The sequence below is a fragment of the Corythoichthys intestinalis genome, chromosome 6 (genome assembly GCF_030265065.1).
Source record: "Corythoichthys intestinalis isolate RoL2023-P3 chromosome 6, ASM3026506v1, whole genome shotgun sequence".
NCBI classification, from domain to species: domain Eukaryota; kingdom Metazoa; phylum Chordata; class Actinopteri; order Syngnathiformes; family Syngnathidae; genus Corythoichthys; species Corythoichthys intestinalis.
Window position 1 is genome coordinate 32,091,522 of NC_080400.1, and position 56,989 is coordinate 32,148,510.

The following is a 56,989-nucleotide window of genomic DNA, read 5'->3' on the forward strand; positions in this document are numbered from 1 at the left end:
GCATTCCTGCATAGTTAGATTATTAACAAGGTTACAAGGATATTGGGTGTGTGTTAATATAATTTATGTTCAAATATTGCAATTTCAATTTGCTAATAAAATCCAGACATTTATTCTAGAAGTTTTCACAATGTATCTCTAGTAGTTTTTGAAAACAAAGGTTTGAATCGAATGGTGTATCACCTGAACCAATACACGTGAAAGTTCGTATAATTTAATACAGATTTATTTTGCATTGATCATTTAGCCTATCAATTAATTAGGTTCAGCAAGAATGATGAACATAGATTAAGGATTCTCTCTCGCCTGCGAAGGAATGCCACAAAAATAATAAAAATGTATACATAAATTGATATATGCGGGGTGTCCAGGGAAGTTGTATGCATCCTTTTGCAGCTGAAAACTGGACATGTTTAAATCTGAACTGCTTTGTACACTCCCAGCTGCATGTAATAAATAATTTTTCTTCCTTCAAAGTTTAGTCGGTCAATGGGTTTAATCTACTAAGAAACCCATGGACAATTTGGTTGCCAGCTGCTGGGGAACGTATGCAACTTTTCTTGGACACCCTATATATTAATTACCAGACTCAGAACAATTAAGGAACTATGCTAAAATAATATACTTCACTGGTCCTTGGCATACATCTAAGGGTGTTTGATAAACCTCTTCTTCTGTCAGCTTCACAGGTGGAGTTTGTTGGCATTCTGCCCTGTGCCGTCCTGTCGCCGGTCCTGGCCCCAGGGTTTTCAGCTAGGGCTTGTCTGGTTGCGTCTGGCCGTGCGAGGGTCCTGTCGGGCGTGCGCTGGTCTCGTGGGCGGGTGGGGGTGCCACTCGGGTGCCGCTCCAGGACCGCTGCTCTTCCCCGTCCGGCCGGGGTGGGGTGGAGTGCGGTGGGGGCTGGGTGGTGTATGCGGCTGCCACAGTTCCCTCCCAGGTCGGCCCGGCCGGAGCCGCGTCTCCTTGTACCAGGTGCCGGGGAGGTGCCCCCTGGTGTCATACCACGCGCCCCTCCTGGCCAGGGGGTGGGTTGGAGGGGGGTGCGCTTCTGTCCCCTTAGTCTGTCTCCGGCCCCGTCCGCCTCTCTGGACCTCCTGCCGACGGGGTCGTTGACCGGGACTCTTGGAGCCTGCGGGGCTTTGGGTGGGGCTTGCTGTCCCTTGCCGGTGGGGCGGACGTCCCCTGGTCTCCGGCGCTTGGCGCCTGCTCAGGGTGCAGGGTGGGTGCTCGGGCGGTGGGGGGAGGGGTTGGCGGTTAAAGGTGCGCCGTGGGTGGTCTGGGGCGGGGGTTGATCGGGGCCCTGGCGCTTCTTCCGCCCTGCGGCCGGTGGGTCCGGTGGACGGGGCCACGCTCGCGGGAGCCTGCCTCTTAACTCACGCACTTCTCACTTCAGCACGGTAAATATCCTTCACACTGCCACTTACAGTACATACTCATACATTTCTCCAGGGAGAGTCGGGACGGGGCCATACAGACCCGGCCCGGCTCCCCCCTGTTTTTAATGCATCACACACCAAGGTTGTGGGATGGTTGGGACCTGTTGGGGGGGGTGCCTCACGGTTACCTCCTCACGACAGGCCCCGCCATCCCTGCACCTTTTTTAACGCACCACTCACATCATACTCCACAGGAGAGCTCCGGCAAAGGGCGGTGGGACGGGCGGCTGGGTAGAAATTCCATGCTGCGGTCCCACTGCCCCAAGCCAAGCTCTCCCATTTTAATGCATATATTGCACGACCCTCCCCTCACAATCCCATCACGGTGCTGGGTAATGGCTGCCACACGGGAACCTGGCAGCCACAGTAATAGGGTGGTAGGTGGGTCCCACACTTTTTCCCTATGGTGTGGCTCCTGGAGCGTGGCCTCCCCTCTGCCTGGGCTGCCGGCCGCGGATGTGGGGGGAGGTCAGGGCTCCGATCTTGCCTCGCCCCGTGCCGGCTCCTGGTCGTTCTCCTGCCTCCGCCTTCCCCTCTCTTCTCTGACTGGGTGTCCGCCCTGTGTTCCATCACTGGTCGCTGTCTGGGTGCCAGTGTATCGGCTGGGTGTTGCCTGCTCCGGCGGGGGACCCTGCCCTGCCCTGGGCTTGGTAAGCCGCTGGGGGTCCCGTGGTGTGCCGTGCCGGTTGGGGGGCTGCGGCTGTGGCTTGTGGGCTGGGTGGGCGGATGATGGTGGAGGTGGGCGTGGGGTTGGTGGTGTGTCCCCTCTTGCCATCCCTGAAGGCTGGTTGATGGGTGCACGGGTGGCCCAGGGGACCAAAAAGTATACATGCAGGTTATGCTGTTATATTGTCCCTACCAATGTTGAGACCAAACGTTCACCCTTAATACATATATCTATGTATGTATGTATGTATGTATGTACAGTGGGGAGAACAAGTATTTGATACACTGCCAATGGGTTTTCCCATTGTCAGTGTATCAAATACTTGTTCTTCCCACTGTATCTATGTATGTATGTAAGTTATGTATGTATGTTTGTATGTATGTATGTGTGTATGTACTGTATGTATGTATGTATGTATGTATGTATGTATGTATGTATGTATGTATGTATGTATGTATGTATGTATGTATGTAGGTATGTAGTTAGTTAGTTAGTTAGTTAGTTAGTTAGTTAGTTAGTTAGTTAGTTAGTTAGTTAGTTAGTTAGTTAGTTAGTTAGTTAGTTAGTTAGTTTTGGTTAGGTTTCATTTGGAGGAGGCTGTTTATATCTGATGTGGACTCATTGAAGAGGAAATAGAGAAAGTAAGACTAACGAAAATTGGTTGAAAAATGAGCACGTTTCACTGTACATGGGTTGCCTGTCATGAATATTGGCTACTACGCAGGTACGTGACTTTGCCTGGCTGCAGTAATAATAAAAGATCGCTAGATAGCGCAAATACACACTTAAGTTTACAACTCTACGTAAATAATAAAAAGAAGAAGAAAGAAGCCGCACGCCAGGTTTTCCACTGTTACAAAATTCTCCATGAAAGCTCTTATATGAATAAAGTAATAAAGTGGCAAGGAAGAGGAACATTTTGCAACAATGAAGTGAGTTTTCCGTGTTGTTGACCTTGACGTTTTCCAACGTGGATGACTTAAATGTGCCTGATAATGTTATGAACTCGCTAGCTTGGAGCTTGTGTGAATGTAACCAATTGAATGAACAAAAATGTCTTTTAAAATATGTTTCTCCCCCCTCAGGCTCAATATCGACGGTCTGTTAGTGTATTTTCCTTACGACTACATATATCCTGAACAATATTCGTACATGTTGGAGCTGAAGAGGACGCTGGATGCTAAGGTGTGAAATGCACATAAAACGAAACAGGCATTTAACAATAATAAGTTTGGTTTTATGTAGCGCCTTTTAGAGAGCCACAAAAAGTACTCGTTGGGGCTTTAGATTACAATGGAAACTAGAAATTGAGGACTAGATGGCCATTTTCCTCGCTCATTTACGAACAAAAATAATGTCGGTCCTCTTGACTTTCAGGGCCATGGCGTCCTGGAAATGCCTTCAGGAACCGGCAAGACCATATCACTGCTGTCCCTTATTGTTGCCTATCAGAGGGTAAGCGTCGACCCACCCTTATGTTTCGTTTTGATTCCTAACCTAAGAAAGTCTAATCTATTTTCTTGTCAGGCGTACCCTCTGGATGTTACCAAGCTTATCTACTGTTCCAGAACGGTCCCCGAGATTGAGAAGGTGACTTGAGTCAACTCTGTAAACACTTGACCTTTTTGAGTCTTAATTTCTGATGGTGCCTGTATTAGGTGGTAGAGGAGCTGAGGAAGCTGATGGAGTTTTATTCCAAAGAGACGGGCGAGAAAAATAACTATCTGGCTCTGGCACTCTCCTCCCGAAAGAACCTTTGCATCCACCCGGAGGTGAGCTTTCAATTACTTAGAAGACTTGCATAGTACCCTCAACTATTTGTCTCTGTTAGCCATTTATTAGATGAAGATATTGACAGCAATAGATGTGTAATTCATTCCAAGTGGAGGGCTGTCAGTGAAGGGTTCGGTGGGCTGGGGACATCGCCTCCGACCCGACGCCTTGCGTGGGCTGATACCTGCCCGAGCGGCTGCCGTGTCGGGGGTTAAGGGGGCCCCGTCACGCGACCGCGCAGGCAATCGGGTTGACAGCGATGTCGGTTTTTTTAGTGCCTATGATGGAGATATACATCCAATCACCATCACTGGCTGCCAAATTGTTAGCCTTAATAAAATATAAAGAGAGGTAGTAAAATTGTGAATTTCCAAAAAGATATATGTATATGTATATATTTTTAATCATTAATTTATCTATTTAATATTTTAAAAAAAGTTCTTGAAGTAATTCAAAGTGGTGCTGTAAATATTAAATGCCATTAAATAATTTTCTTAAACAATGAAAAAAAAAACCAAAGTAATTGACCAAACAGATGTATACTAATGACATGAAATAGTCATTTTATAATGGAAAAAAATCACTTTATAAATAAATGACACTTTTTAACACTAATTAAAAGAGTGTTGTATGACTTAAAAAGCCTTTAAATAATGAAAATAAAAATCCAAATGTAATTGTCTTTAAATGAATAAACAACATTATCATGAAATAAAACATTTTACATTTAAGAAAAAAAATATCACAAAAATAATAAATGTGTTTAAGTTTCTCAATTAGGTTTCTTTGTGTAATTTTCAATCCAACAATCAAAATGAATTTACATAAGTAACATTCAACTTTTAAAATCTCATTTACAATTTAAAGACAAATTTGTAACGATGTTTCTGAATCATGAAATGAATCATCTTGTTTGAACCTATTTAAAGTGATATTTTACAATGAAATAGATGAATCAACAGTTTTCTAAATATTTTCCCCCCACATTGCTATAAATTTGTCTTAATTTTATATTCTGGCTATTCCAGGTGAGCAGCCTGCGCTTTGGCAAGGAAGTGGACGGAAAGTGCCACAGTCTGACGGCGTCGTACATCCGCGCACAACATCACAGTAACCCCAACCAGCCCGTTTGCCGCTTCTACGAGGTATGAGATATGTCTGCTTCTCACTTTACCAGATTCAAAGAAATCCGTCCACTCTGCCTGGCAGGAATTTGATGCGGTGGGTCGGCAGGTACCTCTTCCCGCCGGTATTTACAACCTGGACGACCTGAAGGACTTTGGTCGCAGGAAAGGATGGTGTCCCTATTACCTTGCACGGTACTCGGTATGAGAACAGGAGCTGTCAAAAATGTCAATTCCTTGGTGGGTTTTCACATTATTGTCCTCGTTGGTTTTTAGCTCCTGCACGCCAACATCGTGGTGTACAGCTACCACTACCTGCTGGACCCCAAGATAGCAGACCTGGTGTCCAAGGAGCTGGCCAAACAGTCTGTGGTGGTCTTTGACGAGGCGCACAACATAGGTCAGTAGTGGAATAAATCCATCACGATAGGAGCTATTTTAGATTATGTTGCGGAAATGTACATATGTATATATTGTATTATTATCGCGGAATATCTTCACAGAAATGTCCCTCCATTACTGGAGACGCACTGTGAAGGCTCGGCAAACCTTGTTACATCACTAGTGTACACTCAGCATCATATATGATCAATGCTGAATAAATGACGATAGTGATGATATATTTTAATTATAACAACAGAAAATTTACATCACCCATCATTATCACTCGGTTTGATCAGTGAAATGACATTTCCTGCCCTCCGCAGACAACGTGTGTATCGATTCCATGAGTGTCAACATCACCAGACGGACGCTGGACCGTTGCCAGGGGAACGTAGATACGCTGCAGAATACCATTCAGAAGTAAGAACGTAGAACCTAGGAGTGGGAACCTCTTGGTACCTCACGATATGATACGATACGCGATACAAAGCTCACGATAACGATGATCTGACGATGTGGCGATACGACGATTATCGATACATTGGTCAGGAAATCATTCTAGAATATTCTGCAAACAACTAATAAACAGAAAAACAAGCTTCTGCTATGAATTGGAATGAGTTTATCACTAGTAGACGTCTAATCCATTTGAACTAGGAGGGTGGCAGCCAATGCCAAGCAATGAGGTAATTTTGGGCTATTTAAAGTCATTTACCTGTTTATTTTCAGTTACTTCCTGTTGATTTTGGGGTATTTTACGGGTCACTTCTTGTTTATTTTGAGTTACAGAACAGGAAGTGACCTGGGAATCAACCAAATGAATAGGCAGTAACTCAAACTCAACAGGAAATGACCTGTAAATGCCCTAAAAATCGGACAGAATGACTTTGAATGCTCTAGTTTCGAATGATTGAACATTCCCAGTCTAAATGGATTCGGTGTCGTGCACCGTAAATGCAGCCGTAGAGTTAACTGAGACTGTATTATGGTGGAAGATTTTGGTAGCAACTTGTTGGTTCCTTTTTATTCTATTTTTTTTAATATATTGACACCTTTTGAAAACAATATCTCGATTCTTGGCAGGAGCATATCGATAACCTTTTGTGAAACAAAGTATCACGATACATCACCATTTCGATATTTTGTCACACCTCTAGTAGAACATGGTGCTTAAATCTTTGACAGCGATAGACGTCCAACCCATTTTGACCGGGAGGTCGCTTCCAGCTCCTCCCCGTCAAAATGGATTGGACGTCCATCTCCGTCGTCGCCCTGGAAATGTAACCATCATTCCTGCCTTTGAAAGGATCAAGGAGACCGATGCCTCCAAATTGAAGGAGGAATATCGCCGCCTAGTGGAAGGTCTGAAGGAAGCAAATGTGGCGAGGGAGACCGATGTGTACCTGGCCAATCCCGTGCTGCCGGATGAAATCCTAAAAGGTGAGGAGAATGCCGTTTACATTTATTCTGTCACTGCTGTCACTTTAAATATTGGATTTGACTACCTGATGTCCGAAGAGGCCGTTCCCGGCAACATCCGCACGGCCGAGCATTTTGTGGGTTTTCTGAAACGTTTCATGGAATACTTGAAGTCACGCCTGAGGGTGCAGCACGTGGTGCAAGAGAGCGCCCCGCAGTTCCTCAAGGACATCTTTGAAAAAGTCTGCATCGACCGCAAGCCTCTCAGGTGAATGCCGATGGCCATCCTTCACCTGTCGCATCGCGGCGGCTCACCGGGGACTTGATGTCATCTCGCAGGTTTTGCGCCGAGCGGCTGCAGTCGCTGTTGCGGACGCTGGAGATCGCGGACATCGCCGACTTCTCGGCCGTCACGCTTATCTCCAACTTCGCCACGCTGGTCAGCACATACAGCCAAGGTGTGTCATTCCCTTTTTATTCCGAAGGTTGAAACTTTAAGCAAAATGGATGAACTTTAGAATTTAAGCGTATAATTTAGGAATTGAAGCAAGGAAAATGTTAACTAGATTTTTTCTAAAGAAATTAATGGGGATTGGAAACAGATTTGGAAGTACAGCAGAGTGAATTTGTCACTCGTAGACATCCAATCCATTTGAAGCGGGAAGGGGGCAGAGAGTGAATGTTTGTCATTGGCAGCCAAAGAGTTATAAAATAAAGCATTGGAGGAGGACATAAGCACATAAAATTGTTTTGATGAAAAAAAAATGCAAAAAAAAACAAAAACAAAAAAAACATATATATATATATATATATATATATATATATATATATATATATACACAGAAAATTCTGTTTAAAGGAACAACTAAAAATGAGAATTCTAAAATTATAATTCAGAAAAAGAAGAAAAAAAAGAAAATGACTACCGTATTTTTCGGACTATAAGTCGCATACTTTGGCAGAGGGTGCGTCTTCTACTCTGGAGTGATTAGGTGTGTGAGTGATCTTATGTGTGATTATGTACGGTCGGGTCGGGCCAACTTCTCTCTCGCTAACTTTTTATAAAATTAAATAGATATTCATATATTCATACTAAAACGATGTATGGATGTTAAATGAATAATTTGGATAAAACAGAGAAGGCGCTGTGCATCCCTGCACACGTGAACGCAGTGGCCCCACCCTCTTTTCAATCTTCCCCTCTGCGAGCATCCTGGTATTTCCTTTTCGATATGGAGCAGCTATAGGAGTGAAAAACAAACTAAAGACAACGGAATTGAAATGCAAAAAACTGCGGTAGGAGTGGGATATGGAAAGGATTCAAATTGAATGTGGAAGATACGGAAACATGTGTCTGCTTCGCTGAATGTAAACAAATGCGGCGCTTTGGTCTCATACAAGAAAAGCGTTATTTCGTTGTGTAAATGCATTTATAATGATCATAAAAATATGTAGACTATTTAAACATTGAGAAAACTTGCTTTTTTTTTCTGCCAACTTGAGATTAAAATAAATGTCAAATCCACTACCCGCCTCTTAGAACAGACATGCAAATATAAAAGATATAAATGTTTATTGAATATTCATCTTACAGGCTTTAATTTGTTATCATTATGCTTATATGCACTAGCATCGTCACAAACGTGATCACACAAAACACAACCACGCATCGCATTCCTGCATTTCCTCCTTCTCCTGAGTCCTCACAAATAAAAAATAAAATTTCTGTTTTTTTTTCGAGCTCGGGCAAGTTAATTGATCGGGCTGGGTTAGCCGCGTCGGGCTTTAATATCCGTGGGCCGGTCGGGCTGGGTTGGATTTTTTAGGCCCGATCTAACTTCTAGCGTCATGTAATGTTAGCATACCGCCAAAAATGCGACTCATTCGCCGATGCAACTTGTATATGTTTTTCTCCTTTTCATTGCGCATTTTTTGGCTGGTGTGATCTATAGTCCGAAAAATACGGTAATCTATGACCACTTTTTATATTTTCAAAAAATATATTATTCTTTAAATTGAGGATTTTGATCTTTTTTTTTTCTCCTTATTTTATTCCTTTTTAATCTTTTTAAAAATTGATTTGATCTTATTTATTTAAAAGAAATCAGTCAGGAAGCTGCAGCTCGTACAGAATGCTGCAGTGAGTCCTCACAAATACAAGGAAACTGGACCACATTACACCGGTTTTGAAATCGTTACACTGGCTTCCAGTGAGTCAAAGGATAGACTATAAAATACTACTGCTCGTCTACAAAACACTTAGTGGCCTTGGGCCAAAATAAATGCTTGATTTGTTAGATTCCTATGAAACATCTAGACCCCTAAGGCCGTCTGGAACCGGTCTCTTTTATGTTCCAAGAACAAGAACCAAGCAGGGTGAGGCAGCATTTAGTTGGTATGCTCCTCGGATGGCGAGATAGTGTAAAGCGCCTTGAGCGCGTTGAAAGGTGGAAAAGCGCTATATAAGTATAACACCAACACCAACCTCTGGAACAAGTTACCTGAAGGTCTGAAGTATGCTCAAACTGTTAGCTCCTTTAAATCAGGGCTAAAAGCGCCTTTGTTTAGCACAGCATATCCATAACAGTCTATATATTTCAAGCTATTTGCTTTCTATTCCTCTTGTGCTTTATCTCCATTGCTGATTGCAATTATTATTATTTTTTAAATTCTACTCGCGATTAAATGTTTATGTATAATTTTATTTCCTGTTTCGATCGTCTTTACAGCCTATTGATGTGATTTTTATGATCTTTGTGATGTAAAGCACTTTGAATTGCCTTGTGTTGAATTGTGCTATATAAATAAATTTGCCTTGCCGTGCCTTATTTTTAATTTTGTATTTATATTTTAATTATGTATTTTTGGAAAAAAGATTTTAAAAAGAAGTTTTCTTAAACAAACATCCTTTTTTTTTTCAAAATTAATGAAATATTAATTTTTTAAAAATGGCCTGTATGAATGGCTACAACTCCAAAAAAACCCTGGTTCTCAAAGGTTAAGGACAAAAATATTACCAACAGTTCGTTTTGATTCATACAGTAAGTGGCATTTTGATTAAAAAATCCTTCACTTCTGATGTTTCTATTCATAGGTTTCACCATCATCATCGAGCCTTTTGAAGACAGAACTCCAACTATAGCCAACCCAGTGTTGCACTTCAGGTACGCAGTTTTGCTGTTTCGCATGATCAACATTGAGGCGCTTTGGAACTTGTTTTTTCTCCCAATTTATAATTATTTCAATAATGAAATTTTTACTTGTAGAAAAATGTTAAACGATCTCTGTCGTATCTCCTCCCCAATCAGCTGCATGGACCCTTCCATTGCCATCAAACCCGTCTTTCAGAGATTCCAGTCGGTAATCATCACTTCAGGGGTAAGCCTCACATCTTTCACCCTCTAGAACATTTCATCAGCGTCTCATGCGTTTGTCCCTGTCAGACACTGTCCCCGCTGGACATCTACCCTCGCATCCTAGACTTCCGGCCCGTCACCATGGCCTCTTTTACCATGACACTGGCGCGAACCTGCCTCTGCCCACTGGTATGTCTCTTTCACAGCCACAAATGAGTATTTTTTTAACATGTTTCGGCTGCATTATGACAGTGATGCACCTGGAGTCTTGTATTGGCATTCAGTCTTTCTTTTGTTCCAGATTGTCGGTCGTGGAAACGATCAGGTGGCTCTCAGCTCCAAGTTTGAGACCAGAGAGGATTTTGGTAAGAAAATCAACAAGATGACTTCAAAATAGGGACGCCACTTGATTTTAAGGATCTGCCTATTCCTGATAGTCCTGAAAGGAAATGTATTAAGAAGGAGAGAGAATAAAAAACACATCGAAATGTCAATTTGAACAAAGCTATCCCAACTTTATAGCCATATAAAAGAGTTATTAGTCCAGCCAGAGGCGTCGCATTCCATTAGGCAAACCAGGCAATTGCCTAGGGCCCCCAGCCAGCAGGGGCCCCCAGAGGGCCAACAGATTTAGCACACGCAGCTTTACTGCACTGTCGCAGGGACAAGTGCGACAGTGCCAGTGAAAGCCTTGTGTCGGAGTTCCCTGAAGGGCCCCCTTCACTTGCTCTACACCCCCCCCTCTCACTTGACTCAGAGTGAGAGTGAGCGGCGATTTGGCTTTTTTTTAATTGGGGTATATTGAAAAATGAAGAGAAGTTATCCTTCTGGAAATGACAAAAGAAAAAAAAAAGCAGAAGAGAAGAACAGGAAGCAAGACAGCGGTGAGTGTACTGTTACTGTAGTTTTATGTCCTAATGTAGTAGAAGCCAGGCACTTTGAGTGTCCTAAAAAGCGCTCGATGAGACCAAGGCGTTATTATACTTTTATTAAATATGCTATTGCTCCAAGTCCAACTGCCCCCCTTACTTGCACACGCTCGAAGGGCCCTATGTTGCTTATTGCCTGGGGCCGCCGGGGACCCTTGCTGCGTCTCTGAGTCCAGCAGTGGTTTCAAAAAAGTGAAAAAAAATCATAATCATAAGCACCAAATAGGTTGCAAACCAATTACGTTAAAATGCTTTGTTTTACGTATATACAGGTAGTCCCTGCGTTACGACGTACGCGACTCGTCCGCCATTTTGTCTCCAGTCATTTTTTAATCGCACAAGGAGTACCCTTATTGTACCCCACAGTATCTTTTATTTGTTTACTTGTTTATGTGTTCTGTCCTCACTAAACGTCAAGTTGTTTAGATTGTGCTTTTTGAAGCTTTTTACTTATTCCACTTTTGACAATTTGTAAAGCTGTAACATATGAACACTTATGTTCAAATCAACAAGCATTTTAACAAACACTTGACACAAAACAATTGGTGTTTAAACGGGCATCTAGTCTAATCAATATGTAATTTTAGTAGCTTAAAGTTGTCTAATTTGCCTAACAAAAGTCTGCTAGCTTAAATGTTAAAAATTCTAACGTATTTACAATTCTCATAGCAAATCGCTCACACGTAACTCCACAAACTCTAGCTGTAAACTACAGCCTTATGTGGGCCAAAGCGGAGCGCAGCTATCCTTTATCCATGTCAGACGAGAGTCTGCATCTCAGTCATAAGGCGACAGTCTAGCTTGACCCAACACTGCCACTAGAAGGTAGTGTATCTTCCATCATTAACCCTTTAAGGTCTGGGCCTATTTTATCTGATTTTGCATGTCTTTGAAGTTGCCTTAATATTTCAAAGAAAGAATTGTTTACGATGGCCTGGTTTGGTCCCTTTTTTTGTGACACCTTGAACTTCATGTCCAAACTGTTGTTTCCGTCACTGACCAATTATAAATCATCATTTTGGGCCCAAAAAGACCAAAAATTCCACAATCGTTTTGTCAAAATTTTTAATTTTGATGTCCAATTGACAACCAAACATGCGTAACGAACCGTTTTGAAACTTTGTAATATTTATTCAACATGTTAGGATGAACATTCAACCAAAAAAATTTAGAATAAATAGTCTTATATTTGACAATTCAACATAAACAACAGGTATAGCATAGGCGTTTTTTGCCTTTATACATGCTGTAGTCAAAACAGGTTATATACAGCAGACCGAACAGTGAAAAAATATATACCATCTAACACAAAAAGTGTTTAGAGGCCATCTCTTTATGAGTTTAGGTATTGCGGCCCATCACCTGATGAAAACTATGTACACACAATCAAGCTTCTTGAACACACATTTATATACACAAATTGAGAAGACTGATTGTGGGAAAAAATGTATATATATATAACATTGGGGGGGGGGAGTATTTTCAAAAATATTTACAATAAACAAGTTAAATTTTTTTCAGGCATGCCACTCCGAAAAGCATTTTCGTCCTGGAATTCGAAACAGGGCGACATCACACAGCCCACACTTCCATGGGGTGTTGGTCCTCTTTCCACCATTCCATTTTCATTTCACTTTACTTTCATTGTCACTATAAATGTACATGAAAAAAAGTCAGTATTTATGAAAATAATAAAGTATAAAATAAAATATATTCAGCAATAAATAATAATGGAAATCTATATGTATGACAATAGAAAGAAGACCATAGCTGAATATGTGCTACATCCCTAATCTTCATATAGAAAGAAGATCACCACAATTATAAATTCCTGCCTTGGATACACACAGTTCACGTACGACTTTGATCTGATATGCACATTTTATTATTATATACACAAACACACACTTATATTGCATCAAAATTAACTTTGTCTTGCAATATCAAAAGAAACTTTCAAAAGAAACTTTTTCCAGCCTAAAAAAAAAAAAAGTGAGTTTGCTTACCTCTGCTCGTCGATGGCGTCACCGACGTGTTAAAATACATCACTATCTTCACTCGAGGACTCTTCCGAAGAAGACGATGATGACGAATTTGGACCATCCTCTTCCTCAAGTTGATCAAATAGCACAATTGCTTGCGCTAAATTTAGTTTTCCGTTCATTCTCAAAGTCACACAAAGTCGCTGCTCGATCCAAACGGCCGTCAGCTCGCCACCTCGCTGCTTCAGAACACTCCTCCCTCTCGTTCGGTGGAACCTCGCATGGCAGTCATATTTATTTAAAAAACGCATTTTGTGCTTCCACTGTGACTTCGAAAGGGTTCGTTTGATTTGTGGTTTTTTCATGGAGCTTCCGTTTTGAAAAAGGACAAGAAATGATGGAAATATAGATGCAAACAAATGATCCATGCAGCGTTTTAATGTTTTTTTGAGAGGACAATAAAACTATAAAACTTAAATGACAATATCTCACGTTTTAATTGGTCAATTGACTTCAAATAATAACGAGAGTAAACCGCAACTTCTGCACTTTAAAACGAGATCAACCAACGGCATGTGGGTGACGTATTTGAAACGTGAGGGCGCTTCAAAGACGACGTGCGCTGAGGACGCGCCGGCGCGTCCTTCGACTCTCAAGGGTTAAACAAAACACATTACTTTTGGACTTTTTCCTGAGGTACTTAAAGGGTTAATTCCGACTTACATGGAAATTTGGTTTATGTTTCCAGTGTAGGAACGGAACTCATTCGTAACCTGAGGACTACCTGTATACTGTACTTATTGTATATTAAAAAAATTGGTCATCCAATGTGATTTTGGTTGGGATTTTCTTGACTTTTTTGCTGTCAATGGCTGCAAACTTTAATATTTAAATAGATACAGTGGGCCAAACAAGTATTTAGTCAACCACCAATTGTGCAAGTTCTCCTACTTGAAAGATTAGAGAGGCCTGTAATTGTCAACATGGGTAAGCCTCAACCATGAGGGACAGAATGTGGGAAAAAAAAGAAAATCACATTGGTTGAATTTTCAAGAATTTATTTCCAAATTAGAGTGGAAAATAAGTATTTGGTCACCTACAAACAAGCAAGATTTCTGGCTGTCAAAGAGGTCCAACGTCTTCTAACGAGGTCTAACGAGGCTCCACTCGTTACCTGTATTAATGGCACCTGTTTTAATTCATTATCGGATAAAAAAAGACACCTGTCTACAACCTCAGTCAGTCACACTCCAAGCTCCACTATGGCCAAGGCCAAAGAGCTGTCGAAGGACACCAGAGACAAAATTGTAGACCTGCACCAGGCTGGGAAGACTGAATCTGCAATAGGTAAAACGCTTGGTGTAAAGAAATGAACTGTGGGAGCAATTATTAGAAAATGGAAGACATACAAGACCACTGATAATCTCCCTCGATCTGGGGCTCCATGCAAGATCTCCCCCCCGGTGTCAAATTGATAACAAGAACGGTGAGCAAAAATCCCAGAACCACACGGGGGGACCAAGTGAATGACCTACAGAGAGCTGGGACCACAGTAACAAAGGCTACTATCAGTAACACAATGCGCCGCCAGGGACTCAAATCCTGCACTGCCAGACGTGTCCCCCTGCTGAATCCAGTACACGTCCAGGCCCGTCTGCGGTTCGCTAGAGAGCATTTGGATGATCCAGAAGAGGACTGGGAGAATGTGTTATGGTCAGATGAAACCAAAATAGAACTTTTTGGTAGAAACACAGGTTTTCGTGTTTGGAGTAGAAAGAATACTGAATTGCATCCGAAGAACACCATACCCAATGTGAAGCATGGGGGTGGAAACATGCTTTGGGGCTGTTTTTCTGCAAAGGGACTAGGACGAATAGTCTGTGTAAAGGAAAGAATGAATGGGCCATGTATCGAGAGATTTTGAGTGAAAATCTCCTTCCATCAGCAAGGGCATTGAAGATGAGACGTGGCTGGGTCTTTCAGCCTGAGAATGAGCCCAAACACACAGCCAGGGCAACAAAGGAGTGGCTTCGTAAGAAGCATTTCAAGGTCCTGGAGTGGCCTAGCCAGTCTCCAGATCTCAACCCCATAGAAAATCTGTGGAGAGAGTTGAAAGTCCGTGTTGCCCAACGACAGCCCCAAAACATCACTGCTCTAGAGGAGATCTGCATGGAGGAATGGGCCAAAATACCAGTAACAGTGTGTGAAAAGCTTATGAAGAGTTACAGAAAACGTTTGGCCTCCGTTACTGCCAACAAAGGGTATATAACAAAGTATTGCGATAAACTTTTGGAATTGACCAAATACTTATTTTCCACCATGATTTGCAAATAAATTCTTTAAAAATCAAACTGATTTTCTGTTTTTTTTCCCACATTCTATCTCTCATGGTTGAGGTTTACCCATGTTGACAATTACAGGCCTCTCTAATATTTTCAAGTGGGAGAACTTGACCAATTAGTGGTTGACGAAATACTTATTTGCCCCACTGTACATTTTCGAAACCAGATCTTTTTAACATGATTCTGTTACCCTAAAAAATCTTGATCGGGCCCAATTTCCAAGCACGTGCTAGTTAAGAATGACCTTAATTCACAGCCCTTTGATGTCAGTTTTGTTTTTTTCTCCCTAGCTGTGATTCGTAACTACGGCAACCTGCTGCTGGAGATGTCCGCCGTGGTTCCTGACGGCATCGTGGCGTTTTTCACCAGCTACGTTTACATGGAGAACATTGTGGCGTCCTGGTATGAGCAGGTCAGCCTTAGCTCGCTTGCCGGCTCTTTGTTAGCATTTCGCCATCCTAGCAATTAACGAAGCCGCATTTGTATTGTTCGGGTGCTTTTAGGGAATCCTGGAGAACATTCAAAAGAATAAGCTGATTTTCATCGAGACGCAGGATGCCGCAGAGACCAGCATGGCACTGGAGAAGTACCAAGAGGTGAAGGCCGTACCCTGTTCTGGTGATAAGGCGGTTCACGGCTCAATCCTAATTCCACGATCGTCTCTTGGCAGGCGTGCGAGAACGGCAGAGGAGCCATCCTGCTTTCGGTGGCGCGAGGGAAAGTGTCGGAGGGGATCGATTTTGGTAAATGATAAAAATGTAATGTCAGAGTTGCCTTGGAATATTACAATATCCTGATGAATTTACAAGTAACCTTGTTGGGGGCAAAACAATTTTTTTTATTAAAATTTTTTTTTGAAGGACTTAAGAAAGTTAGTGTAACCATATTTCAACAAAAGTTTGGCTTTTTTTTTTAGATGTACAGTGAGGAGCAGAAGTATTTGCACCCCTAGTGATTTTGCAAATTCCCCCACTTAGAAAATACAGTGGGGCAAATAAGTATTTAGTAAACCACTAATTGGTCAAGTTCTCCCACTTGAAAATATCAGAGAGGCCTGTAATTGTTAACATGGGTAAACTTCAACCATGAGAGACAGAATGTGGGAAAAAACAGAAAATCACATTGTTTGATTTTTAAAGAATTTATTTCCAAATTAGAGTGAGGGAGGGTTACGTACAATGAGATATTTTGGGGGATATTTTTGTAACTATTATGAAAACGAACAAACGAAAGCCATGAAATGTGTTGCTTTGTGTTCAGTGCATCACTTTGGTCGAGCAGTCATCATGTTTGGCGTTCCGTACGTTTACACACAGAGCCGCATCCTCAAGGTAACGGCTATCCAGCAACCTTCGACTGACTATATTGCTACTGTCTGAATATTGAGCCGGCCCGTGTCACTATCCTTTCACAGGCTCGTCTGGAGTACTTGCGGGATCAATTCCAGATCCGAGAAAACGACTTCCTCACCTTCGACGCCATGCGACACGCCGCGCAGTGCGTCGGCCGGGCCATTCGAGGAAAGACTGACTATGGACTTATGATTTTTGCAGACAAGGTAACTTAAAATTTTAGTAACATCCTACGTACTTAGGAATGTAATCTTCTTTTTGGTCTCTCTGTGGCAGCGTTACGCCCGAGCAGACAAGCGCGGCAAGCTTCCCCGCTGGATCCAGGAGCACATCAACGACGGCAGCCTCAACCTGACCGTGGACGAGACCGTGCAGCTGTCCAAGCATTTCCTCAGACAGATGGCTCAGCCTTTCAGACAGGTCCGACTCAAAAACAGTATAGTGGTACCTCAAAATGAATGTTACAGATTAGCTAATTTCACCTTCGACCGCTGGGCCCAATGCTAGCCATTCACTAAACAAAGTACAGTAATTAGCAACCTATTGACACCTATGGATATGGAAGAGTATTGCATGATTACCGACCATTGAAGAGCACAGCGGCATCATAAGACTGTCATAAGACCAAATGAATCACCATGAAGCTTTGTAGTCAATTAGTTCAAAGCTTCAAATCACCATGAAGCTTTGAACTAATTGACAGCAAAGCTTCATTTCTTCAAGAAGCTTCATTTGACCATCACTTCTCCCCTGGGGAGACAGTCAACCCGTTACCACCGGCTCTCAACACTTTTTGTCCAACATGCCTCCTAGCATGCATTGCAGCACTACAGATGTAAATGGCAATCTAAATTCATTTTTTATGCTAATTATTTTTTCAGTTACTGTTCCAGTTGTTTCATAAATTGATAGTTTTGGTGTCTGGTAACACTTTATTTGACAGTGGCGCTATAAGACTGTCGTAAGACCATCATAATTATGGCATGACAGATGTCATTTTAGGTCATTCGGCAAATTATCTCACTTTTGAATGGATGTAAAAGATCTAGGGCTGCAGCTATCGATTACTTTAGTAGTCGATTAATCGATGAACCAGTTTGTTCGAATAATCGGATAAGGAACCTGAAACATCAAAATACCTGAGTTGAGCCTCAGACGGTCTTAAAAATAAATAAATAAGGATCTATGTACAACAAAAGTACAATTGGCTAACTTACGTGGCAAAAGTCCGCTAGCTTAAATGCTATAAAACACTAATGTTTGTTTTTTTAACAATACTCTTAACAAATGGTTCAGACCCACAAAAAACTGCTAAATATACCTATAAACTAAATTACGAATGCATTAAAAAACCCCAAACAAAAACTTAGCTTTTGATGGTCTTAACAGGGAGCAGCAGGATTCAGCCATGTGAAATGAGGCAAACTAGAGGGCAGTGTATCCACCCAAATCAATAAATCTAAATGCAAACCCTTTCGAAATAAACCATTACAATGCTAATTAATTAAACGAATACTCGAAGCAGCATAATTTAATTTGAATATTTTTTTCTAATCGAATACTCGAGTTAATCGATTAATCCTTGCAGCACTAAAAAGATCCAGGCAGGTAGGGGTGTGAAAAAATATCGAACTGGTGATATATCATGATACTTTGTATTCCAAAAGGTTATCGATATGCTCCTGTCAAGAATTGAGATATCATTTTATAAAGGTGTCAAAAAAAAGAACCATCAAGGTGCTACCAAAATCTTCCACTATAATAGTGTCTCAGTTAACTCTAAGGCTGCCAGTGACTGTGCTCGACGCCCAATCCATTTAGACTGGGAACGTTCGTTCATTCAAAACCAAAGCGTTCGCAGTCATTCGGTCCAATTTTCGGGGCATTTACAGGTCACTTGCTGTTCATTTTAGGGAACACTTCCTGTTCTGTAACTCAAACAGAAATTGACCCATAAAATACCCCAAAATCAACAGGAAGTTACTGAAAATCAACAGGTTAATTACGTGAAATGCCCCAAAACTACCTCATTGCCTGGCAATGGCTGCCACTGACGTCCATAGACGTTCAATCCATTTGAAGTGGGAGGGATGGCAGCGAATGAACGAATGTTCATTCGCTGCCATCCCTCCCACTTCAAATGGATTGAACGTCTACTAGTGTTAAAGTCATTTCAATTCACAGCAGAAGCTTGTTTTTCTGTTTATTTGTTCTTAATAGAATATGAAGCCGCTGTCAAATAAAGTGTTACCTATTAACCCTAATAAATCAACAAATAAGCCGCACTGGACTATAAGCCGCAGGATTCAAAATGAGGGGGGAAAAGTAGCGGCTTATAGACCGAAAATTACGGTACATAGTATCTTTTGTAAAATGTTTGCTAAAAACCCTTTTGTAATCTGAATATATACAAATGCGTTCATATGTCGAGATACAGTGAAGATTCGCCCAGTTTATGTTAACTGTTTCGTGTGCTCTGTCACCCCTGCTGCACAGGAAGACCAGCTGGGTCTGTCTCTGCTGACGCTGGAGCAGCTGCAGTCAGAGGAGATGTTGAAGAAGATCGCCGAGATGGCTCATCAGAGCTAAAAGTTCCTTTAAGTCATGATTTTTTTTTTTTTGTCAAGCAGTGACAACACAGAAGTGGATAGTCACTTGTCAATGCGTCTGTTGTGCAGACATTTAGACTTCATACTGTACATTTTGTATCATATTAGTGTTTTTCAATGACAACAGGTCAACATAACTGTGAAAGGCCTTTGCAGTCATCAAAAACACTCTGCCATCAGGAAAATAAGCAAGACCCTGAGTTATATCCCATTTTCAAAATACCGTATTGGCCCGAATATAAGACGGCTCTGATTATAAGACGACCCCTTCGTTTTCAAGACTCAAGTTTGAAAAAAAACTTTTTGAACACCAAATTTTTATACAGAAAATGATTACAGTACATCCGGAACAAATGATTATAACAATATATTTGAGAGGAAAAGCATGTTATTTTGCCTCATTCAAATCCTAATATCTGAACATTTAAATATGTAAACTCAAGTGCAATCACATTCGTAAATGAATGGCTTCTGGTTTTTGAAATGTAAATAAACCAATCTATTGTGATAAAACAAAATTGCAATAACTGCATTAACCATCAAAGTGAAGTTAACTGTAACTGTAGTCTTGAAATAAATCTGAATAAGGAAAAACATTGCAATAAAATAAAGCAAACTGGTTAAACTTGAGAGTAGCTGAGATCTGTCATGACAGAACATCGCTTCAATGATATCTGGCGCCATCTAGCGTCGTGAATGGGTATAATGTCTACACCGCGAATATAAGACGACCCCCTCTTTTTCAGCCTTATTTCAATGCAAAAAAACAGTTTCATATTCGGGCCAATATGGTATTTGCCCTGAACAATGCTATCATGTTATTGTCCCACATGTTTTTTTTGTTTTTTTTTTACATAGTTTGCTGGTCCACAGTAAGTTAATTACTAGTTTTATAATCATATGGAACATTTTGGACACATCTGTGAAATGAACTGTCCGATGTATTAACTTCCACTCTTCCCACCATATTTTTGCATTTCTGACAATTAAGCGACTGCCTCATACAATAAATGGTCATTGAAAAATATTTTATTGCCCGGGGCTGGTAATTCACTCCAATGAATGTACAATCTCATTTTAAAATGTTGTTTGATAAAAAAGTGAACCTCCAAATATTATTTGATGTGTTTGATAGTGTATGATCGTAAATAGTGTTTGATGATTTGAATCTGGAATAGGAATTGGCCTTCTAAAACATTTGCATTTAAAGAAGCTTATATGAATTGCACTTTTTGATGTCAGCTAGTTAAAATTAAGGACTAAGCTGAACGACTGCTGTTTGGGTTAGAAACGGATCAAATGATAGATTTCAAAATTTTTCTGGCTCACGCTGACCGCAAATGAACGTGTTCATTCGCTGCCAGGCCTCCAAGTTCACTTGGATTAGACAGCTACCAGTGACAATCCTTCTGTGAATTTAGGTCAGTTCAAAAGCCACGTGAATGGACGTCTCATCGTCAGTGGCGCTGGAAGCGTTAATAGCTTGCTACAAATGCCTGTTACAAAACATTTTTGCTATTGCATGAAATCCAAACTTCTCCACAATGAAACGACCTTTATTTAAGTTTCCGCATCAAGAAATTCCAATAAAATAAAGCAAAATATGCAACACATTTTCCAACTCGGCAAAATCTACAAACTTTGTAAGAGCAAAACAGCAATTTTAAAAAAGCCAAAATGAGTGAAAACTGTCTTCTATCAGAGTAGAAAGTTTACGTGTCAAAATAGTTTATAAACCTACATCATTTAAAGGGGAAGTTCAGAATTTTTGATATAAGCCTTAATCTTTGAGTTAGGTGGGGCTAAATTATTAGCCCCAGCTAATTATTATCAGTTTGTTACTTTCAGGGCTCCGGAGTGGCTAAGCTAGCGCGAGTCAATAGTCCCATTTTAGCATACGAATAAAAAAACATGCACGCATGAGAATCACCAATGACCCATGCAATCAATAAGGTTGGTTTGTTTTCAGTGGCCTATACTACGAAGCCGGTTTTTCTGGTTTAGCAGGGTAACTTCGAGAGTAACTTCATCACGTGCGACCGAAGTTCGCAGCTAAGCGAGACTACGAAAGGTGGATATGTTGGAACCGATTTAGATTTTCAGCTGAGGGATTTCTTTACCTGTGCCAACTGATCGAGGCAGACGTCACTAACGTAACCCGCCGAAGTCAGGCCCTCACAACCGCGCAGATTGTGTGCCTGTCCGTGTGCTCTTTCGCCAGGGACAATATATGCATTCCATCGGTGATGATGAATATCTGCGTAAGAACACTGTATGCCATGCAATTCGGAGTGGGGTATGGAAACGCTTCGAACTGATTGTTGAAATCGCTGAATGTAAACGAATGCGGAGCTTTGCTCTCATACAAGAAATATATTTAACGAACTTTTCCAGCGTAATTTCGTTGTGTAAATGCTTTTATAATAATCATAGAAATATGTAGACGATTTAAACATTGAGAAAACGCGTTTTTTTCTGCCAACTCAAAGAGATTAAATTAAATGTCAAATCCACTGATAGGGCAGACGCACAAATATAAAAGATATAAATGTTTATTAAAAGCGGCATGGAAAATGAATGAATGAATGAATGAATATGCATCTTACTGTCTTAACTGTGAAAATTCGTTACAAAAGACGGGCTTTAATTTACGCAACAACGCATTTCATCTCCGCATTTCCTTTTCCTGAGTCCTCACAAATATAACATTTTGGGGGGTGGGGGTCGGGTTAAGTTAATTGATCGGGCTCGAGTCGGGCTGGATTTTTTAGGCCCAAACTAAATATAAAAAAAAAAGGACATACGTATTCATACAGTCATAATCATCCTGCTTTATGTGGTGATGCGCAATAAATTATTTCTTACTGTCAACGTACCAAATCTTATTTTATTGTCCTGACAGCAGGCTTTATTTCTTTTCATGGACATAAGTAAACTGGCATATTGACGCATTCACAAATCACACGATCTGTAAATTTGCTGTCAACAGACCCGTTGCGCTCTACTCTCCGAAGCGGTGTTGGATTTTGCGGTGAGGGTGGATTTTAATTCCTCATAACTCCGCATGATCATTGCGCATTCCTCCTCCGTGAAGTAAGGTGCCCGTGCCATCGTCACAAGTAGTGTTTGACTCTGGTCTCCGCCCCCTTTTATGTGAACGCGCAGTAACTCTGACAGGGTTGACACAGGTTCGACTAATCAACCTCATAATCAGCGTCGTAGCACCGATTGACCACAAATTAGACAACCAGGTTTTGTCAACTCCGGTTACCCGCTGGTAAACTGGATTACTTCTGGGGAGGTTGAACTCCGTTCGTAGTATAGGCCACAGGATGAAGTTGTTAAAACTTGTCAATAATGGTATGAACAGCAACATTTGTAAGCCAGCAGCACTGCAGGGAACAGGCTGCAGGGGAGAGTGATATTTTTTCCACCGGTGTGTTTGTCGTAATCACAGTTTATTGTTCTTCATAGGGAATTTGTGGAAACTTTCATTTGCCTATTTCTTCTGTTTGCACAACCTCTAAATGCACATTTCACCATGTTGCCATTCTTGAGTCAAGACTCTGTAGATTGATGCTGCGTTCCAGGAAGGTGGGAAGTCAGAGTTTTGCAAACTCCGACCAGGAAAAATGGGAAGCCACTCGACCTGGGAGGCCCTAATCGCAAAGTTTAGGGGGGGTTGTTCACGACTTGCTTAAATCTGACGTCACTCAACAAAATGGCGCTGCCGTCGAAAAGCAGACAGTGGTTTGCTGGAGGTCAAAATGTCTTTTGATGGCCAACATAAAATACAACTTGTCGTGATCAGCCATCTTGCTGTTTACATTCACTTGGAAAGCTTTGAGGTCGGAACCATCCGAGTGGGATAAGTCCAATTTCCTACCTTCCTCGAATGAAGCACAAGCAAGAGTGGCCAAAGCACTCCTCTCTATTGTGGTCGCATTATGCATCTAAAAAAATAGTTCTGCAGAATAAAATGAATTACGGCAGTTTGGTGTGACGTTGTTTTGGCCGTATGGATATTTGGAACAATGATCTGTATTTTGAATGACTATGTTAGATCCGTTAATATAGTTTTTTATTGACATGCTAAGATGGGACCATTGACCTGTGCTCACTTAGCCACTCCGAAGCCTTGAAACTAACAAATAACTGACAAAGTGCACAGAATTTGTTGAAATCAACTCCACCGATGAATTAAAACCCTGCTAATGTGAAGATTACGCCTAATGTAAAAAATTCTTCCTCTTTAAAGTCAATCTAAAATAGTGTTCCGCTTCCAAGTGTGTTTATTTTGGGCTACTTTTTTATTTTGCTGCAATTTTAAAATTCTTTTAAAAGATAAATAAAAGTTAGTGAGAGGAACGCAACTGTTCCATGTAAACAACCCATTTAAGAGGGGAAAATACAAGTTCATTAAAAGGCAAAAACACATTAAAAGCCATCACCGGAATGTTTGAAGTCTGAAATGTATGTTCGCAATGAGGCAGAGGTTAAAATAAATAAAGGATATCACGTTTAATGGAACGTGTATTTGTTTCCGAAGATGTGCAATAAGCACAACAGGCCACTAGTTGGAGATGTAGAAACACTATGGTTTTGCTTTTTTTCTGCCTTTTGAATAGCGTTAGCTCAAGCTTCTGTCAGCATTAGAACATTAGTGTGGTCCGCCATTGTTGTAGTTCATTTGTATTTTGCACATCAACGTCTTGACCTTTTGAGGCTCGAACGTGACGTCGGAATGTAAACAAATAAACCAATTTTTCTTTTCCAATCATCCAAACGGTGACTCGCAGGGCTTAAAAGTGTGAGTGTTTCGTAGCTAACTGGTCCCGAGCGATCCTCGCCTGTTCAGGTTGTGAGTGCTGGAGCTGAGTCCTCGATGGTCCAGTAGGTAGCGCGACTGTACCGCAAAAACAGTAACGGACGTCAAAGCTCGTGCGTCATTGACTTCCTTTTTGGTACGGCGTTCGCTCACCTGGTCGCCGTCCCGACTTTGTCCCCCGACGTTAAGCATGTTCAGTGAATTGGCTCTTTTCATCCTGCAAACAGGAAGTCACACAGACAATTCTTCATTATTCGGACACATGCATATGATTAGCATTTAAAGAAAAACAACAACAAAAACATAATTGGACAAAAGTCTGACAGGAGGAGAATGGGCCTTAAGGCAACTAACATCCCCGCCTTAAAAAGTTAAAGATCCACTGCATTCAATATGTTTTAAAACAACCCCAATGAGAGTGCAGTGACAACATATGCACGTAAATAATTACATGGGTTAGTAATTCTGAAATTGGATGTTTTTCCTGCAGTACAGATGGTATCTCTTGGCCAGTTTTCGTGTCCCCAGTTCCTTAATACTGTCCAATCGAAGAATAAACTAAAAGGAATATCCACCAAACCGCTCATGAGCTTACAGACCATGTGAAGGTCGAATCGTAATCTTCATAACTAAGGTATCTTAAGTTTACAAACGCCGGCCTGGCATGAATTGAAAAGGCAATTCTTTTAGCCTCGCTAATCGACATGTCAATAGTCGCTAGACACTTTCAAGCTGTTTTATGTCCTTTATAAGGTATGGATTATTTACTTCCGTCGAAGAGTCTAGGACTGGCCTTATACAAGATTTATAAATGGAAAGTAGTATTTCAGTCTTTCTGAATTTAAAAGTGCGAAATAATAGTCACCAAGGCTGAAAGATATTGGGAAAAACTTACATTGCGACTTTTTGGGGGTTTGCGATATACAGTGATCCCTCGCTACTTGGCGCTTCAAACTTTGCGCCCTCAGTCCTTTTCAATTAAAAAACAAAAATACAGATGAGCTGTTTCGAGCCGATCGCGTAGTCTCCCTTGGTCAGGCAGCAAGTGCATTAGGGTTGTTTATTAAAGTTAACGATGATTGACGGACGTTTAATGTTTGATCTTGCCAGAGAAGCTAACTTCAAAGTGCTGCATGCGTCAATCATTGTTTAACTCGTTAAGTGTAAGTGAGCAGCTTGAGCTGATTTGATTGGACTCACTCAATGAAGCATTTAATAAAGGCAAACATTTTTCTACTTTATTCTTGTTTAAAAAAATAATTTGGTGGGACAGTAACATGTTTAAAACTTATTATAATTATTACATTTGGAATGGTTAAAAACCATATGTATATATACTAGGGCTGTCAAAATTATCGCGTTAACGGGGGTTTATTAATTTTTTAAATTAATCACGTTAAAATATTTGACGCAATTAATGCATGCACTGAATGACCAGCTCGCACATTGCTTTAAACAGATTACAATGAGGCCATTTATGGACATTAATAGTGAAGAGAATGCCACCGGCCGCTTGGGGGCAGCGCCGTTCCATACTAATGTTATTTCTTCAAAACGTGGGAGAATTGGTAGTTGTGAGATGTTTATGCTGTATGCACAGTGCAATGCAAATTGCTATTTGTGCTCCACACATATTTCGGTAAGTTTTCTTTCTTTTAGTGGCAATTATGTGTCTCTTGTTGTATTTTGGGTAAGATATGTACAGATATATGTACAGGCGTTCTTTGGACTGCGCCGTTTATTGCCATAAGCTTCTCCTTCACAACAAACATAAGTATCGTTTAGTGAAAGCACAACAAAAATAATATTCTTATCGCTCTCAAAAAAAATAATGTTCACAAAAAGAAAAGCACTTCAGTCTATAGTAATGAGGCCCTATTCTCACAATTAAACAACAATGCAAAATGAACTGGCATTCCATATCAAAATAGCTATGCAAAATACATGTAAAACTTACTCAGACTTTGGTCACTCTATTCTTATTATTATTTTTATTCTTATTATTATTATATTAACTCTACTTTTGATTGAAAATTTTACAAATTTTATTAAAACGAAAACATGAAGAGGTGTTTTAATATAAAATTACTATAACTTGTAACTATAACATTTGTCTTTTAAAAACTACAAGTCTTTCTATCCGTGGATCACTTTAACAGAAAGAATGTTAATAATGCCATTTGTGGATTTATTGTTACAATAAACAAATACAGTACTTATGTACAGTATGTTGTATGTATATATCCGCCTTGTGTCTTATCTTTCCATTCTAACAATAATTTACAGAAAAGTATGGCATATTTTATAGATTGTTTGAATTGCTATTAATAGCGATTAATTACGATTAATTAATTTTTAAGCTGTAATTAACTCGATTAAAAATTTTTAATCGTTTGACACCCCTAATATATACACATAAAAGTTTTTAATTTTGTTATTATACTTTGGGAAAAAAAGTGAAAAAACATGTCTTATCTTTCCCATGCTATATCTGAATAAATACAACTACATACAACAATACAAAATACAAAAAAAAAAAATTTTTTTGGGGGTGTGTGTTCATGTTCAATGTATTTATTTTTTTGTATTTGATCGCCAAACTACTAGGATCTTCATTATCTACAATCGCGAATAACCAATCTAAAACAGCGTTGAGTTGTCTCGCTGCTTTTTGATACATTTGAATCCGCAGTGTTCTTTGTGTACAGACAAGCGTTACTTTACCCAGCATTCATTGGGGTGTCGCCCTCCACGCCGGCCCCTTTGAGCTTGCGCACCAGCTTTTCGCTACTCCGCCGTATGGACTCGCGCAGTTTGGTGAAGGAGCCACTTCGCCTCAGCGGGCCATCATGTATCCCGGGTGGCTCGGCGCTGCCCGACCAGCTGGGACGGGCGTCGCCTGCGAGACACGATAAGGAGGGGGGGGGGGGGGGGGGGGGGGCATTGGTTGTCATCATACGCTGCGCTTGAGGGAAGGCAGGTTCGGAAGATTCGTTGTTACATGTATTCCACTTTGCTATTTATTAATTTAAAAAAAAAAAGGCCTAGCTGGTAAAATGTTGCCTATAAAAGTTATTAAGCAATAAAACAAACCCCATAAATGAATGAAATGAACACGAATCCTGCAAAGTATTTCAGAATAGATCAACATTATCTTTCGAACAGATCAAGTGACTAGCACCATAGAGATGGTCCTTTGCTTTGCTTAGCCAAAACTATACCTGGGGAGGCAATATAGATATTGAGAAGTTCTTTAAACCTAAACTTTCAAAAGCTTCTACAGCAATTGAGTTTGAACTGAAGATTGAACACGAACAGTGTCAAGCTGTATCTTTCAAGTTAATTTTATTGCTGACATGCCGTTTCGGGGTCATCAACATGTTTTGCCCTTCCTCCCACAAAAGTCAAACTACGCCTATGGCTGTCATGGTAACGATTTTCAAATACAGAAATCAAATAGTTTGGGAAAAAAAAATACAAATCAGACATTTATTTATAAGAAACTTTCAGATGAGAAAATACAAAAATATTAGATGGAAATTTCGCAATTTTATTTATAATTATATCTATAAATATATGTTAAAAAAAACTAAATAATTGTAGTGCCATATTGGTTCTCTTTTTGTGCATCACTAAGGATAGGTTGATACCGCAGGTCTTAATGCAGAAATTCATTCGTGTTTTTCTGACTCAAGTGAGGCATTAACTTGACTATCTGAACAGGATAAGTCGCATAGAAGTGGACCATTTCAAATCTGATCTACGTCACTTTCATATGTGGTTTGAAGTGCATACAACAGGATAAAAAAGTCTTAAATAGCATTAGTATGTGAATTAGAATCATATTTTGAGCCGATTCGACTATATACAACAATTTGGCAAAGCGCAGATAACGACAAATTAGTCTTTTAATCTGCCGTTTAGCCACGCCTACCATTATAGGGCTCTCGCGTCCCCAACAGGAGGAGGATGACGTCAGCAGGGTAATGGTTTCACCCTAATTAGTATTCAGCTCATCGGGGGGGGGGGGGGGGGGGGGGGATTATTCAGAACGAGGAAAATGCAACGAAGAGAGCTGCAAAATGTCATTGTTTCAGTGTCTCCAATATTTTTACAGGGTATTCTTTTTATTGAAGTATTTTTCCCCAACGGCATACCACAAGCAACACTTCACTTCATATGAAGTGTGCACTGTGGGCACTAAGCCGACTATAGTGCTCTCCCGGCGGGGGTGTGTGCGACAAGCCGCCAGTCGTCTGCATAGTTGCATTCTCAGATGACAAGGACATTTCAGCCATAAAATGCAAGCCACCTCCGTATTAAAACGTGTGCCATGATCCCAGTATTTGACACGTTACAAAACATGTTTAATGATGTTTAATCTAGGGCTGTCAAAATTATCGCGTTAACGGGCGTTAATGAATTTTTAAAATTAACCACGTTAAAATTAAATTTAAAAAATTAATTGACGCAATTAAAGCAGATGCCCAGCTCAGAGAGATTTAAATGACAGAACGCTCACTTGTTGTGTTTGATGGAGTTTTGCCACCCTCTGCTGGCGCTTAGGTGCGACTGATTTTATAGGCTTCAGCACCCATGAGCATTGCGTAAGTAATTATTGACATCAACAATGGCGGGCTGCTAGTTTATTTTTTGATTGAAAGTTTTTTACAAATTTTATTAAAACGAAAACATGAAGAGAGGTTTTAATACAAAATTTCTATAACTTGTACTAACATTTTTCTTTTAAGAACTACAAGTCTTTCTATCCATGGATCACTTTAACAGAATGTTAATAATGTTAATGTCATCTTGTTGATTTACTGTTATAATAAACAAATACAGTCCTATGTACCATATGTTGAATGTATATATCCATCTTGTGTCTTATCTTTCCATTCCAATAATAATTTACAGAAAAATATGGCATATTTTATAGATGGTTTGAATTGCGATTAATTGCGATTAATTACGATTAATTAATTTTTAAGCTGTAATTAACTCGATTAAAAATTTTAATCGTTTGACAGCCGTAGTTTAATCACTTCCTCGTAATTCCACTGGTCCAACAGTAGTTTTGTTTTTGGCCAATATCAGCCGGTGAATGGGAACCTTTTGAAACCCCACAAAGGCTCACACGCGTCTCCTTGGCGCAGCAACAATTTTCTGCAGCCGTTTGGCTGGCGTGATGCGAAAAATAAACGAATTAACCTGCAAAATCAGCTGAATCCGCAGTCCATCTGCATGCTATAAAGCAATGCTGTATTGTGAGATGCTGACCTGGGTGACGTCACATTCGCATTCGTCCTAAACCCGAAACTGGAGCAGGAAGTAACTAATTTCATGGCGTGGCATTAAAAAATTGAATATATAAAACGATCGCTTCCACACACATCCAAGTGGTCCATTTCATTCAGGAGCATAAAACACCACGTGAAATATGAAATAAACATGTTTTTTGGTGTCATACGCTCTTTAAATCAGATCTGGGCTGCATTTTTCCAGATTGTGGCGGCAGTCTGAACTGTCAAGTCTCCCAAATCGTAATTCATGCAGCAATTACGTCAGCAAAGAGTGAGCGTGGCCGGCAGGACGGTAGCGATGTAGCTGTGCATTAGCGTTAGCACCTAGCTTGAACTCTGCTTTCACGCAGGAGGGGGCTTGACCACATTCATAAAAAATAAAATGAAGAAAAGGATGAGCTTGATAATGCTTGGTTTTCTTTCTGTGCGCACAGTGCATGCATGCGTTCCATCAATTCATATAAACTTTTGAATATAAGACAAAACAGGGATTATTAATGTCTGTTACTTGTGTCCTCTTTTTGGAAATCAAAGTATGATCATCTTGGAATGATGTACAGCCAGCATCTGGAGTCAATTGTTCTGATGCTTCTGTGCATGCAGATCAGTTTGCACAGCGCGTGTCGGACTACGAATTAGTTCGCATGCGTAATACTTGAATGGGCTCAATGGACAAAGGCAGTCTGAACAAGCACGCCAAATAATAAGATATGACGAAGAATCGGAATTGTGCATTAAGACCTTCAGTACGAACCCAGCCTATTTAAACCACTCGAATATTGGTTGGGAATTTAAAGTATTTAAAACAGAATACACACATTTGTTTCATCTTACCTTCCACGGAGCCAAACTCCTTCTCGTGCGCTCTGGTGAGGATCTCCTTGTATAGCGCTTCTGCTTGGCGGTACTTGCCCTGCTTGAGGTAACAGGAAGCCTGAGAGAAAGAAAAAAATGAAGAAAACGGGGGTCTGCGGCAAAATAATGATGGTAGCTTTCAGCTCACCAGGTTGTTTTTGGTCTTAGCCACGTTGGCGTCGTCGGGTCCCAGTTTGCTCTGGTAGATGTGCAGGGCTCGCTCGTAGTAGCGCTCCACTTCCTGGTACTTGCCCTGGTTCTGGCACAGCAGCGCCAAGTTATTGAGCTGCTTGGCCACGTCTGGGTGCTCCGTTCCCAGCACCTGACAAAAAACAAAAAGGCCTAGGTTCAGCCTAGTGACATCATCTTATACGTTGATGCTGCTTTATCTCAAGACGATTTGTTTCCTCTCCCAATGTTCTCCTACAGCTTACAATCAATGGGAAATCAACAAAACAGTGGAAGCCTACGCATTCACAACTGGAATATAAAATTGGGGATTATATGAACTCTTTTGTGCACAAATTATCACTTTTTTTTAAACCCTTAAAGGGGACTCTAATAACAGCGTCAGAGTATAACGGTGTTTCTAACAGTGTTTTTTTTTTTTTTTTCCAGTAGTGAGCAGTGTTGTTAATCTTACTTAAAAAAAAAAAATTAATTACAGTTAAAAATTACTTTTCCCAAAAAGTAATTGTGTTAGAAACTCAGTTAGCTGAATGTAAGAGTAATTAGTTACTTGTTTTTTACCCCCCCCCCTCCAAAAAAAAAAAAAAAACAGGTCACACAATGTGAAGTTTAAAGCAGGGGTCCCCAACGACCGGGCCGCGGACCTGTACCGGTCCGTTGCACATTTGGTACCTGGCCGCGCAGAAATAATAAATAATTTATTAACGACTGCGTTCTGGCCAATTGACTTTGGTCTGTGCCGCTTAACACACCAGTAACCCTGTCTACTCTAGATATACAACTACAGGATAGGAGGTTGTCATAGAAATGCATTGATTGGACTGTTAGCAGTACATCTTCTTTTGTATATCTATGTGCGCTTGGCCTCCATAATAACGTATGATGTAGGTCATCGCCCATCACATTTGTTCCCAGAAATAATTAGCCCCCACACTAGAATGACTGAAAAACAGACATCTTTGGACAGATTTTTTATGGGGAAAAGGGAACCTCACGAGCCAGAAGATTAGCCTACAACCTTGAAGAAAACAAAATCTATGCTACTTCTCACTAAAGACCCACGAACTGCGAAGGAGTGGATTGGTGAGCCGTATGTGAATAAACCGAGTGTTTCGAGCATGTCCGCACAACAGGAATATCTGCTTGTAGAGATCGCAAATCACGGCAACCTTAAATGTACATTTGAGACAACAACTCTACCGAGATTCTGGATTAAAGTCATTTCGGAATATCCTGCCATCGCTAGGAGAACACTGAAACAAACGAAACAAGCTCAGGCTTCCCACTGATTCAGCGGGTGAGTTGTATTTTCCCTGCACTTAACATGACAGGGCTAAAAACATATGTTATTTTATACTGTATTTGCTGTATTTTTCTGCCGCACATTGCCGGTGTTCTGACAAATTGGGCATGCGCGTAATGTTAAAAATGACCACAAATGCAGCGATTCCAAAGTACACACTAAAAACTTTCTTTAAAGAAAGGAATATTAACTTACGTTTGCCATGTGAGCTGCACACAACAACTGCACACAGCTCTCTCAATTAACGACTTCGCCGTGTCATTAAGCATTAATTTACGCCATTTTCGTGTTGCACACGTATGTTTATGATGTAAATAGTTTTTTTTAGCACCGTTGGATAAAATTGAGAGTCCAACTGAATATAAAAGAGGGCTTTTTTTCACCGCCACAAAAGCTTTGGGAGCAAAATTTTATGAGGGTGCAAAATCTTACAGAACACCGGTCTGTGAAAAAAACACCCAAATCACACCGGTCCATGGTGCAAAAAAGGTTGGGGACCCCTGGTTTACAGGGTTTTTGGGACAATTGGCCCTAGCCCAATTCTTTACCCTAAACTTAACTAGACACTTGCGGATACTGCGATAACTAGATAGTAACCTTTGCTATGTGTGGAAGTCATTTAATGTTGTGAATCAACCGTTAAAGTTGTTAAAATTGCTTCCGTTGTTGCATTAGTTCTCTTCTGTCTACTTTCGACATGTAAGAGTTTTAAAACAGTTTCATCATTTAAAGATCGATTTAAGTCGAGTTAAGATTTTGCCGATTTAGGAGCATTTTAGATAAAAACACTTCGGTTTGCTAGGAAGTTTCTCTACAACAGAGCCTTTCTGAGAGGTCTACTGCTTTAAGATGGCGGCTGTTTACTAACGCATCTAGTTCTTTATAAATGTTGCTCATGCCGCCGTGTCGGTCATTTGCATCTCGTTCCATATTATGTGATATCTACCGTAGCATCATGTGGGCGTAGTTTGTAGGCTATCGGCTACAGTCAGGTATTATTGGAGCCACCTAGCATCGCGTTTGCAACGCTGCCACAACTCCCTTGCCTCCTCCCCGCTCCTGTTCTGCTGTCTCGTCTCCATGAGTCCGTCTCTCTCAGACTTTTCTTGCGTCATTCAACGAAAATAGTAACACATGCCTTTCCTGCCTCAGTAACGGTAATGGCGTTGTCAAGATGAGAAAATTAATTAGATTACTCACTACTGAAAAAAATAACGCCGTTATATTCTAACGCCGTTATTGACAACACTGGTAGTGCGTAATCTAATTACTTTTCCCATCTTTGCAACACCGTTAACATTACTGAGGATGTGAAGGGGCCTGTTACTACAATTTTGTTGAATGAAGCGCGAGTTGTTAACAGTTGATTTGTCACACATTAGCTGCCTACTGCCTGGAGAGAGCCGAGCGGGAGGGGGGGTGGGGGTAGAGGGGGTGGTGACACCATTGCAAACGCGATGATGACTGGCTAGGCGGGCGGATCATGCCCTGCTTTACTGCACACTCTGGCAAACACAAATAAACAAGGCAGCGATAATGGCGATGGGCCAGGGAATTTCAAAGGTAGCGTTCTCAAACTTGTATTATGTCTAATTTTATTACTTTACGGAATATTCAAGGAAAGTGTACTGCTTATTGTGCAGTAGGCCTAACATACAGTTTCAGAGATTTGCACTAATTAATAGTCAGTTTACATTTGTGTTTTCTTGACAAATAATACCAAATGTTCTAAAATACTGTATATAGTGTTTTTTTCTTCAATCAGTTACTATAAACATATTAGATGTGATAAATGTTATAGAATGTATATTGCAATTACGTGTAGAACATGAAAAGTAACCACAGTTACTTTGCTGAGTAACTAATTACTCTTACAATGAGGTAACTGAGTTATTCATTTAATTATTTTTCGGAAGAATTTGTAACTGTAACTAATTACTGTACTTACTAACTACTAAACACTGCTCATTTACCTCATTGGCTACCATTGATGGCGCAAAATGTCAAATCCACTCCGTCAAAATAGACTGGACACCTCGCGCCGTCAATGGCACTGAAAGATGGGCATTCAGGGTAAGTCCCCCCAGTTTAAATGGACGTCTACTGCCATCAATGGTATGCAATGGGTAAAATACTATGGAAAACCAATCTATTTTAGGGTTTTATTTAGGGCTGTCCCAAACGACTAATTTTCTCCCGATTAGTCAGCCGACTATTTTTACGATTAGTCGACTAATCTAATAATTTTAAAAATATATATATTTTTTTGTTTTTGTTTACTAATTTAGCAATGAAATTTTTGTTGACGCTTATCAATTCACAAAAAACATATTGGAACACGTAAATTATTTATTAAAGTACAAATAAACACATAAATAATAATAAATCACAAATAAACAATGAGTTCAAATGCTGATAGAATTAACTAGTGTAGCATCCCGATTGAAAAGGTGGTCTCTTAAACTGATGGTTTACAACTTTTATTCCATCCTTGATGTAATCACACTGTAAGAGCTATGGTGCACACAAATAAAACAACACAATTAGAAATTAACAAAAACTTTTCACCTTTTTCCTTTTAAACCTTATTTATATATCAATGAATTGCCTTTACCTTAATTTATTACCTTATCATTGACAATCTCTCCCTTGAGTGCAATCACTGTACAGTGGCACCTCTACATACGATCGCTTCGACACACGAACTTTTCGACATCCGACGTAAAATTTGACTCGCCATTTGTTTCTACATCCGACGACATGCTCGAAATACGACGACAATGGCAGCACCGCAGACGAATGCACGGCGGATTTTCTTGTGTGACAAATCAACACAGGTTTCAGAAAAGGTTGGTACAGGTGGTGAAACAAGGAAAAAGTTGATGCTTACCTTCGAAATGAAGATGCAAATGACAGAAAAATATGAGCGTGGGGTGGGCATCCGTGAAATGGCTCAACAATACATCTCCACGGTCCTCCTCCGACCATCGTTCGCCAGTCTTTATAAATTAAGCTGACAATTCTTATTGTCTCCAAAGAAATCGCCAGCTTCGCCACGTTTTCATCATTTCTTTTACAACTTATTCAACACAAAACGCCTGCTGTCTGCCGCAATTGATGGTGTTCTAAAGAGAACATTCAAAGTGAAAGTGAAACTCAAGCTCACCGGTCTGTCTCTGGCACGTGAGCCCCGCGGTGCGTTCAGGTACACAAAAAAACGTCCGCCTTATTAGAACCCGATTCGTTACACTATTACAGGAATTATTATTATTCTTTTTATTACATTATTCCAATTTTGATTTATAATTTATTTGTTTTGCTACGTGTAATTGCCATTTGTAATAGCACCAGCAGTATTTTTTAAGGATTTAGTGCAGGTTTTTGGGCTGTGGAACGAATTAATGGAATTATAATGTATTCCTATGGGAAAATCCTGCTCGACATACGACCATTTCGACTTACAAACAAGGTCCTGGAACGGATTAACTTCGTATGTAGAGGTACCACTGTATATATTTATGACCTTTTAACCTTACATAATTTTCTATACCATAAAATAAACCATAACATGAAATAAACCTTTCAGTTAGCATTAAAGACAATACTAATAGCACTTATAGGCCCATTGTCAATGAAACATTATTATTCAGTAAGGCGACAGCACCCTCTGGCGTACAAAAAATGAAAAAAACAAAAAAAAAATTACAAACGGTTACGGCGCTTGAGGTGTTTATTCACGGCCGACGTGCAGCCAAGCTTGGCATTGAAGAGACAGGACAGAAGAGTGTACCCTCCGTTGTTTCTTTGTAATAAGTCAGTGTTTTGGACACTGGCGCGCTTTTTTTGGCTTTGTGCAGCTTTCCCCGCTTGCATACAGAGCATCCGACATTCTGAACTTTCCACGCATGTATTTTTTTTTAACCCTTCATTAACCGTCGACGGGATGTTGTGCTCGTCGACGGATTTACGTCATCGATGACGTCGACTACGTCGACTAGTCGGGACAGCTCTAGTTTTTATTTAGGGCCGTAATCAGAGTATATTTCTGTTTTTATTTATTTTAATGTACCCTGTCCAGCTCTCCTGGAGTAACTACCGGTCTCCTGGAATATTTTCCAGGCCACCAGGTTGCTCCTCAGACTGTTTTGGAGCTCAATGATGCCCCGGTCCAGATCTAAGAGGAGATCCCCCACCACAGCATCTGTCGTCTTACCAGGAGAATGCCCAGACATTGTCAGGCATGTGTAGAAGTACGTGGAGGCCACACAAACTACTGAGAATCATTTTAAGTTGCAACAATGACATTTTGGCAAAATGGACCAGTCTGCTGCATCATTTTTTTCACTTTCATATTTGGGGTGTCTTTGATTTCCTCCCTCTATAGGGTGATCCTTTTCATTTCTATCAAATTATTGTCTTACTAATACATCACCTACTTATTATCAGGAAGGATAAGATAATTTCCCCACCCGTAAGGATCTGATGTGTTTTTGAAGTGTTTTTCTAATGTTTTTTGAGCAGTGTCAATAATAACTGGGAATATTTTTCCTTTAATGACCAAAAGGTCATTGTCTTTTAAATGTTTGAAGCTCTTATGCGTCAACTTTTGAATAGCTTCCCATGGTCTATAAAAGTTTTTTTAAATCAATTTTTGAATTCTTTTGTTTAAAAAAAAAAAAAAAAAAAAAGACAAAGAGTCAATATCGGGAGCCTCCAGCTCAACGTTTCTCTCACCTTCTCTCGGATCTGCAGCGCTCGCTTGCACAGCGGCTCAGCCTCCGTGTATTTGCCTCGCTTCCCGTAAAGAACTGCCAGGTTGTTGAGCGTGGCGGCCACCTATAAACACAAATATTGAGTAAGTGCGCGTCTTACATTGAAACGGGACGTGTGTGTTTACGTCTGACGTACAGCCGGGTGGTCCGCTCCCAGTGTTTTCTCCCTGATGGCCAGCGCGTCATTAAGCAGGTTGGCAGCTTCTTTGTATTTATTTTGGTCTCTAAACATACACAAGTAGTTCATACACAAAAACACATTTGTTTAATTTAATCATGACGAGTACCGTATATACTCGCATATAGTTTGCTACGGCAGATATGTTCTAGTTTTCGTTTTTTAACTGTCTTAACTTTCTTAACTGTCTTACGGTAACTCTTCCTCATCATTATGGATGGAAGCCCTCAAATACCTTCTCATCGTCACTTTCAAACATTTTTTCTTTTTTTCACGCACTAATAGAGCACCCTCTTGAGGTCGCTTGGTGACATTGTTTTCTGTGAAAGCCAAGATGGCTGCAACACGAACAAAGTTGCAGTTTCGGCCATGATATTGCTAAATTGCTTTTTATTTCTTTCTCCGGAAGGCTTTGTTTCTAAGTACTATTTGACAAAAGTACAGTGCATATTTTTGATGCTGTACGAGATTTTGTATTTTTTATAACAGAAATTTGTAGATTACTTTGAGCGTAACTTTTCTGAAAAGTTACGCGTACGTAGCTAGGGATGTCCCGATCCGATCACGTGATCGGAAATTGGGCCGATCGCGCCATTTTTCAGAGGATCGGAATCGGGTGAAAAGGATTTGGTTTTTAATTAAACAAATTTATTTATGTTTCTCTGCTTCATGCTCGTACAGCATCTCACTCTCCCTCCAACTGCTTTTCTTGGTAAGCAGGCAGATAGAGTTTGCTTGTTAAGGGTAACAATGATTGACAGGTGTTGAAGCATTGACTGGCATGAAAATGGGTTGAGAGAAGGGTGAGGAGGGAATATGTTCCGGTACACTGTTTAAATTGTAGAGTGTACGACTAATTTTGTCCCGATTAGTCAGCCGACTATTTTTATGATTAGTCAACTAATCTAATAATCCCCCAAGTATCTTGCATTAATATTATAGTATACTACTATATATAATACTGAAGTAGTATAATAATTATTCATTGCTAACCAGATTTTTTAAAAAGGGTGTCATTTTGAAGCTATTTTTGGTGTAGAATCTGAATTCTGAAGTATGTGGGATTAACGCCAGAAATCGTTATTTATATGATGAACATGACGTGCTTTTATTTTGAAATGTTCACCGGAATACGCTCGCTAAACCGCTAACCCTAAGCCAGGGGTGTCCAAACTTTTTGCAAAGGGGGCCAGATTTGGTGTGGTAAAAATGTGGGGGGCCGACCTTGGCTGACGTTCTTTACGTAGAACAATATATTTAAGCAAATTTTAGCAAGCCATTCCTTGTGTCACACTTGCTTTATTATGTTTTTTAATGAATGAATTTCAACAATCTCGCAACTAGCCTTTGTGGCGTTCTCTTTCGACTCTCGGTCTCTTGTGAAATACTGCTGCTGTAAAATTAAACTACCTTCAAGTTGCTTCAATTTCTCGCTACGTATCTTCCTTGTAATCTTGTCGTACATGTCAGTGTGTCTTGTTTGGTAATATCGCCTCAAATTGAACTCTTTAAAAACAGTGACGGTCTCTTTTGCAAATGAGGCAGACACAGTTCTTGAGTATTTTAGTGAAGAAATAGTCCAATTTCCACCTATCCTTGAAGCGTCGGCCGTTGCAGTCAACTTTTTGTTGTTGTTGATTGTCGCCATTTTAGGAGTAAAGAGTCACATGGGGTAATGTTGCTTAGAGTGCTGCTGCCTTTTAGTGGGTAAATGAGGAGCAGCATTTAGTGTGTAAGCTACTTCATATGCTGGTAGCAGTGCTTCTGAACAATTTATTAAGTCTGTTTGCGGGCCAGACGTTATTGATTTTATGACAGCAAAAAAAGGTCTTTTTGTCATTCCATGCGGTGTCAGTAATCATTTTATTTTTCTTCTTTTTTGTTTGCAAATGCTATTAACCAGCGATTTTTCATTTTTGAAGTGTCACTTTTTAACCGCAAGTTTGCATTTTGGAGAAGACTGCCAATGTTTTATAGCAGGCTAAAGTAGGTTGCCTTTTGTCCCCGTTAACCTCAATGTAGCAATGCGAACGTTTACGGTGTTTAATATAGAGGCGTTTCCTTATTTTGTATGTCTGAACTTTAATTCTACGGGTTGTTGATGACCAATAAACATCTGTGAAAGGAACGGTTGTCTCATATGCCATCAGCACGCATGCACAAATGTATGCATGCATATGCGCATGCGGCGATAAAACGCAGCCACGAAAATTGCCGCCCTCATTTTTATTTACAGTGCGACAAATGGACTCATTGCATATCGCGACATGCTTAGCAACTTCAATAATACACGTCATTAGTTAGTTAGATGGACTTACGATTTGCCAGCTTGTAATTGTCTCCTGTCGTCTTCCAAAATTAACAACTGGGTGACGGCGCTTTAGGTGTTCATTCACGGCCGACGTGCAGCCAAGCTTGGCATTGAAGGGACAGGACACAATAATGTACCCTCCTTTGTTTCGTTTAAATGAGTCGATGTTTTGGCCACTCTGGTGCGCTTTTTTGGCTTTGTGGCAATTTCCCTGCTTGCATACCAAACGTCTGACATTTAAAAAAAATCCCCCCCCCCCCAACAATAATTATCCTCGGATCTACACAATTCACGTAGGTCACCCTTCTTGACTTCAAAACGGCAAATTTTTCTACGTTATTCTTGTTTTAAAATAATTCACATTATGAAGGCGGCTTGGTGGGACAGTAACATATTTAAAACCTTTTTTTTTCTCTTTTTTTTTGAAAAACACTTTTTTTTTGTATCGGTTCGGGACTCGGTACTGGCAGATTCTCAAAATCAGGTGACTCGGACTTGGGTGCAAAAATATGTGATCGGGACATCCGTATACGTAGCTTATGTTAAGTTGTATGCTTTTTCAGTTTTACAACTGTCTAAATTGGGCAACGGTCAGCAAATCTAGCGCAGAGGTCCCGCCCACATTTTTGTGGCAAAACATTTGGTAAAACAACAGTGACCTATACGCGAATATACCGTAATTTCCCGAATATAAGGAGCACCCTTGTATAACGCGCACCCCAAATTTACTTGTAAAATCTATGGAAAATTATTGTACCCGTGTATAACGCGCACCCTAATTTTAGCACCAATAAATAGAAGAATACAAGAAAACAGAGCTCGTGTACAGATACAGAAATGTCATTTTACTGACTGGTGAAACACAGCACAAGCATATCACGTTGGTAGTTTATAACATTACCGTAAACTGACAATATGTACGGTAATAATATGATCTGACAACTTCTTCAACTTATCAGAATCCAGGAGAAAACAAAACATGTGATTTTTCTTTTAAAGGCTGCTGTATAACTTGCTCATTTCATCATGATAAATGAATGTTTCTTCCATGGATTGATACGGTAAAATAAAAGTGGTGATTTAGGTCGGAAATCAGAAGAGCGCATCCCTGTTGACTAGAATGTAACAATAGGAAGCATTGTTATTTGGATTTGAGTTTCCTGAAGGACAGATATAGTTGACGGACACAGAAAATCTGTGTTGTGTTATGTTTGTTACGGTCCGAGTTGCGGCGCTGTAATAAACGTTGACTCAAATGAGTTCAAGAAACTAAATTCTGTGCTTTATGAAGAGTGAAAAAAGCGAAATTTAACACAGACGAAATCATTCGAACAATCAGAGTGAAGGATTACCGTGTAGCGAGTTATAACAGAATTCACCGACGGAACTTATGTTGGCATGTTGTATAGTTCCCGAGGGGAGGTATTTTTTTGAGGGAACAGCCGGAAAGATAGTTATATTCCGCGGGTTGCATGTGAGACAGACATTGCTACCGTATTTTGTTGCAGCCTAAATGTCAATAAAGCAACGCGGATTAGAAACAAAATGGTGACGTCACATACCGTAATGGTCGGCAACGGATCGCCACATGTTTCTTCAACACAACATGGCCGTGTCGATAAAAAAAAAAAAAATCGGTCTTCCTATATATAATATATTTATATTTTTGTCTCCATCCCTGTACCCGTTTATAATGCGCACCATGATTTTACAAGTTGATTTTGGGGAAAAAAAGTGCGCGTTATATTCTGGAAATTACAGTATATGGTAGGGGGAATCAGATTGGATGTGATGTGTTGCTATAGTAACTGAACTCACCTGTAGACCAGTGCCAAAATGTTTAACATGGTGGCCACATCAGGGTGGGTGTGGCCCGACGACTTTTCCAAGTCTTCCAAGGCCTGTGGAGGGTTGACAAGTTTCAGTCATATCATCTCAAATACATATTTTTTCATTTGTTTAAGGACCATGTCACTTCCTCTAGTGTTCACCTGTTTACAGAGAGGCACGGCCACCTCGTATCGTCCTTGGGAAGCGTACTGGATAACAAGGTTGTGGAGGGTCCGGAGGCGAGCGGGAATCTCGTACCCTCCCTGCTGGGCTGCCGCCACCGCGCTGCTGTGGTGGTGCTGCGACGTCGACACTGACGCACAAATTCAAGCCGTTAACATTTTGTTATTTGTGCACTTGTGTGCACTTGCGGACGTTACTTTGTGACGATTCCTCGTCCTCAGCAGGGAAAAGGTCATCCAGAGATTCTTTGTTGGATGATATGTTCTTGTCATCCTAGAAATAGTATGAGACAAAAATACAGTGGTGTTACAAAAAATAGTTGGAAAATGTTGGAAACGGGATTTAAAAACATGCACAAAAAGCAAAAGATACCAAAAACAGAAGGTGAAAAAATTAAGAATAAAGAGAAATGATGAACGGACAAACAGATATTTTACAGGAAGGAATAATAGGTAAAAAATATTAAACATGATTAGTACAAAAAAATAGTAGAAATATATATTCTAGTGTTTTTTTAAATTTTGGCAGAAATTGTAAGAAAAGAAAATAAAACAGTTAAACAATTGAAACTGCTAAAATAAGACAAAGAAATTGTGATACTTTTTTTTAAAATAGAAAAATATCTGTTTGGAAAAAAATGCAAAAAAATGCCAGAATTAAAAAAAAAAAAAAATTAAAATGAAAAATTGTTTTAATTGGATGGGGGAACACTTATTTAAGAATACCACGCTATTTGATGAAAAATGCAAATATAAGCGGAAAATTACAAAGCTCTTAAAATAAAAAAAATGTAATGGAGGAATAATGAATATAATATGAAATTACGCAAATATTCAACAAAAAAGGGAAAATACAAAAGTAGAAAAATATATCTACAAAAAAACTGTCTTCTGTTTCCTCTTTGTCCATCCGTTTGTTGATGCAGCGCACAATATCACTGATGGTGGACGTCGCTGAAAACATGAATGACCATTTTCAAGGATCCGAACAACAATGTGAAATGTAATCAAAGGGTAAATGTTTCCTCGCTCCACTAGAGGTGTGGCGCACATTATGTCGTGCTTCTCACCGGCGGTGGAGGTGGCTCCTCCTGGTCGTACTTGCGGATGGAGGCCATGAATTGGAGATGTCTGTTTTGCTCCTCCAGCGTGACCATGTCCTGCTCACGCTCCTGCAGTCTCTGCTGGGCGCCCGCGAGCTCGTCACGCAGCCACTGGTTCTCCTGACACAGGCGGCGCACCTGAAACCAGTGCAAAACAAGTGGGTTGAAGCTCCTCCTCTTCATCGCAATTTCCAAACTCACCTGAGCCCGCAGCTTCTGTTTCTCGGCCTCGAGAGAACCCAAATGAGCCGACAGCGCCATCATCACCTGCCGTACAAAGTAAAAGACCCGGTCTGTCTGACTGATGTCGTGGTTTTCATTCGTTTTTGCCTTTTGGCTACGGACGCTACCTGTGCTTCGCTGAGGCCCAGCTCGATCCTTTCCAGCGACTGACGTATAATGCCGCTCTTCTCCAGCTCCACGCTTCCGCCTCCGGTCTCGACGGGCATTTCAGCACCCCGGCCGTGCGCTTGCAGGCTCTCCAGCAGGCTGTGATTCTCTCCTCGGAGCGCCTCCAGGCCAGCGATCACCTGCTGCGTGCTGCAAAGGATCTCTTCCGCCGACAACATGACTGCACAGTCAAGTCAGACGCGCACTACACAAAGAAAACAAGCAGACATATTTAAATGAAAAAATGTGTTTGATTAAAATGTTTTAAGACCCTTAAAAATAAATATTTCCTTTGTTGAGATGTTGTAAACAATGGTTAAAAAAAGGCTGCATAAACATGATAGTGTGTTCTAACTAGGGCTGTCAAAATTATCGCGTTAACGGGCGGTAATTAATTTGTTAAAATTAATCACGTTAAAATATTTGACGCAATTAACGCACATGCCCCGCTCAGACAGATTTAAATGACAGTACAGTGAACTGCCCACTTCTTAATTGTGTTTTATGGAGTTTTGCTGCCCTCTGCTGGCGCTTGGGTGCGACTGGTTTTATAGGCTTCAGCACCCATGAGCATTGTGTAAGTAATTATTGACATCAACAGGGGGGCTACTAGTTTATTTTTTGATTGAAAATTTTACAAATTTTATTAAAACGAAAACATTAAGAGGGGTTTTAATATAACATTTCTATAACTTGTACTAACATTTATCTTTGAAGAACTACAAGTCTGTCTATCCATGGATCGCTTTCACAGAATGTTAATAATGGTAATGCCATCTTGTTGATTTATTGTTATAATAAACAAATACAGTCCTTATGTACCGCATGTTGAATGTATATATCCATCTTGTGTCTTATCTTTCCATTCCAACAATAATTTACAGAAAAATATGGCATATTTTATAGATGGTTAGAATTGCGATTAATTGCGATTAATCAATTTTTAAGCCGTAATTAACACGGTTAAACAATTTAAACGTTTACAGCCCTAATTCTAACAAAAACATTTTAAATTTACAAATAAAGTCTTTACATAAATCTTGTGTTTTAGCCTAAAACAAATCCAGCTGTTTGTGGCCTGTTTAGATTTATAAAGATAAAAAAACATAAAGTGAGATTATGTGTCAAGATTTAGGGTACTGGCTACATGATGCAATTTTTATTAAAAGTTACGAATTTAAAAAATGTTAGAGTATATAAGGTACGTACTTACTTTTTACTGATTGTTGAATTGTTAGATATGAAAGCAGTTGCTACATGAAAACATCTTTTTCATTTTTTAAATTAAAAAAAAAAAAACACGTTTTACTCAAAAAAATATCGATTTTTATTAAATATATAAATTGAGCATTTAAAATATTTCAATATTTCACATGACTTTCGTAAATGAGAAAATAAAAATAATAATGAAAATTTTAATTTATAAATTTTATTCAGAGGTGGGTAGTAACGCAGTACATGTACTCCGTTACATTTACTTGAGTAACTTTTTGAGAAAAATGTTTTTCTAAGAGTAGTTTGACTAAGCCATACTTTTTATTTGAGTAGATATGTGAAGAAAAAACTCGACTCTTAGTCTGTTACTTTGAGTCGTCACATTTTTCCTCTTTAGTCTACATATTAGATTTTTTCTGGGAGCGATGCCAAGAGTAGCTGTACCAATTTCACCAATGAGATGCCGCAACAATAATCACATGACTCCATTATACCAATCAGACGCAAGCTTATGGTTCTATGATCACGCCAGACTGTTCAATCACGTGACGTCTTTAAAGCACCATAAAAAATGAAGTATTTGACAAACAGCGCTGCGCTCAACATCACTCGAAAGCGCAGATTTTAACCTCTCTCCCAGTCTTTATTTGGCACCGATTGACCATGGAAAACTGGAGATATGATCCTTTTAATTTCATAATACAGTGGTACCTCAACATACGATCGCTTCGACACACTTTCTTTTTGACATCCGACGTCAAATTTGACTCGCCATTTGTTTCTACATCCAACAACATGCTCGAAATACGACAATCTATGACAGCACCGCAGTTTCTTTGTTTTCCCGCAAGACGGACGCATGGCAGATTTTCTTGTGGGAGAAATCAACATGGGTTCTAACAATGTTACTCCTGGTGGTGAAAAAAAAAGGAAAAAAGGTGACCGTTACCATTACCATTGACATGAAGATAGATATGATAAAAAAATATGAGCATGGGGTGCACCCCCGTGAACTGGCTCGACAATACGGCCGTAGATGGTCTATGACGATCCGCCTCCGTTCACCAGTCTTTATAAGTTAAGGTGGCAATTATTATTCTGGTAACATCGCCAAAGAAATCGCCAGCTTTGTCAGGTTTCTCATCATTTATTGCATCAACTTGTGCCTAGTGTCCCCCGCAGCAAGTAAAGTGAAACTAAAAAGCTCACTCTATCAAGTCAGTCACGCGATGCGTTCAGGTACACCACGCAAACACATTTGCCACATTAAAACCCGGTTTGTAACATTATTACAGGTGTTATTATTACTATAATTATATTATTATTACAATTTTTATCCATAATGTATTTGTTTTGCTCTTTGTAATTGACATTTGCAATAGTAACATTTATATTTATTATGAAATTAGTGTAGGTTTTCGGGCAGTGGAACGAACTAATGTAATTGTTAAGATAATTATCGGGGTTTGATTCATTAAATGTTTCCTTGGTTGGTTGATTGAATATTTGCTTATGCTCATATATACCATAAATAATACATACTGCCATATTCTTCTTACTTCTAGTTATGCTTATGCTCATATATACCATAAATAATACATATTGCCATATTTTTCTTACATATATAACCAGTAAATGATCATTGCTTGCTATACCAGATTGTAGTATAATGCTTAAGTGTTACAAAGTGTAGAAAGAGGGTCGGAGTGGCTTCATGGTCGCGCCGTTGCGTAACTGGACCTTCCAGACAACCCCAGCACCTGGGGTTTGGACTTTCGCCTAGCCCTTCGAGGACGATTTTCCATCCGAGGACATCTTCCAGGGCCACAGCGGTGCACAACTGGAAGTGTTTGGACTATTCTGCTGATTGTTTAACGTTGCATAACTAAGAGTGTCTGCATTATTTTGACTGCTTATATATTATTTTGACTGTTTATATGATTGTTTTGATTGTTTACATAAGCTCTTGCTCCACACACGTGTATCACTTAAATTCCACCTACATGCACACACATAGCCAATAAAAAACCACATGGGTGTCGCCAGCTTGCTTTCCCCTCCCTCAGGGCGACGCCCATTTTGTTCAGGGAAAACCCCTAAATAAAATACCAAGGAGGGTTTTTTTCCTTTAGATCAATCTTGGTGGCTACTGAGTCACATGTTTGACCTCCTTGGCCAAGAAAACTGAGTGTCTTCTCTCCTTATTTTTGGGCAATTTTACAATGTCTACCTAAGGATCTAATTTTGAACTTGACAGTAATTATAATGTATTTTTATGGGAAAATCCTGCTCGACATACGACAATTTCGACTCACAAACAAGGTCCTCGAAGCGTATGTAGAGGTACCAGTGTAATAATTATGAAAGAACTATTCACACTAGGAAATATTTTCTCCACTGAAGGGCACTCATGCTCTTTGGAATGAATAATGCTTCATTTCTGTCATTTTTCTCTTTCTCTGGAATTCAATGATTTTTTTTTCTATTTCTTTGGCTTAATGTGGTTATGTAATGGGTTATTGTACAGTATCACTGTAACAACAGTTCCTATAGATAACTTTGTGCTGAGAAAAAAAAAAATTTTTTAAGCAGTTACTCACAATGTTACTCTTTGCTTGAGTATTCATTTCTCCAAATACTTTTTTTACTTGTACTTAAGTATATCTTTCGGATGACTACTTTTACTTGAGTAATATTATTTTGAAGTAACGCTACTCTTACTTGAATAGAATTTTTGGCTACGCTACCCACCTCTGGATTGATTACACTACTACTACTTAGAGGCGGGCGGTACACCGAAAATTTACCGTTACCAAAATTCTTCACGATGACCGACGTAATTTTGACCATGTCGGTAAATTCGGTAATTAAATAAAAGAAGAAAATAGAGACTTTTCATCGGGCTTTGACTCTGTGTTGTTCGGCTATGTTAACTCCCCTTAAAGAAAGCAGTCAGTGTGCTTACGTATGAAGTCACACGGTTATCAGGAACTCAAACAAACAGAAGCCCGCCAGGCTAACGCTACAAGGAAACGTGATGGAGTCCGGTGTAGGTTCACTATCCTCTTCCCCTCACTATCCACTCGCTCTCGCTATATGTTTGGCCGAAGAGTCGAAATGCTCTCCCGTGAAATGCCTGTTTAAAAATGTTCCCGTTGTTACTTCTTGCGTTCGCTTAAAAGTGCCCATTTAAAAAGGAAAAGCGATGGATGATACTACACACAGAGCGTATTATTAACTAATGTTAAAGTTGCATAATCATATAGCGAGAATAAGGAACGTCACTGACAAGCGCAGGCCCCCGCGAGTGGATAGTGAGGGGAATAGGATAGTGCGCCTACACCGGCTTCAGGGAACTTCACCAAACTTTCACCCGACATTAAGTAGACTCTTGGTGTCCTCCAGACAGGCTTTCACTCGCTTTCCTCCCTGCGTCTCACGATTTCAGGAGCGTGTCTTTTCAGTGCTTTCTACTGGTAGCCAGGCCACAGGCTAACGCTAGCGGCTAACAGCGGCCACAAATGAACGTGATGGAGTCGGATAGCGGCTGTAACCTTGTTGAAACGGCTGAACATAATGAGTGGATTGTGCACGGGCTGCATCTAGCAATGTCATGTTATTTTGTATCTGTGTGTGTGTGTGTGATTCCTTTGAAATTTGTTATGATGGTAAGGCATTCATCATAAATTATAATCCAACAGTGACCGTTTAATGGCCACAGCTATTTTTTGTGTTTGCTTTGTTGTGCATTTCTGTTATTCTGTCTCATTACTGCCGTCATAAAATCTTAAATGTTTCAATGGCATAAGAGCAATATAGATTTAATGTGTGTCCCTCTGTGTGGGAGGTGCATGTAAGTGTGTATCCATTAAAAAAAAAAAAAAAAAAAATCTGATTAAAAAAAAAAACTGAAACCTTGAAGAATAAGTTGTTGGAAGTGTACTGTTTAAGCTGCAAGGCATTTGTGTTACAATGACATGTTTGCACAGTCGTCGTATTGATTTTTATCATGTACATTGTTCAAGTCGTACAAGCTGTTATAAATGTTCATACTTGAATTCTTATTGTTTAAAAGAAATGCTTATATACTTGCATGTTTCGAGTGCGTGTGCAATTGTTACATATGTTAAATTCAAAGCTGGTAAATAAATCAACGAGAAACAGTTAATTTGTATTTCATACATTGATTCAGATTTTCAAATTATATGACAGTCTGCCTGTGCAAATTTATCGCTATTTATCGTTATTAGTAAATGGTAGTAAATAGTGAACTATTAGTAGTAGTACTACTAATCGTTATTACTAAAGATGTCCCGATCGATCGGCATCACGTCATTTTCAAAGTATCGCAATCGGCAAAAAAAATATCAGCCATGCCTTTTTAATTTTTTTTTTTTTTAATATCGTTTTCTAATTGTATTTAATGTTACAGACTTAATATGTTACACTCATCCAGAGTCTTTAGTTTAGGCTTAAGGTAGGGTTATCAATAATATCCCGATAAGACGGCAATTAATTTATTTAAAAATGTGTCACGTTTAAATATTTAACGCTATTAATGTATGCTGCACGACCCTCTCCCTCATTGTCATGCTCAATCTGTAATAACGCTGTCCTACCTATATAGAGTGATAATAGGCAGCGCAAAATGAGTAGAGTGAATTTTGGCAGCCTTTGGAGCCTTTTGTTAATTTGCTAAAGCCTTGCAATCCCTCTCCCTATGATTAGAAATATCATGGGAAGCAATGTGAAAAAAACAAGGTGGCAACTGATCTTTGTCTTAACACCTTAAGTTATTTCCCAACGCAGAGAAGATATATCAATTGGTAGCACTACGCACAGTCATGGGTCCACTTCCCATCATGCATTTGGGATGGCCGCAGTATCATCAAGCTCAACAAATACACTAGATGGCAATATTTTGTCACAATATACAAAGTCACAAGTCTTTCTATCCGTGGATCCCTCTCACAGAAAGAATGTTAATAATGTAAATGCCATCTTGAGGATTTATTGTCATAATAAACAAATACAGTATTTATGTACTGTATGTTGAATGTATATATTCATCCGAGTTTATTCATTTTTTTCTTAATGCATTGTCAAAATGTATATGATCAGCAAAAATTATCGGGAATGATTGGAATTGAATCGGGAGCAAAAAAAAAAGCAATCGGATCGGGAAATATCGGGATCGGCAGATACTCAAACTAAAACCATCGGGATCGGATCGGGATCAAAAAAACATGATCGGAACAACCCTAGTTATTACACTACTATTAATAAAATTATACTGTTGATATTCTATTATTTTCTCATAAAAAATAAAAAAAGTGCTAACCCAATCTTGACAAAAGGGTAAAATGTTCATATGCTAAACGCATCCACAGACATCCCTTTCTTTCAGGCAGCGTGCAACAGGGCCCGCAAGCAATAATTTTAATTCACACACAAATGTCCCAAACTGGACACTTTAAAGTCAATTGTTTGTCAAATTAAATGACGTTTGCAAAAGAAGAGGCAACATTATGACAACGTTTGGGAGCTTCACCCAGAAGTAAACAAAAACAAAAGACGCAAGCTCGTTTCCACTCCCACCAAAAGTTATTTTTAGCCTACCTGCTAAGTCCACCCTGCGCCGGGATCTCGTCTGCTCTGTGGTCTGCGAGCGGAAGCTGTTTTAATATCAATAAGAATGTGATTTGTGAGACATTGTCAGCCGGCTTGTGTGATGATGAGAAGCTCGTTGGTGTTAAAAAGTAACAAAAGCGTCAATGATCCATCCACCTGCTGCTTTCTCTATTCGCTGTCATCGGACAGACACGACTAGCATGTTTCCTCACAGCATCTAGTACCAACTTCCGCTTGCAAATTTGACATTAAAAAGTAAAAGTTGTAATAGTCCGCCGCAACGCAAGAAAACAAGGGTGTGTCGAAATGTATAAAACTTTAAATATGAATTAATATATTAAAGTTATGTGTCACATTTATTATGTTTTTAAAAATTGGCAAAATAAATTACACGTAACAAAAATGGCATTGTTCTGAAAGTAAAAGCCGCCAACTTCCCATGTTTCTTCCATTATTTTGTGACATGACGGGCCCGAGGAGCTTACCTGATCCCATTGTTTTCCCAGGATCCAACGCGGCTAAACGACGTCACCTGGATGCTGTCGTACTCGAAGACCATGGCTGAAAGAGTACATTGTTGTTGTTATGAGAATTGTCTCGCCATGTGTGTGAGTTTGAAAACTTGTTGTTCATAGTGACAGAAAAATAATAGATTGCTCCCAATAACCACTCTGCAATACATCACTTATGCCTATATATGCTGCAAGTGCAGATGGAAGAAGAAAACTAAGAAAAAATTGCATTGTCCACTCGAACAAGGTTATTTGAATGCACGTATAATAAGATTCGTCATACTGTTAATTCAACAAGTTATTGACATTATTTCATATTAATGAATGTATTAAATTTTAATTAAGATGAATACATATTTATCAAAATCCAAGAAAAATATTGTAAATAATAATTTGCATTGTTATAGATATTTCAATTAAGATTGGACTTTATATTTTTTAAATGATTATCATTTTTTGTTACAATAATTCATTATTTCTGTAACTTCTTTTTGTAGACTTTGTTTATTAGACACACGAGTCTCATTACATAATGAGGTGATAACATTTGAGCATTTCCCCCATTTTTTAACATATCAAAACAATGCAAGTCAAATGAACGAAACGTCGGGTGAGAAGCTCGGTCATCCGGGAGAGGCTTGGTGTCACTACTCCTCCGCGTTGAGAGGAGCCAGTTGAGGTGGCTCGGGCATCTGGTTCGGATGCCTCCTGGACGCCTCCCTGGAGCGGTGTTCCGGGCATGTCCCACCGGCGGGAGGCCCCGGGGTCGACCCAGGACACGCTGGAGAGACTATGTCGCTCAGCTGGCCTGGGAACGCCTTGGAATCCCGCTGGAGGAGCTGGCTGAAGTGGCTGGGGAGAGGGAAGTCTGGGCTTCCCTGCTAAAGCTGCTGCCCCCGCGACCCGACCCCGGAATAAGCGGAAGATAATGGATGGATGGATGGCTGGCTGGCTGGATGGATGGATGAACGAAACGATAAAACCACCCTCTACCCCACCTCCACCCATGGCACATATCTCTCCCCCAAAAAACTATATGATAATTGTTCCCCTTTAGATGGGAAAACGGCACTGATCAAGAAAAAGTAATACATATATATTTGGCGATTTCCCAGGCAAAGTTCAAACATCCACACGAAGATGAAATTCTGTGCTTCTAACATAGAACAAAAAAGGGTCCCAGACGTCCTCAAAGGACTCAGCCGATCCACAGTGTCAATCTTATTTTTTCCAGTTTGAGAAAATATAACATCTCTCTGATCCAATGGGCTTGCTTAGGTGGGAATGGAGACTTCCATCTCAAAAGAATTTGCCTCCTAGCCAGAAAGGTTGTATTTCTGTAACTTTTTAAATTCCTGATTTCTCATCTGAAGTATTCTTCCCAGTGGAGTAATACACTCCACCTTGTTTCAATTGTGCTTCATTTAGATAAAATCAAACGTTATTCTGGGTATTAAACTCGCGGCCGTGTTTGTGTGTTTTAATCATGCTGAGATTTGCTGGGTAGGCTCGGGGCTTTGAGAAAATGATTATTGTTGCTTACCAAGTGAAGGGCTTAAACAGTCAATCCCCTGAAAAATGTGTGCAGATCGCCATTAAAGTTACATTAGAAAACAAAACATTGTGTGTGTACAGGTTGCATGAGGTAACCTGACCAGCAACAGACGGCGGCCGCATGAGGTCACTTGAACTGTCAAGTTTTGTAAAAACTAGTCATCTAGAGCCAGATGTCCACTCATCTCTAATCACCGGTATTGAGCTTTTGGAGGAGGTAGTATGGACATCTCTTGTGCATGTTACACACACACTTACTTGTTTCACTGCATGTCTCCTATAATGTTGACCGGATACTGACTGTGAGGCCCCATGTTGAAAGCGTCACGACAATCTATCCACTTTCTTAAAATGGCCGAATGATATTTGAACCGCTTCACCCCAACATGACCCTCACAGACCCACAAACACACGCATTTGAACACGTACTGTATACATGCATTGTTTTAAAGCGCATTTGTAAGACTTTAAAATGTAAAATGTTATCAGACGAGTGAAATTGGATGGACAGGTGTACTATTTAGTCATTCACGGCCAAACCACAGTGGCTGCCATTGACAGTGGTCACTATCCAATCCATTTGAACTAGGAGGGCTGCAGCGCTACCAGATCTCCCAGTTCAAATGGATTAGACGCCTACAAATGACAAACTCATTTCACAACAGGATAATGAAAAGAGCCATATGATTGGATGTGTATTACCATCAATAGCACTGAAAGATTATTTAATTATTTTAAGGTAAGGAGTGTGTATGAGGGAGAAGGAACAGGATGTGCAGGGTCATACGCAGTGACAGCTGAGTAGACGGAATCCAATCTGGGGGTCTGGCGGAGGAGTTCGCACTAAAATAGAAGTCAGGGTGTAAAAGTTGTACCGGTGTGACTTGACCAGTTTGTTCAGTTTGCGTTTCAGGAGTGAACATAAACTAATTCATATGCTCGAAAAACATGTGAGGATGAGGCTGTGAATGTCAATGGCATACAGTATAAAGTGCGGTTTGAGTGACAAGGCGATATGTGACACTGAAGTCCTCATAAAAATTCCCTGCATGACCACGGAGACCAATAAAACATGAGCAAAAGGGGCGCTGTAGTGCAAAGACAATTAAAAAAATCCTAAATGTATAGTGACAAATGCATGTAAACATATTTTTACCTTACTCCGCTCACAATCCAACACTTAAGCCTCTTAGAACAATTGTTAGATTAATTATTTGACCATTCGGTAAAACTAGAACTTGAATAACAAACAGAATTTCACACATCTCAGATGACCAATCAAATGGTATGTTTAGGGAGTTGTCCATGATTGTGATGCTGCCAGTGCAAAAAATAACTCACAGACCAAAGGTAACTATTGTCAAAGAACAAGAAGTGGACATGCGAGCTACGTCGATGATTCTCTGTCAAATTAGACAAAATTGATTAGTTTTGAAAGTACAGTACGAGTACGACCAGTGGTACGCAGACTCCTTCAAATTGGACGCAAAGCTAAATCAAACCACCTTAAATTTTTTTTATTCCACCTCTGTATCTTTGATTAGTATGATTCACTTGTATTTAACTTAAAAAAAAAAAACATTCTTATTGACCCCCCCCAAAAAAACGACATTTATTTACCGATAGGTACAATTTCTTTGTCGTTAAACCCCCCTTTTAAGTGCAGTTCATTTTACTAGGTAGGGCTGGGTGATCTGACCCCTCAAATCAACATTTTCAATACTCATTTTTCCTACTATTATTTTTTTAACTGGTAGTTGTAAAGGATCTGCAACGAAAACACGAGAAACAAAGATTTTATTCACAAATGAACAGAAGTGGGTAGAGTAGCCAAAAATTTTACTCAAGTAAGAGTAGCGTTACTTCAATATGATATTACGCAAGTAAGAGTAGTCATCCAAAAAAATGTAATCAAGTACAATTAAAAAAGTATCCAGTGAAAAGAAACAATGCTCAAGTGTTGAGTCATGTTGTAACTGTTAATTTTTTAAATTTTTTTTATTTTTGTTAAACAATGTTATTTTTTTCTCTCAGTACAAACTTATCTATATGAACCCATTACATAACCAGATTAAGCCAAAGGGAAATAAATCATTGAATTCTGGCAAGAGAGGAAAAAAAAAACACAGAAATGAAGCATTATTGATCCAAACGGCATGGGTGCCCTGCCCTCTATTGGAGGAAATAGTTCCTAGTTAGTGAATACTGCAGTTCCTTCATAATTACTGTTATGAAATTAAAAGGATCCGAACTCCAGTTTTCCGTGGTCAATCGGTGCCAAATAAAAACTGGGAGAGAGTTTTAAATCCATTTTTCAAATCCAGTTATGTTGAGGGCAGCGTTCTATGTCAAATACTTTATTTTTTATGGTGCTTTAAAGACACCACGTGATTGAACTGGCTGCCGTGATCTTAGAACGGCAAGCTTGCGTCTGATTGGTGTAATGGAGTCAATGGATTTTTGTTGCGATGTCTCATTGGTGAAATTAGTAGCGCTACTCATGGCAATGGCATTGCTGGCAAAAAAAATAATAAACCTAATATGTAGAATAAAGAGGAAAAATGTAATGACTCTTGTGCAGCCCAAAGTAGTGGAGTAAGAGTAGCGTTTTTTCTTCACAAATCTACTCAATTAAAAGGTATGGCTTCGTAAAACTACTCTTAGAAATACATTTTTCTCAAAAAGTTACTCATGTAAATGTAATGGAGTACATGTAACACGTTACTACCCAACTCTGCATATTAAGTAAACATTGGGGTGGGATTTGATAAATTTTCTTCATCCCACTCCCTTATAGGCATTTTTGTGTTGTTTATTTATTTATTTTTGTTTTGTAAACCAGTTAAAAGCTGATGAACTGGAAGTGTGAAAATTAATGCAACTGCCTGAAATGAAATGGTAAAAAACAAAAAAACATTAACAAAATTAGCAGCACAGAAAGACTGAATACTCTACCTCTTGCCAAAATCATTTTGTTGATATAACTTCATTTGGCAGTCTATGTTGATTAAACTTGTTTTGGCAGCGTGCAAAGAGCCTATATAGTAGGGCAAATAAGTATTTAGTCAACCACCAGTTGTGCAAGTTCTCCTACTAGAAAATATTAAAGAGGCCTGTAATTGTCAACATGAGTAAACCTCCACAATGTGGGGGGAAAAAAACAGAAAATCACATTGTTTGATTTTTAAAGAATTTATTACCAAATTAGAGTGGAAAATAAGTATTTGGTTACCGACAAACAAGCAAGATTTCTGCCTTTCAAAGAGGTCTAACTTTTTCTCACGAGATCTAACGAGACTCCACTCGTTACCTGTATTAATGGCACCTGTTTTAACTCATCAGTGTAAAAGACACCTGTCCACTACCTCAGTCAGTCACACTCCAAACTCCACTATGGACAAGACCAAAGAGCTGTCGAAGGACACCAGAGACAAATTTGTAGACCTGCACCAGGCTAGGAAGACTGAATCTACAATAGGTAAAATGCTTAGTGTAAAGAAAAAACTGTGGGAGCAATCAATAGAAAATGGAAGACATACAAGACCACTGATAATCTCCCTCGATCTGGGGCTCCATGCAAGATCTCACCCCGTGGCGTCAAAATGCTAACAAGAACGGTGTGCAAAAATCCCAGAATCACATGGGGGGACCTAGTGAATGACCTACAGAGAGCTGGGACCACAGTAACAAAGGCTGCTATCAGTAACACAATGCGCTGCCAGGGACTCAAATCCTGCACTGCCAGACGTGTCCCCCTGCTGAAGAAAGTACACGTCCAGGCCCGTCTGCGGTTTGCTAGAGAGTATTTGGATGATCAGAAAAAGACTGGGAGAATGTGTTATGGTCAGATGAAACCAAAATAGAACTTTTTGGTAGAAACACAGGTTCTACTGTTTGGAGGAGAAAGAATACTGAATTGCATCCAAAGAACACCATACCCACTGTGAAGCACAGGGGTGGAAACATCATGCTTTGGGGCTGTTTTTCTGTAAAGGGACCAGGGCGACTGATCTGTGTAAAGGAAAGAATGAATGGGTTCATGTATCGAGAGATTCTGAGTGGAAAATCTCCTTCCATCAGCAAGGGCATTGAAGATGAGACGTGGCTGGATCTTTCAGCATGACAATGATCCCAAACACACAGCCACGGCAACAAAGGAGTGGCTTCGTAAGAAGCATTTAAAGGTCCTGGAGTGGCCTAACCAGTCTCCAGATCTCAATCCCATTGAAAATCTGTGGAGGGAGTTGAAAGTCCGTGTTGCCCAACGACAGCCCCAAAACATCACTGCTCTAGAGGATATCTGCATGGAGGAATGGGCCAAAATACCAGCAACAGTGCGTGAAAAGATTGTGAAGAGTTACAGAAAATGTTTGGCCTCCGTTATTGCCAACAAAGGGTACCTAACAAAGTATTGGGAATGAGATGAACTTTTGGCATTGACCAAATACTTATTTTCCACCATGATTTGCAAATAAATTCTTTAAAATTCAAACAATGTGATTTTCTGTTTTTTTTTTCCACATTCTGTCTCTCTTGGTTGAGGTTTACCCATGTTGACAATTACAGGCCTCTCTAATATTTTCAAATGGGAGAACTTGCACAATTAGTGGTTGACTAAATACTTATTTGCCCCACTGTACCTGTGAGCTTTGTTATATTTCCTGTCTACGAATGTCATCGAGGCGTTTGTGTGTGAACATCCATTGCAAAGAAACGCTAATTTTCATAAGCGAATGAATTGCGTCTTTGTTAGAAATTTTGTTGAAAAACATGTTGTAATTATTATCTTAGTGCAAAATATGTGTAATTTTCTTTGTGTTTAGCATTACAGTTTACTTCACCTGCAGGTAATAAATCACTCGAAAAACTATCAATTTGCATCTAAATGTACATGTATGGTCAATTTATGTCACAACTGATCACTGAGAATTTTTTTCAAACTTTGATTGCGAATTAAAATTGCCCGGCCCTAATACGTATACATGGCATTGAGCTAGTTAATTTTGAAACATTAGCAAACTAATGTGTGTCATAGTTGTCTGTACCATAACGTTGTTTTTCTAATCATCATTTCCTACTGTATGCATTCACAGTTTGCTGAAATGGCTTTTTATTATGTTGTGTAGCATACATAAAGCACCCATTGATGCGGTGTTCCTCCTTATATAACTGCCCTTGCAGCTTGTCACTGTGGGCAGCTGTGGGACTGTAGGGGTGTGGCATGTGTGTGTACGCGGATACAGTGTGCATCTAAAGTGGGAAATTGGATCTGTGCCACAGTAGCATATGAGCAGGGAAAACACGCACACACATGCATGCAAGAGATGACCTTAGTCGTCATGCTAGTGTTATAACAGGTGGTGCGAAATAGCTGCTACCACTACATATACTCATTATATTGACAAATTGCTTGTATGCGCAAATGCTCTTTGTCGTCATTGCAATGAGCAGTCGCATTTA

General features: G+C 39.8%; 2 protein-coding genes across 3 annotated transcripts; one reads left to right on the plus strand and one right to left on the minus strand.

Moving 5' to 3' along the window:
- Positions 1–2,917: 2,917 nt before the first annotated feature.
- ercc2 (excision repair cross-complementation group 2) lies at positions 2,918–20,422 on the plus strand. Of its 2 annotated transcripts, XM_057839076.1 has the most exons (23): positions 2,918–3,035; positions 3,189–3,288; positions 3,481–3,558; positions 3,631–3,693; positions 3,762–3,875; positions 4,905–5,021; positions 5,086–5,202; positions 5,277–5,400; positions 5,708–5,804; positions 6,691–6,824; positions 6,903–7,071; positions 7,143–7,261; positions 9,898–9,967; positions 10,112–10,181; positions 10,247–10,348; positions 10,461–10,524; positions 15,703–15,824; positions 15,916–16,008; positions 16,083–16,155; positions 16,673–16,743; positions 16,827–16,970; positions 17,041–17,184; positions 19,261–20,422. In XM_057839076.1, exons 1-23 carry the CDS (start codon positions 3,031–3,033, stop codon positions 19,351–19,353), a joined length of 2,283 nt encoding a protein of 760 aa, XP_057695059.1. In that variant the 5' UTR covers positions 2,918–3,030; the 3' UTR covers positions 19,354–20,422. The 2 variants fall into 2 exon arrangements, 1 of the variants encoding a protein (XP_057695059.1); XR_009063485.1 differs by lacking the exons at positions 16,083–16,155; positions 16,673–16,743; positions 16,827–16,970; positions 17,041–17,184; positions 19,261–20,422 and having other exon boundaries at positions 10,426–10,524; positions 15,916–15,941.
- On the minus strand, positions 18,968–49,642 carry klc3 (kinesin light chain 3). The gene is made up of 14 exons (XM_057839077.1): positions 49,452–49,642; positions 42,578–42,822; positions 42,429–42,494; positions 42,195–42,365; positions 41,323–41,398; positions 41,104–41,255; positions 40,931–41,013; positions 36,760–36,847; positions 36,586–36,687; positions 30,508–30,681; positions 30,339–30,438; positions 26,926–27,100; positions 24,355–24,418; positions 18,968–24,279 (listed from the first exon to the last, which is right to left on the minus strand). The coding sequence occupies exons 2-14, from the start codon at positions 42,794–42,796 to the stop codon at positions 24,199–24,201; spliced, it is 1,551 nt and encodes a 516-aa protein (XP_057695060.1). The 5' UTR covers positions 42,797–42,822; positions 49,452–49,642; the 3' UTR covers positions 18,968–24,198.
- Between the last annotated feature and the right edge of the window lie 7,347 nt (positions 49,643–56,989).

Coding starts and splice junctions, on each gene's coding strand:
- ercc2 (XM_057839076.1), top strand. Junction 9,968..10,111: donor AACCCAGTGTTGCACTTCAG/GTACGCAGTTTT, acceptor CTCCCCAATCAG/CTGCATGGACCCTTCCATTG. Junction 16,744..16,826: donor CACAGAGCCGCATCCTCAAG/GTAACGGCTATC, acceptor ATCCTTTCACAG/GCTCGTCTGGAGTACTTGCG.
- klc3 (XM_057839077.1), bottom strand. CDS start 42,796: ATGTTGTCGGCGGAAGAGATCCTTTGCAGCACGCAGCAGGTGATCGCT. Junction 30,682..36,585: donor CGCTGCAGATCCGAGAGAAG/GTGAGAGAAACG, acceptor GTTTTTTGTCAG/GTGCTGGGAACGGAGCACCC. Junction 27,101..30,338: donor GGAGTTTGGCTCCGTGGAAG/GTAAGATGAAAC, acceptor CGTGTCTCGCAG/GCGACGCCCGTCCCAGCTGG.